The sequence below is a fragment of the Condylura cristata genome, unplaced genomic scaffold (genome assembly GCF_000260355.1).
Source record: "Condylura cristata isolate star-nosed mole 26May11 unplaced genomic scaffold, ConCri1.0 scaffold00019, whole genome shotgun sequence".
NCBI lineage: Eukaryota > Metazoa > Chordata > Mammalia > Eulipotyphla > Talpidae > Condylura > Condylura cristata.
The window spans coordinates 36708285-36780373 of record NW_004567120.1 but is presented as its reverse complement, the minus strand read 5'-3'; positions in this window follow the sequence as shown (position 1 = coordinate 36780373).

The following is a 72089-nucleotide window of genomic DNA, read 5'->3' as shown; positions in this document are numbered from 1 at the left end:
TCATTCAATTTTGGCAACTTCTACCTTGGAAGTTCCATTTCACTCTGTCTTGGATTTCTTGCCTAGCTGCTATGCCAAGAAGCACTCTTATGTGGGCCTGTATGTGAAAGTGCAAGGCCTGAGAAATACAACACCAGTGAGGTAAGAGGGATAGTCTCCCTTCCCCAACAAACCTGCTGATGAGTCTACATGGTATATATTTTGATTGCAACCACATGGAGAGAAGCATTTAAATAAGCCATTCCCAGACTCCAAATACACAGTAAGAAATATAAATAGCTGTTGTTTTTAATCATTAATTTTGAACTAACTTATTCTGCAACAAACGCACAATGACTATTGCACAAAAGTATGTTTATGATCTTCTATGACAAGAGAACTATTATTCATGAAAGCATTCAATCTAAATCTAGATTCCAAACTATTTATAAAATATCTTTCAATCAAGAGTAAAAATGAAAAATATTTCATAGTGTCTATATTCATTGTATATCCAGTACTACATTATAATAACATTCTGGACATAATTTCAGTTTGATCTTGAAATAAAATCTAGGAAGAGAAATTTAGTTTGAATCCCTAGTATATGTAGAATATTTTGCTTAGGAATGACTGTGTTGCTAGTTGTTTTAATAAGTGCCATTCTCAATGAGGTGGTGTCTCATTGTGGTTTTGATTTGCATTTCACTTATTACAAGTAATGTAGAACATTCAAATATTGGTGAGGATGTGAAGAAAAAGGAACTGTCCTACACTGCCAGTGGAAATGCAAACTGGTATAACCACCATGGAAAGCTGTGTGGAGGTTTCTCAAACTGCTAAAAATGATGCTTCCGGCCCTCCATGGTGGTGCAGCGGGTTAAAGCACAGCACTAAGAAGCTTAAGCCACTTCCGCCTGAGTTCGATCCCCGCCTGCCCCCGAGGTGACCACATGGCGAGGCAGACCTCTCCTGACCCACCCGCTGCTCCCCTCAGCAGCGTACTTCATCGATCTGCCTGTTCTGCTCCCCACTCTGTCTCTGGTGAATCCTGTCACCCTCCGTGTCTCTGGCCTGTACCCCAGCTCTGTATGAATAAATAAATAAATTTTTTAAAAAAATGATGCTTCCATATGACCCAGCAATCCCACTCCTAGGGATCTACCCAAAGGACACAAAAACATTAATTCAAAGGGACACCTGCACCCCTATGTTTATTGCAGCACTACTTACAGTAGGGAACATGTGCAATCAACCCAATTGCCCAAAAACAGATGATTGGATCAAGAAGATGTGGTATATATACATAATGGAATATTGCTCAGCAAGCAAAAAATGTTAAACTCATGCCATTTGTGGCAACATGCATAGGATTATGCTTAGTGAAATAAGCCAGAAAGAAAAAGAAAAGGAACGGATGGTTTTACTCATAGCAAGAATGTAAGGGATCAGAAAAGAAAAAAACAATTGTAATAAAGTAAAAGTGAAAATTCAACAAACAGGTATAAACCAGAGACATTCTACTGGGTTGAGAGGGGAACAGGATCAAACTGGGGCACGAAGAGCACACGGGACTATGTTGATGGCACAGGGTGAATTGGTAGTGGGGAGTCTGTAGGGATTACAACCAAGATGAAAAAATGTACAAAATGAAGAATGAAGTGAAATATATATATATATATACACATACATACATACATACATATGTATGTATGTATGTATGTATATATAGATGTATGTAGATATATATACAAATATAAAATATAAATGTAGATATGTAGATATAGATATAATTAAATATAAAGAAAAGAATGGCTGTGGATTGAATTGTACCTCTACAAAATCCGTGCACTGAAAACTTTCATTGTGATATTATTTGGAACTTGAGCCTTTGGGGGAGAATTAGTTTTACTAAGGAGGTGAGGGTGACCTTATGATAAAAGTACCTTATAACAAAAAAAGACACCAGAACTATGGTGATGGCACACGGGTGAATTGGTGGTGGGAAGTCCACGGGGATTACAACTGAAATGGAAAAAAGCATAAAATGATTTATATATATATATATATATATATATATATATATATGTTTATTTATGCATACGGAATTGGGGGATAGGCCAGAGGTGCAGGGACAGTGAAAGGATCCATCAGAGACAGAGTGGGGAGCAGAACAGGACAACTGGCAAAGTACACTGCTGAGGGGAGCAGTGGACGGGCCAGTAGAGGTCTGCCACACCATGTGGGTCACCTCTGGGGCGGGGATGGAACTCATGCTGAAGTGGCTTTAGCTTCTTAGTGCTGTGCTTTAACCTGCTGCACCACCACGGAGGGCCCCATTATATTATTAAAAAAATAATAATAATAAGACAAAGACACCAGAGCTCCCTCTCTTTCTGTCATGTGGAAATATAGCAAGATGTGGCCATCTCAAACCAAAACCCATCAGTATTGTAAGAAATAAATGTCTGTGGTTTAAGCCACCTAGCCTATGGTATTTTTTTATAGCAGATTAAGTGAGACCAGAACCCTTAGTAAATGGGAATGAAATCATTTTTAGCTATTTTTAGACTTGCCTGTAATGTTTCACTCATATATGGAATAATCAATGCTTTCCTTCTAAATAGGTGAGCCCAAACTTTGTTACATGAGAAGTCTAAAGAAAGGTGCCCAACTCTATTGTTTTCTTAGGAGATGAGTATATGAAAGCTAAGAAGTATTGCACAACAACAATAGACAAGTGACACTACATCAATCTCAAAATTCCTGTAACGTAAAGGAAATGATGAATAAACACAATTAAAAGGTGACTTATGAAGTGGAAGGAAACATTTGCAAACCATATATATAACAAAGATTGACTATCCAACAATATGAGGAACTCATGTGATGCAATAGCAAACAAAAATGGTATCCTGATATTAAAAAGCATGCAAAGGAACTCAATAAACTTTTCTCCAAAGAAACATGCAGTCAACAGGTATATGAAAATGTGCATAACATAGTGACTCAAAAGGAGAATGAAATTCAAAACTGCAATAAGTTATTGGCCATATTTGCAATAATTACTGGCAAGGATGTGGAAAAAAGGGAACCCTTGCAAACTGATGGACATGTACAATGGTGCAACTCAACGGAAAGCCGCATGGGGTTTCTTTGAAAATTAAAAATGAGACAACCATATGATACAACAATACCTCACTCCTTGATATAAATCCAGAATAATTGAAATCATTATACTGAAGCAATATCTGCACTCCTGTGGTCATGGTATTATCATTCACAAAATGAAGATATGGCAACAAACTGAATGCCTATCAATAAATGAGTGGAAACCAAAAAATGGAATATAAATCAGCCTTAAAATCAAAGGCTATCATATGACAATATGGCAAACCTAGAGAATGTTATGCTAAGTGAAATAAACAAGCCACAGAAGTACAAATCTCTATGATTTGCTCCTATGAGATATCTAAAATGATCAAATTTATGGGCGCAAACAAAGTATAATGGCTGTTGCCAGGAATTGGCAGGGGGGGTTATGGAGAGCAGTTTATTGTGTGTAAAATTTTAGTTATGCAATATGATTAAGTTCTAGACGTCTACTTTATAGCCTAGTACCTATATTTTAGAATGCTATATTGTACGTTTCAAAGCTATTCAGAGGACAGAGTCCATGTTAAGTGTTCCTTCCATTATATATATACCGTATTTTGGACAATTGAATTCAAGCAAATAGAAATCTATTCATTAACATGATTAACCATTGAAGAAATGTAGTGATATCAGTACTCATTCTAATAAACTTAAATACATGAATTAAGTATTTAAATAGAAAACAAGATGACATAGTCAATATTTTTCTTGTGGTTTTATTCCTGTAGCAGGAAGGATTCAAAAAATTAGAAATCATTAGTTTGTGCTGAAAAATACTTGTATTATTATATTGCCTAAAGTAAAATATTAAATATTTTTCTCTATTTAATTTACTGTCAACATTATTGAACTGATGGTAAAAGCAAAATACCATTTTAAAGAAAATTTACTGGACTTTTTAGAGAATATCCATCACATGCTTGCAATATCACTACTTGGCTAATCATGATTGCCTTTTTCATTTAGTTAAAAAGAAAACAGCAAACACACACAGAATAATAACCCTTCTAAAAATGAAATGCTGTTCTTTATCACCCTATTTAATCATCTTGCCTTTCACTAAAGCAAGAGACTGATTCATTTGTGCCAATAATTTCCCCTGGAAGTATTCTCAGTAGAATCTTCCAGGTGGTCTGGGTATCCTTCAACAGAATGCAGCTTTCGAACTAATGTCAGGGGGGAGAGTCAGGGAGTAAAGCCCATCTGCAGTCATAGTCTGAGATGACTATCCACCCTTGTTCTAACTTCCATGGTGACAAACATGTTCGTCCCCCACAGACACTGCCCAGGCCCAACACCCCACAATTCCATTTAAGGATGACATGAGCTAGAAATTGCAAACATACCTGGTAAATTCTAGGAGATAGGAAATACTGCGTTTGTACTTCTTGTTTATACTTGAATGTTTCTGAATGGAAATGTGTGCTAACCTCAGTGTATACACGGAATGCTTATTGTTTCTACTTTTGCCACAAAAGGTTTAACTAAGATAGTTTTACTCCTTCCAAATCATAATATTTTGCCATCAAAGAGGTAATTGTCATTTCTTACACTGCCCTTCAGGGAGGTATCACAAAGGTAGGAAAAATTATTAAAAAGCCTAGGGTTATACCTTCCAATATGCATGAACAATGATAGTCAAGTGTCCTTTTAGAAAAAAGTATTGTCCCAGCTGTAGATCTACTCTTAAATGATGAAAGGGAAATTTATTAGAGTACCTGAGCAATTTATATCTTGATACCATATTCTAGTGTGTACAAAAGGTGTAAATCAGATAGGAATGGATCTAAGAGGTGCACAGATCCAATTTCATTTTATACATCAGTTTTCCTTTTTCCATAGGCAGTGAAAGAAGGGGCTGTGTGTGTTCTCTGTTGGAAACAAAGAGGTTTTATGACATTTTTGTTGGCTGGCAAATTCTTATCAATTTCTAAGACATCCCCAAGCTCTGGTGGTTTCATCTGGTTTATCAGTGCCATCAAACCAACTTGCAGTGGGAGTTATGAAAAGCTTTGATAACAATTTCATTCCTCTGCCTTTCTGAGGCCTAAGAGACAAATCTCTTGCAACCATGAGCTACACGCCATTCATTTGCAAGAGATATTCAATATTTCCCCAAAACTCCTTGAGTCATTTCTCTTCTTGGTCACTGACCCATGCTTCAGTGAAAGGATTTCTGGGAAAAAGAAACACACTTTTTAGATAAATTATTATAATATCCACATGCCTGCAGCAATTTACACCCCCACCCCAAGCCAGGACCATGACACTCTGCCTAGCGAAGCACAGCAGTGCTCACTCTGCTACCAAGCCCTTTTGCATTCTGACAAATCTTCACAGCTCAGCTCCACACATGGCCACTGTGGTAAAACTTATTTAGAATGCCCGGCTTACACCCTATTTTTTTGTGCCCATGACTATCAGGTGGGTCACTGGCAATCATTGCTATATAATCATCTCAACTCTAATTTCTGCTGCATTTCTGGCTACCTCATGTACAAAATGGCATCTACATTATCCATATATCCATATGCTGTCATAACGTGTGCAATGTGTTGTAGTATGGAAAATGTGTGTGAGAGTGTCTAAAATGCATGTAAGATAAGAACAATGCTCAATGTAGGTTGATATTCTCAAGAAACAATGCAGTCCTTTCCAGTGAAGTGCAAGTAGAAGCGGTGGTCTTGCTTCAGCTGTCACTTCCAGGTACTACACCAGCTGGTGATTCTTAACCACATAGCTCAATGTTGCTATATCCTGTGGAAATTTTCAAAAATATTGATGTCTGAGCTCCATCCTAGGCCAAATGAAATCTAATGTCAGGTGGACGGGACTGAGGCATGGGTATTTTTCAAAGACTGTAGATTAGTCTCACGAATCCTTCAGCAATAAAACAAGAACAGGTGGAACAAGAAAAGTAGTCATTTTGGGTGACTTATCAAACCTTAGTTATTCTACTGTCACTGTTGAAAGAAAAATATTGATAAATGGCTAAATCCGTGATTGTCATCAGGGTAAAAGCAAATATTTTAGATATCCTAATGAGTACAATGTGATCAATTTCTGTTCCATTGGCAACAGTTGAGAGCAGCAATGAGAGTTGACCAACTTTTTTTACTATGAATCTGGCAGAATGTTTCAACAAAGACAAAGTTGGTGCTTCTGGTGAGTGCGGAAAGAAAGATACAAATCAACGACACTACCCCGTGTTCGAACCATGCCAGAAGCCCTGTGACTACTGGTAAACACGAAACCCAGATTAATTAGCTCTGTTTTGGGAAGAGATAAATTAGGGGGATTTTGAAAAACATGGAGAACCTTGCAGAATGATATTTTCATAGCACAGGAGGAGATAGTGATGTTAGCACATGGAACGGCAACTTTTTTTAGAAGATTTATTTATTTATGCATACAGAACTGGGGTACAGGCCAGAGGTGCAGGGGCGGTGAGAGGATTCACCAGAGACAGACTGAGGAGCAGGACAGGCTGACTGACAAAGCACACTGCTGAGGAGAGCAGCGGGCAGTCAGGAGAGTTCTGCAGCGCCATGTGGGTCACTTCCGGGGTGGGGATGGAACTCAGGATGAAGTGGTTTTAGCTTCTTAGTGCTGTGCTTTAACTAAACCGCTGCGCCACTAGGGAAGGCCCGGAACAGCAACATTTAATGATGAATCAGGCCCTCCCTGGTGACGCAGTGGGTTAGGGCACAGCACTGCAAGCTAGCCACAGCCACTTCAGTGTATGTTTGATCCCTGGCACCAGAGGTGACCCACATGGCACAGAAGACCTCTCCTGTCTCCCCGCTGCTCCCCTGAACAGTGTACTTTGTTGTCCTGTCTACTCTACTCCCCACTCTGTCTCTGGTGAATCTTCTCACCACCCCTGCACCTCTAACCTGTACCCCAGCTCTGTATGCATAAATAAATATTAAGAAAGGAATCAACAGCCTGGCATGACTGGTGACCATTTGGATAGCTCAGGGAAGGAGAGTATCACTTATAATCAAGGTGCATTTGGAAAGCAATTCAGATTGGGAAAGACCTTGTTGTTGGCAATGCTAAGGACAGCACCTAATCCCGTAAACCAGAGTAGCAAAAGAAAACGAGGAGTGGTTTGTAAGCTTGAGGGTAAGCTGTTCAAATTCTCTTAGGAAAATCATTTTACTAAAACTCTGTATGTTGTGCTGAAGGAGGAAGTTTCAACCTACCTAGGTCTCTGCAGCAATAGTTACTTCCTGCTTAAAGCAAAATCAAAGGGTTTTTCTGCCTAAGATGGGGAAAGAAAGTGAATATAAATGTTACAATCAATAAGATTTCTACATTATGCTTTCATCACAAAAGTGAAAAAGTAATGATTGAATAGGAAGGTGGGGGTTCTTGGTTTTGCATGTCTGCTGGGCTGCTAACTGGCTTGCAGAAATTTACCAAGGGTGTATTTCCAACCTCCACAGTATTTCCAGCCCTGATCCATCTCAACTAAGCAGTTCTCAGCTCTCTTCATGCCTTCCCCAACCTCTGTGGAGAGGCAGTGAGGCTATCAAAGCAGGGAATACTGTTCAAGGACAAGGCGTTTTGAGGAGCTGATTCTGCAGGGTTCCATGAAACAATTGCACACACCACACACACACACATGTCCATCAAGAACTGAGAGTACTCTGTTGATCTCCACACCAAAGAAAAGCCCTTGCAAGGCTGCTCTATGAAAGGGTGTGATGAGCAAACTTACACATCAGTAAGCCTTAGGATGGTTTCAGAACATATGTACTTTGTGGCACTTAAGGGAAGTGCTTTGGATAACTGCGATCATTATGTAACTAAGTATGTCATCTTAAAAAGTACACTAATTTTATAATTGTCAGGCTAACCACTATAAACCTAAAGACTGAAACAACTTCCAACTGCCTTTGTACAGTAATGGCAGGAGAGATGTTATAAGCAAGAATGACATGTCGTAATGCTGATCTCTGCTGCTAATCCCAGGCCTAGCAGAGAAGGATTGGGAGAAATTGCACCATGCAACTAGGGTCTGTTGGAAGCCCTCAACTCAATTTTTTAAAATAGCACACTCTCCTATTCTGGGTACTTTTGATATATTTCTAATGTATGCCTAAACAGGAGTAAAAATTAGCCTCATTTTCCAGAGCATGTGTGACCTAGATAAACATATAATTAAATATGATAGCATTTCACACATATAGCTTCTTCTGGGGAAGATACACACACACAAAATAATATTGCAAATGAGTTGGTTAATTGGAAATTTGACTATGGCTCACAAGCAAGGGGAGGATGGATGACTTTTGTATGCCTCTTCCAGCCGATCTCTGTTTACATGCATTTCCCTTTCTCCATGGAGTGCAGTTGAAACTGAGTTTAATGGGAATAGTGAACTTCTAAGAGGGATCTCACCTCACCCACACATACCATCTTGCAAATGATAGTCAAAGGGGCCCATATTGAGTTATTGTGTCTCCAGGAGCACCTGGACATAGTGACTGCAATTTCATGTGCATACTTTTATGTAAAGAAAGCTTTTCTCTGATGCTCACAGATCCTCAACCCCCTTAAAAGTTTAGGAACCACTGACCCAAGGCTTCTTTCAGGTCTAAGTATCTAAGTCTAATATCTGGGAAATCCAAGATGGATTTATAGAAAATTCCATGTAGAATGTTCATTATAAATTTGTTCTCTCATTGTGTGTATATATATAAATAACATATACAATTATTCATGAAATGTAGTCTCATCAAAACACACATGTACATGTGCACACACACATACACACTTCTAAATTCATCAGGATTTATAAATTATTTTCTAGTCCTCCTTATGAAATCACCTTATAATAATGAGTTCCTTCTAAATAAATCCTCAATGAACTCAGATACAAGTTCACTTTATATTAAAGCGAAAAGAGAAGCAGCCTTACAAATGATGGCTGGCCTTAAGATCTCAGTTCTGCTACTGGGGAGCTCTGTGATGTCGAGTAATGCAATTGACATCTCTTGGCCTCAGCTTACTCCTTTGTAAATGAGAATGAATGAGAAATGACAAAAAGTTTCGGTCCATACTCGCCTCAAAGTTGCATGGTGCTGTTGCTATAGTGCTGTGGATAGTGTTGTAGAGGTGAGTATACCTATCCACCTAGGTTTTTGTTTTCCTACATTTCTTTAAGATCTTCATTGTTTTCCCAGGGAAGATTATAGCTAAAATATCAAGGAACATCATGGATCAAATTTTTTTTAAAAATTGGCATATTATATAAGGAAGTACATTTAACATATTTCTGAACTCAGTTGCTAAAGCTTTCAAAAGCAGCCAGTTTCTAGGGCAACTGTTTATTGCTGCCATTAATTTAAATACAAGTAATGCATTAGACTCATTAAAAACACACACTAAAATGCTTGATGTTTAATTAATTAAATGTTATGTCAATGAGGTGGTCTATGAAGTGAGGCTCCCTACAGCAATGATTTTTTAATATGTTCAACATGCCAATAAGATATACCAGGAAGATGTATATCAGTACCCTATCTTCACCTAGAGGAAAAATTTACACTGCTAATGAATATGTGTGTCTGTTTACAGGCAGTTGTGCTACTTTTGCACAAGATAAGTCAGATACAATGCAAACATCGACAGGTGCATTAATCAGTAATGCAGACTCCGTTGACCCTTGAGTTGTTAATGAGTTTTGCAGCAAATCTGGGATGATCTGGGTATTTTCAGACAGCTTCATCACAGTGAAAGTGGGCTGATTTCTACATATGCTTGAGCACAGATATTCAGGCTTTCGTATTGATTGGAGAATCTCTGTGTTGGAATTTTGGACATGTATATCTCTCCTCTTCCCACCAGACGCAAGACAGTCTGACTTGATAAAAAGATTTCCTAACACTCCTGATAAATACAGTCTATAGGGGTTTTCACAGGGCTTCCTTTCCAAGGACTTGGTGCACTTGATCCTCATCATTGGGGCATTCGTTACAGGACCTATGGCTGCTCATGTCCCTTGAATAAAACAGCACTAGTCACCTATATGTGTCCTCCCTTATTCTTCAAATCATCTCAAGAGTCCTCAAGCGATGTAGAGAGTCCTCAAGCTATGTAAAGAGTTGTAGTACCATATCGTTTAGTGAGTAATGGCAAGAAAAAAGTCTGTGCAGCATGTTCAGTCAGATACAGCCATTATAAGCCTAACTCCATAATACGTATTTTGAATTTACAAGTGCAGAACCTGAAGATAGAGAAGGCCAACTCTGTGCATTTATTGAATCAATAAGAAGAAATTACTTATTATTACCCTCTTCTTATACTGGTATTTTAGTGCCTCAATGCCCCATAAAAGTGGAATAACTCTATATCATATTACTGATATGAAGCATGTGAGGCCTTATGATTCAGTCTGTGAGCCTGCTTTCAGAAATATTGTAGAGAAGGAGGGACAGTAAGGGCTTTGACTGAAATCCAATTATTTGGGAGGCTTGGAATCTTGAGATACGGAAACAGTTAAACAAACAACATAGTTAGGCTGGCCAATCCAAGAGTCTGAACCCTGGGTTCAAGTTCCACCCTCTTTCCTGTACCGCCGTGCCTTCGTGATGGTGGGCCCTGGGGGACAGGTAGAGGAATCCCAAAGCCTAAAGACAACAGAAATACTAGGGGTCTATCTTTGGAGGTACTGATCCTACATTTTGGGAGGATTTATGGTCACCCTCACCCCCCAAAACTTTGGTGGGTAGGCTGTTGCTGCATATCCCAGTTCAGTACCAAGACCTGGAGACTGAATTAGATTAAGCACACAGTAGAAGCATCATCGTTTCTCTAAGTGTGAGGAGTGAGCAGGGCACATGTGGCTCCTCAGAGAGAGCTTTCAGATAAGTCCTTTCCCATTTGCATATTGTCCCTTTGCTCTCACCTGGAGGGACAAGCTCAAAGCAAATGTTAAAATGTGCATTGAATTTTGGATGAATAAAAATATTGTATAGTTTTAAGATGCTCTTAAGTCATTTGATTCACGGAAGCACATTCTTTAACTGGGAAACCTGTGTGGATCTCCCTGGTGACAGAGAGACAAATACCTGGAAAATATCCCTCATTACTCATAAACAAACTTTATGAGCTCTCAATTTTTGTAAGGGGTGTGATTTTAGATGCAGAGATGAAATTCCTGCCCTCAGTTAGATTACAGACCAGTGAAGGAAGCATTTTTTTTTTTGCAGATTTGTTTATGTATGCATACAGAACTGGGGTACAGGCCAGAGGTGCAGGATGGTGAGAGGATTCACTAGAGACAGAATGGGGAACAGGACAGGCGATTGACAAAGTACACTGCTGAGGGGAGCAGCGGGCGGGTCAGGAGAGGTCTGCCACACCGTGTTGATCACTTCCAGCGAGGGCGGGGATCGAACTCATGCTGAAGTGTCTTTAGCTTCTCAGTGCCGTGCTTTAACCTGCTGTGCCACCAGGGAGGACACTGGAAGCAATTTTTTTTTTTTAAATATAACCTTTATATAACATAATCGGTTAACTTACAAGTAGCTGAATAAACACTATTTCCTAAATCAATTAAGCTAATAGAACCATGGCCTGAATGTCATTTCCTCTGGGGTAGAGCACTGCTGTCAAAGTTCCATGGAGGTTGGCACAATTTGTTTCACTTTGCTTCATGCCTGCATAGCACATATACACATGCTATGCATTAATCTGTACACATGTATATTTAAATCATGGTGACCAAGGTGCCTTCCAAGAAAACTGTTAAATGCAAATCATGCAGAATGGTATGTACTCTCTAAAGATGATACAGCATAATAGTTAAACACGCAGGCTGTTGAGTCAAACTATCTGATTAAATGCTTACTCTGCCACTTCCTATGATATGACTCTAGGCAGGATCCTTAATGGCCTGTGCCTCCCTTTTGTAAAATGGGCTAATAGTAGCCCTTACCTATCCCATAGGGGAGTGATGAAATGAAGGTTAAATGAGTCAAGACATGGAAAGTACACTTAGTAAATATCCAATAAATATCAACTATGACTATCAAACATATGGCATTATCTATACTTGTTTATAAGGGCAATATGGGATTGGAGCAAAGATAAACTGGGACTTATTTTGTAGGTAGAACCCTTGTGAATTTACTCTTTGACTTCAAGTCCACTACTCATGCCACAGTGCTTGAATCATTGAAACAGTTGTTTGGAAACTAGTATTATATTTGGAACAATTTATATAGTTTTCTTGCCTGTTCTATGAGAAATAACAAACAAAATCCTTTCAAATCCATACATATGTACATACACTAAATCACTGTTTTAACCTGAATACATAACTTTAATGCCACTTTCAAAGTCTCTCAATCTCTGGCTCTCTGTTTTCTAGACTCTCAAATCCATATCTAAGCATGATCCAACACATGAGGAGGTGACAACAGGGATCAATAAGTTAAAGTGCCTATATAGGATGCATTTAATTATGATGTGTCTTGGAGATGTTTTGCAAGTGATAACAAAACTTGACTGAATATCACCTTAAAAAATGCACACCTTTTGGCCCTCCCTGGTGGCGCAGCAGGCTAAAGCACAGCACTAAGAAGCTTAAGCCACTTCCGCATGAGTTCAATCCCCGCCTGCCCCGGAGGTGACCACATGGCGAGGCAGACCTCTCCTGACCTGCCTGCTGCTCCCCTCAGCAGTGTACTTCGTCGATCTGCCTGTTCTGTTCCCCGCTCTGTCTCTGGTGAATCCTCTCACCCTTCGCATCTCTGGCCTGTACCCCAGTTCTATATGAATAAATAAATAAATGTTTAAAAAAAATGCACACCTTTTTATCCTGCCTTTGGTATGCTCAGTGTTTTTCTGGATTACACAAAATACTAACATGAATTTTGCAGTGTAGCTGAGAGATCTCATTTATCCCAGGGGAAGTGTATTTTCATGGAGCCCAGTTTTCAGTCTATAGAGACTGACCCATAGTTCTTTGTAAACGATCATGTCTCAGTATGGTGCTAAAGATTTGTTATGCAAAAATTTCAACTTTATACAGTTATATTTTGCATAATATACAATATTTAAGTAATGTCAATCACATTTGGGAAATTTACAGCTTAAGGAAAACAATTAAAATTAAAAAAAGGGAGAAAGAAACCAAACAGTAAGAACAGAACTTAGCTGCTCTTCTTGAAACAGAACATATCCAGCTCAAAACGTAATCTGTAAAATAATGTAACTCCTTCTCTGGAGTCAACACAACTTAAAATCTACTGCTCTGTGATCTGTGTTTTCAATTTCTTCTTCCACAAAAGACTATAACTTTCTCTCCTCCAGCTCGGTAGATCCTGGCATGAGTCTAAATTCAGATTTGGGGGCCATCAATCCAACTAGCTGCTGCCAATCAGCCACACACGAAAAAAGTGAGATGTTGGCATATGCCTGTCTATTAGGTACTGGGCTTTGCCACCTGCTATTTGAAGAGCCCTGCGCTGAGCATCTCATGACAATTAATTTCTATGAAAAGAGCCATTTACCTCTGCTTGTCTCTTTCTCGAGCAGCAGGAAAGCCTTCTGATAACTTAACCCAGGCAGTTGCAGATATATCTGCTCCAACAGTAAGAAAAGTAATTGCAGGTACATCAGTTTCACTTATGAGCTGGCAAGCACTGTGGAAGTTGAACTATTTAGGCACATTTAGAAGTGGACACTTTGCAATAAACAGCCATTAGTCTTGGGCCCAGGAAGAGAGCCATGCTGTGAAAGAACACACCTGCTGTAGCATGCATCCATACTGAAAGTTTTTATGTTAATAAAATAAGTAATTTGTATTTAGGATAGGCTGTCACCATTTCATCTTCAGATGAAACTGAGTATAAGCTTTGCCTTCGTTCTCAGATTCAACTGCCTGTTTTGTGGCATCTTATGAACTTTATTCTCAAGGTGTTTACATTCTTCTAGCAATATCTGATTGCACGTAGGCAAACCAAGTTTGTGCTGAGTTTCTAATGTGTGTTTAAGGCTATATACCAAAAAGCTCATGAGAGGGGGGGAGGGGGGAGAGGGACGGGAGGGGAGGGGGAGGGAGAGGGAGAGGGAGGGAGAGGGAGAGAGAGATTTTTTTGAAATCCAACATTTCTGGGTTCTTGACTTTATCTTTGAATTTTGCCTGTGGCTGTTTGATGAGCATTGCATTTCAGCCATGTAAAGAAATTGTTGGAAAAGTTGTGCCATCCAGTTTTATAAGGAGCCAATATAGTATCTACAGTAGATATAGGGGGGAAATAGAGAAATTAGAGCATGTTATATATGAATACTATTAGAGTGGAAACTTAGAAGTTAAACAGACACATAACCCATTAACTCCACATATACTGGATATATATACATATATAATATCCACATGTATATAAATATATGGTGCTGGATTGCTTTCCAAGTTCCCACCATAACAGTGAGAGCTTGGCAGGGGTACAGAAGAAATTCCCCAATTTTCATTAATACCATTCTCCATTTAAATTGTTAGAATGATTTGCTCTTTGAAGAAAATGCCTTCCTGATGACTTTCATGCAGATCATAACACACTGTGACTCTTACAAATCTCCTTTATAAGTGCTCCACCACAACCTCAGGATCCAAAGGAAAAATGTTACATTTGCTTCATGGCTGTTCTTCTAAAATAAAAACAAGACCTCTTTACTTGGAAATGTTTCATATGTGAGTAGTAGTGTAAAAATCACAACCGTCTTGTCTGAGCTCTGTCTAGAAAAAGTCTCCTAGGCAACTGAGTTAAGTCAAACAATGTCCAAATCATAAAAGCAGGAACCAATTATTGATCCATTGATTCTTTCTGTTGCACTAAAAGTCAACTGGAAATGGTTATAAAAATGGTTATAATTTACCTAATGTGTGGGAAGTTATAGGTCTATAGCTAAATCTCTTACTTATATGCTTCTAAGTCATCTGCTTTAAAGCAAGAACAGTCCAAATTTCCATTTACTTAATATAGACTTATATTGTAAAAATAACTCACATTTGTACAAATGTTGACTACCCCAGATGTATGTAAGGATCATTTTTCATCTCTGCATTTCCAGATTGAGAAGGTCAAATGCTTAAAGTTCTTCTGAAACATAACAGTGTGCAAATGTCAAGTATCTAGGTCTGTTCTGTAATGGCAATTTAAAACATGATTTAATTCATTGATAACCAAGGTTATTTAAAACAGGAATTCTAATCCAAGAAACAGACCTAGTATATGACTAGAATGTGGCATTATGTTATAAATAGGTTCAATATGTGATTGGATGTTGATGTTGAAACACATTGTGAAAGGTATCCTGTATCATCTTGTCTCAAGGGCTCCCTTGGAAATATTCTTTAGAGAGAAGATCGAATCAAGCTACTTCTTTTGTAAATAAATGTCTCAAATTTTACTCATGTGCAGTTACTCGCAAATCATGGAAACATGAATTGTCCAAAAAGTTCATTGGTGAATATTTCATTTACATTTATCTACCCATATTTGGAAGTTTTAAAGGCCCTGAGAGATCTCATATATTTCTTTCAGTATGTTATATTTTAAGAGAGAGATTAAAATCTAACAACAAGTTCTCTTAATGTCTTTTCTTATATTTCATTTGCCACATTCCTAAAATCTAATTTCAAGAAACCAACCAAAGACACTAATTCTAGGAGAGCTTTATATAATAAAGTAAAAGTGAAAGTATAGAATTGGAGCAAGATATTTTAGTTTCAAACAGAACCCTGGCTCTGACATTTCTACTTGGAGACAATGAATGTTGAACTAACTTCTGAGTCTTTCCCAACAGTATTGTCATAAAATAATCACTTTTTAGGGATGTTTTCAATAGCAAAATGATACAAACTATTAAATATGAGGCAGACAATGCATCACCATTTTCATGTTGCTGTCACTTTTGTTACTTTGTTTTGAACTCCACAATAATGCAAGCCAGGTGGAGAACTGGAAATACAGTCATTTACAGAAGAAGGCACTGAGGCTCAAAAAGTTTCAGTGATTTATAAATTTTCCGAGTGCTGTTGTGGCCAAAGCTGAGATTCTGGCTCTAAACCCAGTCTCCCTCCCACCCCCACCACGCCACACACACACACAGTATCATGACTCAGTGATGTAATGCAATGCCAATAGGATCTCAGATAATCCTGACCCTATTACATGGCTTCATTTAATTAGTATTAGTGAAAACTATAATTCAGTTTAATTCAGTCATATCTGTAATGGCATAGCCAGAGATCTAGAAGACTAGCTTGAATCTTTGCTATCAATTTTCTCTAAATTCCAGTCAAAGGTCTATATCTTCCATGTCTACTGAGAACCATCCTTTTTTTGTTGTAATCCTTTCCAAAATCGAACAGCTGTTCCAACATTTATCCTAAGTCTTGCTCATTGCAACTGAATCCTATTCATTTTGACTCAGTGCTCAGGTGGAACAGAAAAAATATGCCTATTGAAATGTATCTAAAGACAAGAAATTTGAGAAGAAGGCTGTAGAGCAGGAGGCAGTGCTTGTTGATGGAAAATAGAAAGCATAAGCAATAATGTAGCCCTTCAGTTTCTTGGTCACTATGTTTACATTTTGAAGTGTCCATCCACATTTTGAATCATATTTTTCCTACTTAATGACTTTTATTAAATACAATGATGCTAATTGGTTCTTAGGAAGTAGTAGTAAATGAGAAGAGTCCTGATTCCATTAAAATGAAAAAATCAGTGATAAAATAATATTCGTATTGCTGTCATTATAGTTGTTCTAATATTTGAATTTTTAGCTTTTGTTTTCATAGATTCATAAGCAAGTCATAAAATCTATCTCTGAGCTGAATGACAAAATCTGAAGATAGCTTTATTCAAAGCCAGAATGCTTCATTGGCCAAAAAAAGGTCTCACACCACTCTTCTTAATCTGTCCGTTTTATTTGTCATGTTAGTGTCATTAACTTATCACATTCTTGCAAGAGTGAAACAAAACTTGGAGGTGGGTTTGCTGGTAATGTTTTAATCAACTTCTTACAAAATCCATTAAACAAATACTTGAAACTGGAGCACAGGTATGCTTCTTCTGTTGGATTGTCTATATTATAGGATTTGTATGTATGTAGTTGTATTAGTTTCTTATTACTGCTGTAATGAATTGCCACAATCAGTGGTTTATAAAAATGCAAGCAAATTGTCTGATAGTTCTTCAGATCAGAAGTCCAACATGGATTTCACTGTACTAAAATAAGTGTTTCCAGTTTATCTAGAAGCCATCCACATTCTTTATTTTATGGAGCCTTTTCTCCAAGCCACATTTTTGGTATGAAGTCTGCAAGGGAATAGTAACAAAAGCAATTCAGAAATACAATCAGCAAAATTAAGGAGAATTTACAGGACTTTAAATGTTTTCGGAGCATTGCTATTATTTTGTTCATTAATCTTTACCAACATCTGATTAGAGTGATATTTTAAAAGGTTCCTGAGAATAATTCTGTGTGCTAATTACACTCCTTGTTGACTTTTTATAATAGTTTTATAGAGGAGTAATTGACATACAGTAAAATGAACATACTTAAAAGGTGCAATTTCATAAGTTTGATATATGCATATACCTGAGAAGCCATCAGCACAATTAAGAGTGAATGTATCTGATATGACCACAGCTTCCTCCTGCTCTTTTGTAATGCCTCCCTCTTTTGCAAGCCTTTGTTCCAGGTAGCCACTGAGTTCTTTTCAGGAACCATACATTAGTTTTCAGCTTCTGGAACTTTATATATACGGAGTCATACAGTATGTTCTATTGTCTGGCATATTTCACTTAATTATTTTGAGTCTCATTCATGTTATGACTTTTATCAAGTTTTAGTATCAGTGACTGAAAACAAAAAGCTGTAGAAATTTAAAAAGATATTAAGTAATGGAGATAGGATAATGTTACAAGGTAATATCCAGAAAGTGAAAGCTGCATAAAGGATTTTTTGTTGGCAGGAAGTTGGAATATTTATATCTTTACTGAACATGCAACTTATCTGAAATATTTGGTGAACAGCAAGATACTATTGAATGAACTTCTCAATGGGATGACCATGGGAAAATGTTTGGAAGAAACACTCTCCTTGCCATATATAGCACTAAGTACAACTCTGGAGGAATTATTGTTATTTTTCAATCTTGTAAAATAATAGTTATTGTTGCCCATTAAACAAACAATATGTTTCTTGAAGAAAATTGAAAAATAATTCACATACATGAAAATTAAAATCATCCTAAATTCCTACAAAGAGAATAATAGTTAACATTTTAATCTACAAATAATTATATTACAACTCTAGGTAATTAAAAGGAGGTTACAGGTCAGGTAAAGCAAGCTCTTTAAGTGGTGCTAAATAGACCCCCTTTCCTCCAATTGGACAATCTTAGCTTCCTAAGCACTTCCCCCTCACACGACTTGGTGAGAAATGGTGCTTTCCCGTGCCTGAATCATCCTTGGGTAATCACTGGCTGGGGAACAGTCAGGCAGAACAAAGCAGAAGGGTGCAGCATGTCATTGTCTCGAGGAAGACACGTGTAGAGAGGGCAGAAGCCTGGGATACACCACTCTTGATTTTTATGTGAAAAGGTGACCAGAAAACCGCCAGCACCTGTAACAAATAGGGAACAACCTAAAACAGTCACACCTGTGAACCCAGGTCGAGAGTCGGTGGCAAAGTGAAACATCTCCACCCAAACTCCTTCAATTCTTCTCATAGATTCCAGCCACAGCCTCTATTTGTATTTGCCTGTCACAACTTCATAAAATTTCTTCACTTTAATATTTGCAGAATCTATGGTAATGTCACCCTTACTCTTTTTGGGGGAAAGAAGGGTTTGCTTAAGCTAAAGAATTTTATTTTCTTTCATCTGGAATATCCAAAACCAAGATTCTAGCAGGGTTAGTTTCTTAGTGAGAATGTATCGGTAGCTTTGCAGACAGGGACCTTGCTGTGTGTCTTCCCAAATGGGGAGGGGGGAATTGGGGGAGGGATGTGAGAGAGAGAGGATGCTCTCTGGTGTCTCTTTTCTTTCTTCATATTGGTAAACTGTGTCTTCTGAATAAATACTTATCAATTTTATTGGTCTTATAAAAGAACTGTTTTCATTGATTTTGTCTTCTATTTCATTGTTTCCTAGTTATTGTTTATTTTAATTTTAATTTATACTTTAGTTTTATATACTGTCGCTTTGGCTTTATAGATTAGAAGTTGAAGTCATTAACTTCATAACTTCCTTTTTTTCTTCTTCTTTTTCCCACCAGAACTTTCTTCTTTTCAAAAAAAAAATATTTGGCAACATAAATTTCCCTATAATTAGTTCTATAATGACAGCACATATATTTAGATGAGCCGTTTCCATTTTTATTTGGTAAAAATGTTTCCTAATTCCCTTTTTATTTCTTCTTTGACCACTGTGTTAGTTAGAAGTACATAACTGTTGCAAATGGTTAAGGATTTTACAAAGAAGTTTCTGTTGCTTTTATTTTTATTCACCTTTGATTCTACCCAAGGGATAAAAAATATTTCAAAAGGACACCTGCACCCCTAAATATCTTTTTTGTATGATATGAGCCATTTTAATTTTTCTCACATCTATTTTACAATTTCATATCTGTTTTAGTAAATGTTCTGTGTGCACTTGAAAATCATTTATACTCTGATATTGTTGATAGAGGTGTTTTATAAGTGTCCATCATGTGAAATCCACTGTATTCAAACTTGTATTGATTCTGCTCGGAAATATGCTAAACTCCTTAAATGTGTTCTCTCTACATAGTATATATTTTACATTTTCCTTCAGCTTTTATAATTTTAGTTTTATAACCAGACTTGGGCGACTTCATTGTCATGTACCATGCTATGTATTTCCTCTTTTTTGTGTGTGCTTTGTTTTCATTAAGTTTCTTGAATCTGTATATTTAATGTAGCCTTCAAATCTGGAAGGTTTCCCGCCATTACTTCATAAGACATTTTTCTGCTTCCCTCCCCCATTCAGGGACTCCAATTATATATATATATTAGGTCACTTAGATATAATTTACTATTGACTCTTTCACTCCATTGTTCCATTTTTTGATCATTTCATTTTGAAGTTTATTTTGCTATGAGTTCAATGCTATTCATCTTTTCATTTGCAATATCTAATGTCATGTCAATTCTATCCAGTGTATTTTCACATCACACATTATAATTTTTATCTGTAGAAGTTTGATGTGAGTATATTTTGAGTCACCCATGTCACTATTTAACTTTTGGAGCATATGGAATACAGTGTAATAAATGTCTTAATGTCCTTGTCAATTAATTCTAACATCTGCATCCACTCTAGATTGATCTTGATTGATGAAAGTTTTCCCTCATAATGGTTCATATTATCCTGCGTCTCTGCATGTCTGGTAATTTTATATTAGATAGCAGATGTTTGAATTTTATCTTCTTGGGTGCTGATATTTTTATATTCCTGTAAGTATTGCTAACCTTGGCTCTGAGAGGCAATAAAACTAGTTGGAAGCAGCTTTATCCTTTTTTGCCTTGCTTTTAGGATCTTCTAGTTGAGACTAAAATTGTGTTTAGTTCATTCCTAATTATTCCCCACCACTGTGGCAAAATCCTTTTGTGTAATCAACAGGAAGCACCATGAATTTTAAGATTTGTCAGTCTGATTGAAACAGAAAATATTTCTGGTCCCACATGAGCATCTGGTAATGTTTCCTCTTATCCTGTCTTATTTTCCCCCAAGATTGGGCTAGTTTCCTTACATGTATGTTCTGATTAGTAATCTTCTACATGGGAGAATGCAGATTTTCTGGGTGTTTTCCATGAGCAACAGTCTCCTTTTTGTTGTTCTATTCTTTGAATTACTAGCTTCCTTGGTTTTGCCAGACTTTCAACACAAGCTAGTCCTAACTTTGTAATTAAAATATGACCCGACCTGTTTTTGCTCACTGCAAAGATAAGATAATTACCTATAACATCCATCTTATTTATATTTATCTCATTACTTCTTATCTCTTAAGGATCCCTTAATCTTCATTGCTGGATGTACACAGTCCTGAAAAAAAAACATTGTATCATATATTTTTATGATTTTTGCTGTTTCAATAGATGGGGTAAATTCAGTTCCTAATGCTCATTCTTATTTATAAGCAGAAATATCAGGTCATAAAAAATTGCCATTTAATGTGCTTAATGCTAATGTTTGTTTACAAGTATTATAAATTGTAGAGGCTTATTGTATGTCAGATACTACACATATATGATTTCACTAAACCATCATCTAATATCATATAGTAGGCCTTATTGACATTCTGACTCTTCAGATGAAGTAACTGAAGTGAGGTGAAATACCTTGATGAATGTCACAGAGCCAGTAAGTATCAATAGAAGTTGCCCCAACACTCAGTCCACAAATCTCTGAAACCAAAGAAGTTGACCTTCAACAAAACTGACATTCTGTCATGACTGTCAACCTACCATAATTTCTGTATTATCATTACTACAAATGAGGATTGTGATTACTTTTAAGGCATTTAGAAGTACAGTTAATTTTCTCTAGTCCTTATTAAGCTGACAATAGCTCTCATACTAGAGACATGATATGCCTTGGGTATAGACAAATTAGTTTAAATATCATCTTGTCAAGTCCAAATATCAACTATTATGTGTATAGTTTCCAACAACACAGACATTGAAAACTTATTTTTTTAAATAATGTTTATTTTAACATCATTTTGTGCCTTTTTCCGTCTCAGTTGTAATCCCCATGGGCTTTCATCACCAAATAACCCGTGTGCCATCACTATAGTCCAGTGCACTTCCCTCCACCCACCATTTTTGATCCCACTCCCCATTCCACCCCCATAAAATGTCACTGGTATAATGTTGCTCATTATTATTATTATTATTTTCTCCTCTGGTCCTATACACTCCCACTATGAGTGAAACCATCCAGTATTTTTCCATTTTATCTAGCTTATTTCGCTAATCATGATCTTTTCCAGCTCCATCCATGTTGCTGCAAAGGCATGTTTTTATTTATTTATTTTGGTTACTGAGTAATATTCCATTGTGTATATGTACATCTTTTTAATCCAGTCAACTACTTTTGAGTATTTGGGTTGTTTCCATGTCTCTCCAATTGTAAATAGAGCAGCAATAAACATGGGGATTCAGGTGTATTTTTTAATAAGTGTTTTTGTGTCTTTTGGGTAGATACCTAGGAGTGGGATTGCTGGCTCCATTTTTAGCAGTTTGAGAAACTCCAAACAGTTTTCCATAGTGTTTGGACTAGTTTGCATTCCCACCAGCAGTGCACATCCTCGCCAACATTTGCTGTTGCTAGTTGTTTTAAGATGTGCCATTCTCACTGGGGTGAGGTGGTATCTCATTGTGGTTTAATTTGCAGCTCCCTTATTACGAGTGATGTTGAACATTTTGAATTTTTTTTTAACTGCAGAAGAGACAAGATCTGTCGGAATAACATAATGCTTAATGTTGGTAAGACAGGTAAAACAGTTTGGGAAAAACAAGTCCCATTTGAAAGATGCACCTCGGGCTTAATAGGAAGAGTGTCATTCATAACAAGTTACCCAAGGTCAGTATAAAACTATCCCCCCAAATAATGTGCTTCAGATAGATCTGACAACTGTCACTGAATAGACTGTCTCCAAAGTTCAAGAATGTAGGTATAATGGCAAATGTGGCTAGGGATTTGGAGAAGTTGGTTGTTTGAGGCATCAGGAGAGACTGATAGAGCAAGAACTAGTAGGTAAAATAAGAGAAAGCAGGTAGATGAGGGGTTTGGACCCAATGCCTTGTTGGATCTATTTTTGTGTCTGAAGAACCCACTAAGCATCTGAAAGAAAACAATTTCTTCAGTTGCAAGTGGATTCTGCACTTCCTGGCTGAAAGAGAAGGAGGAAGTCACTCACCAGCTAGGTGATCATCCATAATGCTGCTAGCATGATATTCTTTTTTTCTTTTTTAAAATTTATTTATTCATACAGAACTGGGGTACAGGCCAGAGGTGCAGGGGAAGTAAGAGGCTTCACCAAAGACAGGGTGGGGAGCAGAACAGGCAGATCAACGAAGTACACTGCTGAGGTGAGCAGCAGGCTGGTCAGGAGAGGTCTGCCGTGCCATGTGGATCACCTCTGGGGCCAGGGATGAAACTCGCACAGAAACAGCTGACTGTGGTTAGCTTGCAGTGCTGCGTCCTAACCCGTTGTACCACTAGGGAGGACCCTAGCATGACAGTCTTAAAACATGAGTCTGACCCTGGAATTTCCTTACCTAAAAACTTTCAGTATATCTTTTGCATGCCATACAAGGATGTCTGTGGTCTGTCATCTCTTCTTGTCTTATCACAAACTGATGTCTCAAAAATATTGAAATTCCTGTTGTTCTCTAAACATACTGTCACTAGATGCCAATGTGCTTTTCTGATCTGCTCTATCTCTGCTACTCTGTCTCCATCTAGAAAGATTTTCCAGTCTTTCTTAGTCTTCAAATGAAAGCTTAACAGTCTCTTATTTTATAAAAAGTGACTTTGACTTGATCAAATAGATGATGTCACTTTCTCTTTACTCTAAAAATATACCTAGATCTATCCTCAATTACCAAACTTATGATATTATATGTAGATATACAAAATTGTACAAAGTTTTGTTAAATATTATAACAATATGTGCTTAAGTACAGAGGGTATTAATTTAACGATCAAAGGTAAAATGCCAGAAAGTTAGTTATTCAGTTCATCAAGAAGATAATCTCTGCTATATGTTAAGTTGTTGATAAAACTGAAAATTTTTTCAACTTACCTTTCATTTTTATTCTATATTTATTTGTTGATAATCATGCTTTTTCTAACATTTACAGTATGGAGAAAAAAATTATGGAGAAAATTAAATAGCATATATTGAGCCAATTTTAAATAAAGCCCACCAAGCGTGTGCATTCTAATATAACATAGTCAATAAGTGATTTATGATTTGATGTAACATTTGGTATTTTTTAATGAAGTTGAGATCATTGTTGTCTTGACTTCCAGGAGGACATAGTAAATTGTCACTTTTAGTTTTAGGCAGTGTGCAATTATGAATAATCAATACTAAGAAAAAGATGGCAGGGCAATTGAAAGGTCAATATATAAAAACACATTTGTGGAAGGACCTTTAAAAAATAGCTAGTAACTAAGCAAAGCTTTCACTTAATAGGCGAGAAGATAACTAGCCTGCCCAAAATAATGTAGTGAATTGACAGGAAAGTAGAAACGAGACCTCAGACCGCCTGATTTCTAGTCAAATATACTTTTTACTATAACAGAATAGTACACTTTTTTAAAAAAGATTTATTTATTTATGCATATAATAACTGGGGTAGAGACCAGAAGTGTGGTGGGTGAGAGAATCCACCAGAGACAGAGTGGGGAGCAGAGCAGGAGGATCTGCTGAAATACACTGCTGAGGGGAGCAGCAGGCAGGACAGGAGAGGTCTGCTGCTCCATGTGGGTCACTCCCTGGCCGGGGATTGAACTTGTGCTGCAGTGGCTGCGGATCACTGCACAGTGCTGTGTTTTAACCCATTGTACTGCCAGGGAGGGCCCAGGATGGTATATTTTCTGTCAAATACAAGATGATATATTTAGTATACACAAATACACATTTTACATCACAGTTTCCATAATCAAATACATACCAGCAATCTTGCAGTTAATGTAAACGAGTGACTTAAGCCAGATGCAGAGCAGTGAGGAGTGGCAGGCAAGGGAGCAAATAGTGTTTCCCACAGGGAAACAATCCCAGTCTTCTGATGATTCCTGTAGAGCCCAAATCCAGAGGCTTCTGTGGTATCTCCTGATGACAACCAATAATTTTACTTTATTTAAATATTTTGCATAACTAATTGTTTGCTCTTGGGCAGACTACACTGTCAGCGAGTCTGTGTATAAATATGATACTAGAGGAACTATTTGACAGGGAGTAATGCTAACATACAAAAAGAATAATATTTTAGTAGCCCCCAAAGAGCAAGAGTTACTAAGTGATCACTGTAATTATTAGGATATAAAATAACTCTCACTTTAGTTTCTCCTCTTGTTCATTAAAACAGGATATCAGAAAACAATTGATGTGTACACAGCTTTAGAGCAACACACCTTCCAGTTAAGCAGACACATAGATGCACTTTTTGCCAATAAAAATTTAGATCTAGAATAGGTTAGACTAAGTTTGGCTTCCCTTTTTTTTCCCTACCAATAGTGAAGAATTTTAGCATGTGTATTTAACTATGAAGCATGCCATATTAAAAAAAAATGTATTTTCCTAATACACACTTCTTAAAATGTTACCTGAAAGTATAAAATGTTTAAAATATGTGGGGTTTTCAATTTAGTACAATTGAATCATAAGATCACTGGTACTCAATTTGCATTCCCACCAGCAATGTAGGAGAGTTCCTTTTCACCACATCCTTGCCAACATTTGTTGTTGCTAGTTTTGTTTTTTAATATGTGCCATTCTTAGTGGCATTAGGTGGTATCTCATTGTGGTTTTAATTTGTATTTCCCTGATTATGAGGAATGTTAAACATTTTTTAATATGCCTGTTGTCCATTTGCATTTGGAGCAGTGTCTTTTATGTTCTTTGGCCCATTTCTTGACCAGATTATTCACTTTGTTTTTATTAAGTCATGTGCGTTTTTGTATATCTTTGTGTTCAGTCTCTTATGTATGTAGCTCAAAAATGTTCTCCCAATCAGTAACTTGTCTCCGTTTTGATTAATGTCTCTTTTGCTGCACAGAAGCTCTCTAATTCTATATAGTTCCAGCTGTTCATCTTTTCCTTCATTTTCTTTGCTTTAGGTGATGTGCCTTTAAAGATGTTACTGAGATGTTTGTCATGTAGTACTTTGCCTATATTTTCTTCTATGTATTTTTTAAAGATTTATTTCTTTGTGCGTACAGAGCTGAGGTACAGGCCAGAGGTGCTGGGGCAGTGAGAGGATTCACCAGAGACAGGGTGGGGGCAGAACAGGCAGATAGATGAAGGACACTGCTGAGGGGAACAGCAGGTGGGGTCAGAAGAGGTCTGCTGTGGCATGTGGGTCACCTCCGGGGTGGGGATTGAACTCATGCTGAAATGGCTTGACCTTCTTAGTGCTTTAACCTGCTGCACCACAAGGAAGGGCCCTCTTCTATGTAGTGTATTGTTTCAAGGTCTTAAGTCTTCTTTGATCCACTTTGAGTTGTCTTTTGTTGGTGTGCAGTAATGGTCTAGCTTCATTCTTTTGCATGTAGCAGTCTAGATTTCTCAGCATCATGTATTGAATAAACTTTGTTTCATTGGATATCTTTTGTCTTTGTATTCTTCACTGTCACACTCATAGGAGTAAAAGAAAATTGTCAGTGTCACTTAAGAATGTCCTCATGAAGTAGTAAAAATCATTACTTTTATTAAATCTTGACATTTGACTTCAAGCCTTTTAACATTCTGCATAAAAAACAGGAAGTGTACACAAAACTCTTCTGCTGAATAATGAAGTGTGATGGTTGGATCAGGAAAAATACTTGCTTGATTGCTTGAGCTGCAAGCTAAACTACTGAATGTTTGAATGGAACACTACTTTTGCTTAACAACTAGCTGCCAAAATATTGTTATTCAGACATTTTTTGAAAAAGAAAGAATTGAGCCTATAATTTCAAGGAAAACAGCTGATAATGTGTTGAGTGATTTGTAACTGTCCCTATCAGTTTCCCAGCTTCCCAATTCTTAAAGGCATTTCTAATGAGATAGGTGGTGACATTTAAAAATGTGACTTGTGAAGTTGTATAATGAACTGTATTAATATACTGATCTGTATAACTAGGTAAACCAACATATTCCAAGTGACTGATAATGTTATAATATTATGCATGATTAAAAGATCTGTTTAAGTTACAAGATGAAGCAGTAGATGTTCACAGAAGAGAGTAGGAAAAGTTCATTAATAGGTTGCAGATCTCACATTGTAACTATGGAACTACCCCTTTGTTGAATCCTATGAACATCGTTAACTCAAGGTGAAGAGAATATAGCTGAGAGCAAAGCCCAAACTGAAAATGTGAGACAATAAAAGGAAAAGGAAATGCAGAAATAGATGAAGATATATACAGGTAAACAGAAATGGAGAGGAAAAAGGAGCAGAGAAGGAGTGGCTTAATATTCTACTATGAAAAAACAATATATTGCATTGTCTTACTCCTTTTAGTTTTCTTAGAATACAAGGTTTTGTCGGCCTAGCCAAACTAGAGTCCATATTTCTCATATACAGTTTCCTGTGTCCAGGTAGGACACAAGCAATAAGGCAAGTACTCTTTCAACCACCTCTTATTCTTACTTTCCATCAACTAAGAATGCCCACAACTTTTCCTGTTCCATTTCATTCTCCCAAAGAGATACCTTTTGACAAAGTGTCTTTCTCATCAACATGGTTCAGTAAATTATTTTCTTTTTTCCCTTATTCGGTTTTTCATTGCCCTAAATATTTTCCTATAAAATTTACCTAAGTAATTCCTCCAATCTCAGCTTCTTTATCGCAATCCAAAAAGGAGGGGCTATAACTTACCATTTAAAAACTTTACAGGGGGAGTCAGTGTGGTAGAATGAACGGATGTGGTATGGCAGCACACAGGAAGAGGTGGGACCCTAATTTTCTGAGTTACATAAGATGTCGGATAAACACATATAGATCTAGATAAAATTTAAAAAGAAAGAGCATTTGCAGACTCTAGTCCAAATTTTCTACTATTCTTTTTTCTCCAACTGTTCTGATATTTTATTTCATTTTTAGTTTGATTTTCAAAACTATCTTTGTCTGATACCCCCAACCTTTACTCCCACCTACTACCCTCATTCCTCCTGGTAACCTCAGCTCTGTTGTCAAAGTCCACTGGTTTATTTTTATTTTGTTTTGTCCATTTATCATATAGGTTCTGGTTGAGATTTCAGTAGATATTTATTTGCCACATTTAATTTTCTATAGCGGTTTTCTGTTTTTATCTTAGCTCCTTCATTCTTCATTTTGTACATTTGTTCAAGTTGGTTGTAATCCCTGTGGGCTTCCCACCACCACTTCACCTATGTGCCATCACCATAGTCCCATGAGCTCTTCCCATACCAGTTTGAACCTATTCCCCTCTTCACCCAGTAGAATGTCTCTGGTTTATACTTTATTGATTTTCATTTTTACTTTATTAAAATTGCTTTTTTTTTTCTTGACCCCTTACACTCTTGGTATGAGTGATACCATCTGGTATTTTTCTTTTTATTTCTGGCTTATTTCAATGAGCTTGATCCCTTCCAGCTCCATCCATGTTGCTGCAAATGGCATGAGTTTATCTTTTTTGCTTGTGGAGTAATATTCCATTGCGTATATGTACCACGTCTTCTTGATCCACTCATCTATTTTTGGACATTTGGGTTGCTTCCACATCTTCCCTATTATAAATAGAGCAGCAATAAAAATAGGGGTGTGGGTGTTCTTTTGAACTACTGTTTTTGTGTCCTTTGGACAGATACCTAGGGGTGGGATTGCTGGATCATATGGAAGTTTGGAGGTTCCTTCATTCCTTAAGATGGTTTCTTGTAGAATAGAAGAATTATGACATGATGCTAGTAAGACATTGCATAGACACCCATGACATCCTTACAGACAACACGGAGGAAGCTAACTTGGGTTGTAGATATCCCAAGGATAGCAAACCAGAGATGGCTGTCATTCTGGAGTGCAACTTGTAACATACTGTGAAGATTAGTCCCAGTGTAAGAAATACTGAAAAAAAGAGAAAGAGAGAAAGAGAGCAAGCTTGAGTGGCAGAGAGTTGACCTCAGTTTTGTGGGACTTTCAGGATAAAATGTCCTTTTATACCATTAGTAAATTGACTTGGGTAGCAGTCAGCAGTGGAGAGAGGGAAAGAAAGGAATAGAGAGAGAAATAACTAATTTTTCTGTAATTTTCAAATTGTCATTTTTTTTATTGGTTTACAATGTTTACAGTAGATGATTTAGAGCTATAGAACCAAACCCTTTCAAATGTGCACTTCCACACCACTACCACCACTAAAGCCCCTGTAATCTCTTTCATGGTATTTTCTGCTCATGGGTTCATGTACCATCCTCATGCCTTAGCCTGCATTTATCAAATTGGAATAAATCATGACAGTGTTACTGTGCAACGTATAAACTAGTGTATATCAAACAGAATGCCCATGACTAAGCACATGCAAAAGTAGTGAAACTGGAAGGTATTATTAATGATACACACTTCTTAATTTAGACTCCAAAATCCAGCAGAATCCATGGGGAGAAAGATGCAAGGCTGTGAATGACAATGCATTTCACAAAACGGAAATGGAAACATAGCATAAGAAACCACAAGTCAAAATTGGGTATGATAGAGACACTGGCTTAAATCATGTTTCTAACAAATTCATTCACACAGATGGCGAAGTAGAATGACAGTTCTGACAAGCATTTTCTACTTGCAGTCATTTCCCCAAAACAATCGCCTATGTGTGTGTGTATACACATGTGTTTGCTTGTATTCAATTTGGTTTGTTGTATTTCTCCACGATAAAATAACAGTGCTCGATACATTTTGATTTGAAGAGAATGATGACAATTTATGATACTGAATCACTGTGTGAAGTCAAATAACTTTGGGCTAAGTCTCAGGAAATAGAACACTAAAAAGGTCATGTTTTACAGCTAAAATTTACTCTGCTATAATTTTGAATAATAAATCACTTTGGAAGTTACCAAAAGTTCAAAGCTAGATTTTTCTGTCATCACCATAGTGAAAAGAAAAGAACTTGAAGATTAATTGTAATCCATTTTAAAACAAAGCTATATTATAAATTGTATAATCATTAATAAACATAACATTTTGAATTTTACCAATATCCAAGGAATGCAGAGTGTTAACGCATATATATGTTCATAAATAAAAGATGACAACCAAATTCCCCTTATGTGAGTCTTAATATAAAAAGCCTTGAAAAATTATATTAAAAAAAATTACCTGGCTTGGCATTGCATGCGGGAAGCAATGAGAAAAATATTTGCCTTTCAAAGCACTGAAAGCATTTATTTAAGGAGAAGCAGCAATGCTAATGCTCTAAAAATGACGGAACTGTCATTACTCTTGTGAATAGAAGACCTCAGTACTATCTTCACCACCTAAAGCTTCATTCTATGGTTTATAATCACCCTACATCCTCAGCTTCTTGTTTGGGTATTTCTCTCTTCTTTACAAATACTGAATATTCATCACTTAAAGACCTCTCAGAAAGGTGCTTGGGTTTTCCATTCTGGGAGTACTTCAAGAGCATGAAGTGATATTTTCATCCTGCTTCTAAATAGTTACTCCCCTGTGCTCCTGTAAAATCCTTTGCTTTTTGGAGTTTCATGATATTCAGCTACATCATATTCTAAATTCCCCTTTGCTCGTTGCAGAATCAGAAATGCTAGTTTGAAGTTTCAGAATTAGTTAAGGTTAAAAAATAATGAAACATTTTAAAATTGAACTTTGTTGGGTGTGGCACAGCTAAAAGAGATGGGGATATTTTTATGCTATTCAGGATGTCTTGATATTGCGTCCTAATCATCAACTTTTCTCAATTTTTAAGACACTTTGTCAATAGGTAAATCATTTGAATCAATCAATTCAGATGCAGATAAGTTATAGCTGTTAATAAAGAAAATTTGAAAGGTAGCAACAAACCTAAAATAATGAATAATACAATAAGAATTAAAGTAAAATGTTTACAGCTACTTTGGTTCTACTTCCATTTCTATTATCTCTGAATTTGGAATCTTTTCTTCTTTAAAAAATATTTTTTATTATTTATGCATGTGAGTACTGGGGTGTAGGCCAGATACAGAAGGTGAGAGGATTCACTAGAGACAGAATTGGGAGCAGAACATGTGGATCTACTGAAGCCCACTGCTTAGGGGAGCAGCAGGGGGAGAGGAGAGGTCTGCTGTGCCATGTGGCTCAGTCCCCTGGCCAGCCATGGATGGAACTCAGGCTACAGTGGCTGATGAAAGCCTGATTCAAGCACTGAAACTTTAACCCCTGTGACACGAGGGAGGCCCAAGTTGTTTTTTTTTCCTTCTTATTAGATTATCAATTATATTTTTCTATGTTTTTATATGACCAAACACAAATCACATGAAACACAAATCACATGAAATAGCAGCAGACAGCGATATGTAAGGAGACAATTTAATTCAGACCACAGAACTGAGACTACCACAGTGTGAAGGGGTGCCTAGTAGGCAAAAGGGATGAGGAGGAACAGTCTACTATAGTGAAGGATTATGAGTGCTTTGGTGATGGGTATGATGCACTAACATACAATGGAAGAAGTAGAAACTTGTATCTTTGAATCACATACAGTGTTGTAAACCAACCTTATCAACATAAAAAAATGATACCATCTAAAAATATATGAAAATAGAAGTAAGAATATCAGAGTGTAACCAGCCAATGCGAGAATGACTTGAAGAGTTGAAAATGAACAAAGTCTAGGAAGATTAGAGTTTCCTAGAAAAAGTAATAACTGGTTCAAACTCTAAGAACACATCTCTCTCCAACCATCATATAAAGAACAGTATGTAAGAGTATTTTCAGTCTGTCATGGGCTTAGTCTTAGATCTCAAAGAATAAACACCTTGATATTAAGGGGGAAAAAACCCTTAAAGAGCTGTGAAAGGTGGTTAATCTGTTATTTTCCATTTCAAAGGACAGTGATAGAGGATCTGTAAAAGTTAGAGCTTCAAATATTACTCAGCTGGGCCTTCCTTTTTATGGCTGTTAAATGATCCAAAATTATACCCTTTTCTTCCTTCCTCATTCAACTTACTTTCTGTCCAGTTCTTGATTTTTGGCTTTATTGCCTTTCACTTTATACAATTCCAAGAAATCATGTACTTTATTATTTATTTGTTTATTTTTTTTGGTTATTAGCTGAACTTTCTGACTCTACTTATTAGCTATGCCTAAAAATCAGGTGGGTTGAAAATGCATCTTTCAGAATGATAAAAAAAAAAATTCTGAGAGTAAACTCAACACAAGGACTGAAAAGAGACTAGTGAGTGATTGAGAATGACTATTGTTGAAAAAAGGGTATGTATTATAATCACTAAAACAGTAAGATAGACTTAATTCAGGGCTAACACTATTTGCATAGGATGACTTCAGTGGGTTTTTTTGTAGTAGAAGGATATTGTACTCAACTCTAAATACGGCAAAGAAAAGTGATAATTACAGCCAAGGAGCAGGATTGAGAGGGTAGGCATATTCACAAGTAGAATATTGCTAAAACTAAATATCAGAGTTAAGGGTGGTTCTAGCTAAACAAATCTAGAATTCTTGCTAAATGCAAGAGATTAGCACTAGAAAGAGATATTGGGAGTGAGCATATATAGAGAGGTAGAGGTTTGTGACTAAACTGGCCTAGTGGGATTCTTGCTAAAATTGGGCTCTTGGTGGCATTTTCAATATAGGACCTAGTTAAAAAAGCACTCAAAGGAACCTGATTGGAACTCATTCAGTGATAGTATCTTTTTCATTTCCTCCGCTGGTTCAAAGGGAGGGGAGACAGTCTTCTTTCTCTTCTTCCTTAGGTCATGTAAGTCCATTTCTCATTTGCCTGGCTTTTATTCATTAAGAACCTGTTGTGAGGACCTGGTAGTAGAGGATGCTTGCTGAATAATGATAGAAGCCCTGAGTTTGATGATTGCAATTTCTATGAAAATTGAATAAAAACAAATATTAATAGTTGGAAACTCCGCTCCTCATTCTAGATTGTAGCCAGTTGAGATTTCTAAATGCTGGGCTGAAAGATGACAGTGGCAAACTTATAAACTTCCTTGTTCATTGATTTAAATGTCTTTGCTGTTGTCCTGCTATGAACTTTCTACACAACCCACACAGAAGCAGTCTCGGGTTGCCTACAATGATCTGTTACGGTTATTTCTTTAATGTTATTGGGTTCACCTCTTTAACTTGCAATGCTTTATGAAAAGAGCAGTATCAGTTGTCAGTGTTGAGAAGATAGGCCAGGAGGAGATATAATTGGAAATTTTATTTTGGAAAGTTATTACCAAATAGTGAAGAAAACTTTAAGAATTAAGACTCTACAGGGTGTGCTATAGTCTTTCATTGCAATATAAAATGTCTACCATCACCTTCAGTTTGCATTTTGTTACAAAGCAAGTCTGATCTCATTAGATCTCTTTATTTACAAATATTCAATAGGAAAATTAATTGACACACAGACCTTTTTGAGTTTCCTCTACTGGAACTTATCACAAGGAATCTCAAATTAGGCTTTTTTAATCCTTTTGAGTTTATCGCTTTCAGTCACTGAGTAGTATTGCATTGTGTATATGCACCGCATCCTCTTGATTCACTCAAACCTAAGTTTGGGTGCACTTTGGTTGTTTCCATAGATGGATTATTATAAATGTCGCTATAATAAACATGGGCACACAAGCCTCTGGATTATGCTGAACAAAGACAGACAGAAAAAAGCAAGTATTGGAGGCTATCATTTATATGTGGACTATAGAGAGAACAATCACAGGGCCAGATAAAGTCAAACTTCAAAACCAACCCTTGAAAGTTGACCATAGAACTGAGGCACCCAGTGGGGAAGGAGGAGTGAGAGGATGGGTAGGAGGAGAAGGAGAATGGCAGAGAAGAAAGTGGGGAAGGAACAGAATGGACTGTGATGGTGGACTAGAACTGCTTTAGTGGCAGGTGCACTACAGTAACTACACCTGAAGGGGGAGATCCTATCCTTCCAAACTACTGATAACCATGTAAATAAACCAGTGGAACATCAAAGAACTAGAAAAATACAAAACAAAAATCAAAATTATCCTTTATCAGCTCATCCATTCCCATGCAACTAACTTTTGGAGTAATTGATCTTATATTAGCGGTTTCAAGAACCCATACATTTCTCCATTACAGTTCTGGAAACCCTTACATAGTGAGTGGTAGGATAGTAAAGTTACTAAAGCAAAGCCATCATGAAGCTTGGTGGTCTGCAGCTGAGTGCAAAATTTTTTAGAAAATAAGAGTGGAAAAGAATTAACATGGTCATGGTGATGGATCTGATGAGAGTTCACTTAACAAGGATGTGTAGTTATCGATGTGGCATGCAACATTTAAAATAATAACTAGTTATGTGACTGACAATATTATACCAGGTTATATCATGAGTAGCAAAGAGTATTTAAAAATTTATATGAATGTATACTATTTCTGAAATACCTATATTGATAGTGATTATGTAAACAAATATAACCCGGGAAAGATTAAGCATCTTTTTCTATATTATAAGACCTGTGTATGCAATTCAACATGTAAAGAAAAACAATTATTTTTAAATATATTCATTATATCATCCTTCATTTTTGTACCATGTATGCTTCCCCATGAAATCCCCACCATTAGTTCACCCATGAACTATCATCATAGACCCATGTGCTCTTCCCACTCCTGTCCTGATCCTTCAATTTTTTAAATACACTTATCTTTATAAAATTAAAGAACAAATCCCTTGATATTTTTCAGAGACCTCTAAAAAACTGTCAAGGTCAGTTCTAGAACAAGATATTTCATTTAAAATTAAATTTGAAGGAAACAAAACTACTGAAAATAGAAAGAACACACATTAGCTATTTAAATGTAAGAAGTCTTGATTCTCAGACAACCAAGGAAATGACAAAGGTTTATAGAAATCACAGAAAACTCTTCAGATAAGACATAAAATCTTTGTTTGCTAGATAGGTTACATAAATGATAAAGAGACACCTTTTATAATATACTATGAACATATAATTTTGTTATTTTAACAGCTAAATTGTAGAGTTTTACTAGGACACTTTTAATATTAGATTAACTTTTAAACCCTATTACAAATCAATTCAATGTTATTACTTTGACCACATAGAAAATTTCCTTTCTACAATCCTTCAATAACTTTCTATATCCATTCATATTTGTTCCATATTTTTCTACTTCCTCAGGCTGGAACAAACAGGCATCTGACATTAGGATTTTTTTCTTTTTCCTTCAACAAAAACAGATCTTTCGTACTTATCAAAAACAATCTAATTTCCTTTCATATTTCAAACAAAGTTGCTTTCCTTCATCCTTACCATTTCTAGTAGCTTCAATTATATATTGATTAGAGATTTTAATCATTATTCACCGTTCTTTTATGGAAGAAATTAGGAAGTAAACAATTGGGAACTACCTCTCTCATACAAGCTTTATAGGAGATTAGCAAATTTTATGATCAAACTACCACCCGTGTTCTTCCTCATAGTACAAATTTTCAAGGTGGCCAAGTCAACATACTTACTAATTGATCCACATATATTTAGCTTTTTTATACCTTATGAAAAGAGGAATTGAAATATATATAAACATGTACCAAGTTTAAGAAACTTCTGCTTAATAATTAATGTTTTAGTATTTTATCATACTTAGAAATAATCTAGATGTTTAGTGTCTTAGATAACTCTAAGGTTTTAAGTTACCAAAAAGTTTTTGTGAATTCTTTTCAGGCAAACATACTATAACATCAAAAATATTCATCATCTCAAGTTACTTATCCATTGACTAATTTTATAGAACGTGTGTTTAGCCAACCATCACAAAAGCAAAACCTAAGAAAAGTTAAACACAGATGTTTGTTCTTTTACTATTATTTTGGATATACATGAAGTAATGTACATCAAGCGATTCGATTTTACATCTACTTGTCTCCCCTTAGGTTGATTTTATAATGTTATAACCTTAAACTTTCAATAATTATTAGTCTATTTGTCGAGTAAATACAATTTAGAATGCATATCCATGCTCGTAATATATGTATGCTGATAACTAATAAGACATAACGTTTCATATTGAGCCAACACTAATAAAGCAGTCTTAATTGCCAATGATTTACCTAAGTTATGTAAACTTGAAAGACTTTTGGGTTAGTTCCTAGATTTCTGGGAGTTTGGGGAATACTTAATTTATATAAGTGCTCTCATTTTCTCTCTAAACCAATTTGAATAAAACTCTGTTAATAGTTTTTATAAATTAATTTGCTAATGCAGTCCAGAGGTAAGAAAATATCACATATGCATAATTTACACATAGAGATATATAAAGTCCCATGAACAGAGGAGGCCATATAGCTCTCTGTTCTAAACTTTTACTACACATATACATATGTGTGTATGCATATTACATCATTAATTTTGTACATATTTCATCTCAGTTGCAAACCCCGTGGACTTCCCAACACCAATTCTCTCATGGGCCATCACGTGGTGATGTGTATTCTCTTCACGAGGTGATGAATGAGAGACTTTTGAGGAGCCAGACTGGAGAGATCCTAAGTTTCTCAGAGACTATTGAAGTTTCACACATAAGAAGAAGGTGGACAGAGTTTATGAATTCTAGTCAGCAGGGTTTTAAACATAAAATATTATTTAAAGAAATTCACCCTTAAAAAGTACAAATATTTTAACCCTCCCTGGTAGTGCAATGGGTTAAAGCATGAAACTGCAAGCTAGCCTCAGCTGCTTCAGCACGAGTTTGATCCCTGACCGTGGAGTTGACCCACATGGCGCAGCAGACCTCTCCTGTCTCCCCGCTGCTCCCCTCAGCAGTGTACTTTACTGATCTGCCTATCCTGCTTCCCACTCTGTCTCTGGTGAATCCTCTCACCGCCCCTGCACCTCTGGCCTGTATCCCAGTTCTGTATGCATAAATAAATCAATCTTTTAAAAAAAAAAAAGATTTCACTGTTAAAAACATTGCTGTGAATATAATACAAGATCTGATTGAGATTCCAAACAGCATTCTCAACCTAATGTTTTGGAATATAAGTTCCTTTTATAATATAAATCTCTCTAGTCCTCTCTCACTTTCAAGGCTCTTTGGTGGTTTCCCAATATAATCAGAGTATAATCAAAAGTCCTTTTTTTGTCCTCCACATCCCTGCAAGTTCTAATTCTTGCTTATCTCCTGACTACAGGGAGTACTGCAACCTTAGGACAGCTTACTGCTTTAGTCTTAGAAGACACTTCACAGTTCCTTGAATGTGTCAAGCTGTTCCTCCCTCAGGGCCTTTATCCTTACTGCCTGAAATGCTCTTCTCCCAGATTTCAGATTGCAATTTTCTCCACTTTATTCAAGTCTCTGTTTAGTATAACCTACTCAGGGAAGCCTGCCTTGACAAAATACTTGCTGTTACCCTCTTTCTACCCTCTTTGCATCACTCTCTAGCTGCTTACCTTAGTTCTCTTCATAATACTTACAACTATGAAATTATCTGGTTGGCACCTTAATAATAGCACTCTCCATTATAATGTATAGCCCTGAGCACCTAGAGAGAATCTAGCACATAGTAGACTCTTAGCTTCTATTTAGAAAGCATAAATGAATGAATAATTATACATATTTCATGACTACTTTAAAGGGTCAGAATTCATTAGGAAGAATTGGAGAGTATTAATTTTCCATTTTGAGTGTGATGGTCATGTTTCAAATATTCAAATATTTCAGCCTTTTCCATCAAACAGATATACTTACACATATTCTAGCCATTATATTTTGTGGTAATATTACATAGCAGAGAAAAAAGTCCATAGTCATAAGAAAATACCAAAATGCATGGCCTTTTTTTTTTTCAATAAAAGTAAACCACATATTCACAACTAAGATGGGTTATTTGATGCTTCTTAAACAGAGGAAGGCTAATCCTTGTCTTGGACTGAAAAAACATTAGTTTACATAATTCCACGGATCAGTTGTTTGCTCAAACCCACACAGGATTATAATTAAAGGTCACAGTAAAACTCATTTTGTTTTATTTCTGATTGGAATAAGGGAAATACCTCATGTAGGTGGCCTTCTCACATAATCAATATTCCCTAAAACCTCTTTCTTACAAGCAATCCATTTTACATTTTCTGTTATTGTTCCTGAAATTTATTTACAAATGTAATTTTACAGAAATGTTACCTAAACCCGCAGGTACATAGATTGTGTTTAGTCATCTTCTTTATGTCGCTTGGCTACTCTTTCCTGCCATTCAGAATAACCTTGCTTTGTAACTCATGTTAATAAATGTAGTTGTGTATGCATTTATGCTACAAACATGCACACACACAACCACACACACACACACACACCTCTGTGCATCATATTCAAGTAGTAAAAAGTGAAAATATTTGAAAAAACTAGAGGAGGAAAAACTTAGCTGTAGAGAATCAAGGATAAATATTACACTGCACTTCTTGGCAGGAATCATGTAAGCAAGAAGAAAGTACAATTAAATATTCAAAGTGCTGAAAGGTTAAAAAAATCCTAGAATTCTATATCCAACAGAACTGTGCTTACAAAGTGAAGCAGAAATAAAATCTCAGATAAACAAAATTCCTAGAAGAAAATAAACCAGCAAAGCATGGTCCCAGGAGTCACGGTCAATCTACAGAAGCCAACTGCTTTTTCAAATACGCATAAAAACAGTTGAAATTTGAACTAAAAAGCATGAACCAGAACAAGCAAAACCCTTTTAAACAGCACCAAAACATGAAAAACGTTGGTATAAATATGAAGAATCAATATGTGGGAAACTGCAAAACACTAGTGAAAAAAATGAAAGGAAATCTAAATAAATAAATACAGTCTATATTCATGACTTAGGGGACTCAATATTTATTGTGAGTGGGTCTTCCAGTATCATCTAAACATTCCACATGATTTCCATCAACTCCAGCAAGTTACTTCCTAGATAATGGCAAACTGAATCTGGAGTTTACATGGAAAGAGAAACAATTAAAATAGCCAAACAATGCAGTTTTACCTCATTTTACTGTGTTTCCACTTTTTTGCACCTGCAGACACTATACTTTTTACAAACGGAAGGTGTTTGGCAACCCCACTGAAAGGAAGTCTGGCACTACTTTTTCTAATGTCATATGTTTATTTCACGTCTCTGTGTCACATTTTTGGTAACTCACAAAATTGCAATGCTTTTCATTATGACTATATAGATAACGGTGATTTGCTGCCAGTGATCTTTGATGTAGTTACTATTATATTTTTTGAGGGGTGCAACAATCTGTGCCCATATAAGGAAGCCAACTTAATCATTACATGTTCTGATTATTCCATCAACTGATCATTTCCCAATCTCTCTACCTCTCCTTTGGCCTGGCTATTCCCTGGCACACAGTGATATTAAATGCCAATGAGGATTTTCACAGTCAAATAGAAGATCTGATCCTTGACTCAGTGTTTCAAAGGCCAGGTTGACTCTCTTGGTTAATAGGTTCATGCAGCTGATGTCTTTATGTTGAAGGCAGTGTTTACTTACACTTCTGAAAATCCCAGGATGCTCAAGAATTATGCTAACTCTACTCTGTGTTCCATGAATGGAAGAACAAGCCTAGAAGACATGTGTCTTCAACATGGTTTACTGGCTGCAGTTGTGATGTAAAGACCACTGCTGAGGCCTACTTCTCGAAAGAAGTATCCAAAATAGTACGCTCATAGACTGTGCTTTGTTAACCCAGAAAACTGATCAAGATGGACAGATTAATATTTTTATATCTGCTGGCACATGAATTCTGTAACCCATGGGTCCATTGTTGAGTCATATCATTTAAGGAATATAGTTTACAAGGTCATAGCTTCTATAGATAGTGACTCCTCTAATCAGTCTGGGCAAGTCAACTAGAAAACATCTGGAGATGAACACTCATGATTCATGGGCAGAGGTAAAAACCATTAACATTAAGAGGAGTTTGGATAAGTTGATATTAACCTTCATAGATAACTTTGAGAGATTCAAAACTTTAGTGGAGGAAGTGACTGCAGTTGTGATGGAAATATAAAGAGAACCAGGGCCTCCCTGGTGGTGGAAGGGTTTAAGTCTCAGCTTTGTGAAGCTGTCTGTAGCCATTACAGCATGAGTTCAATCCCCGGCCAGGGAGCTGACCCACATGGCACAGCAGACCACTCCTGTCTCCCTACTGCTCCCCTCAGAAGTGTATTTCAGTTGATCCACCTGTTCTGCTCCCCACTCTGTCTCTGGTGAATCCTCTCACTGCTTCCAACTCCCACACCTCTGACCCACACCCCAGTTCTTGTATTCTTGTATGCATAAATAAATAACTCTTAAAAAGAAAAAATGAACAGAGGTGGAGTTGCGGAGTTGCTTCTAGTGGTTGAGTTTAAGAAGTGGTTTCTTCAGATAAAATCTTCTCCTGGTGAAAATGCTGGAACATTGTTGAAACAACTACAAAGGATTTAGAATATTACATAAACTTAGTTGATAAAGCAACCTCAGGCTTTAAGAGGATTAACTCCAGTTTTAAAAGAAATTCTACTGTGGGTAAAGTGCTATCAAGCAGTATCATATGTTAGAGAAATCTTGTGAAATGAAGCGTAAATCAATACAGCAAACTTCAGTGCTATAATATTTTAATAAATTTTCACAGCCATTCCAATTTTCAGTAACCATAACCTAACCAGTCAGCAGCTGTGAACATCGTGGCAAGAGCTGACTGCAGTTGAAAATTTATGAACCGCTGCAATGGTCAGCATATCTTAAATGGTAAAGAATTTTTAATTAAACTAGTTATATTGTATTTTTAGAAAGAATGCTATTGGACACTTAATAGATTACAGTATAGTGTAAGTATAATTTTATGTGCAATAGCACCAAATAAAAATTTGTGTATCTTGCTGTGTTATATTCACATTATTGTGATGTTCTGACTCCACAATATCTCTGCGGTGTGCTTACATCAAGTAAACAGAACAAAGTCAGAGGGTATTATTGTCCAATTTGCAGACTTACTGAAAGCTACCATAATAAAGATACGGTGGTATTGGTGAATGAAAGACAGATAGATCTATGAAACAAACTTCTGCCCATAGAGAGACCATAAAGCTATAATCAAGGGTTGCCATGCCCTGTGGGTCACCTCCCTGGACAGGGATCAAACATGTGCTGCGTGCCTGCAGATAGCTTCAGTGTGCTGCACTTTAACCTGTTGCACCACCAGGGAGGACACACCACTTATGTTTTTAGTATAAAGTTTTCATATTCAAATAGTTTTAGACTGACAGAAAATTTCAAGTAGTACAGATAACCTAGTTTATTATATGATTAGCATATTTCTTAATAAATCAATATTGATATTCTGTTAACTAAACCATATTTTACTCATATTTTCTTAGTTTCTACCTAATGTCTTTTTCTGTTCCTGAACAGACCATTTGTTATGACTCCTTACGCTCCTTACGCTCCTCTGCTCTGTGACAGATTTATTTTGGTATTATGAATTAGACAGTTTTCAGGAGTGTGTTTGATATATTTTAAAATGACTCTCAATTAAGATTTTTCTGTTTTCATGATTAGGCTGGGGTGAGGGCTTTTGGGAAAGAAGACTAAAGAGGTGGATTGTCATTTTCCTATCATTATATAATGGATTGATATTAACTTTGACTTACTGACTAAATGTAGCATTTTTTGCTAATCTCTCTGTCATGCCTATTCTGTATTCCTTTTAAAGAATGTGCAACATACACATAAGAAGTAGAGAATTATGCTTCCCTCCCTTGAAGGTAAAATTCTAATTTAATCATTTGAGTTTTTTTCTGCATCATATATTTTTTTATTCTCTATTTCTTTAGTATTATATGTAGTCATTAGTATTTAATTGATACTGTGTGTTACCATTCAATGCTACCTTTCATTTTGTTCCTCAGCTTGACCTAGTTCTGGTTTTTGAGGGTCTTTTAGTTGTCTCCAGTTTCCCCATTGACTACTCCCAACATCCTATCATATAAGTCTTGAGCAACTTTTGCTTAAATGTCTATAACACATATTAGACATTCCACACTGTTCTCCAAAGTGCTTATAATCATTTATATTTTATCAGCATTTAATATTAATTTTGCCCCACACTGATACTTGTTCACAATCTTAAAGCAAATTTATTATTGAATATGTGATACGTTTAAAATATGCCAAAAATATTCGTGCAGGATATGATGAATGTTTACATTGAATGCAGTGTTTTAACTATCATAAAGACCAAGTGGAAAAAAAAAAAAACATTAATTATTTACATCCCAGAAGTCTTCCTGTTCAAACCATCAGTCATTAGCCACACCGGAATAAGCAGTATTTTTACTTCCATAACCATACATTAGTTTTGCTTGCTTTTTCCTTAAAATTCAACTTCATGAAGCAATAATTTACATATAAAAGACACCTTTCATTTGTACAGATCAAGTTGGTAGTTTTTTTTTTTTTTAATTCCACAAAGTAAACTCAGACTCAGCTAGTTTTGTTACAGGGTAGCCCAGATTGGGGCTTCCTGTCTGTGGGGTCTCACCTGCATGCTTAAAATTTAGTTGTATTGCAGGCAACTACAAAAGGGTCAATAACAGGTTTATTTACAAAAGGGGAAAAGAAAACAACTGGAATACCTTACCGGCTGTGCTGACTTGGAGCTCTGGTAACAAGCTAACTGAAAACCCCGAGTCACAAGGTCTGGAGAGCCGTTTCCCAAGTGAGAAAGTGAGAGATGCCACACCGGCATATTTATCCCCTAAAGTCCCAGAATTCCTGCTTAGCTCCACTCTTGGGTCCTCGCAGTTCTCTCCCTGGTACTGCTGGGAGTTGTAGTTTTCCAATCACTGGAGTAGGGGGTAGAATCCACCAAACTCTGCAGAGTTCTTTTAGGACATCCTTCCCCTTAACAGTTTCACTGGTAAAATTCCACTAAACATTAAAAGATGAATTAATACCAGTTTTTCAAGACCTCCCCCAAAATAGAAATAAAAAGAAATAGATAATAAATGTATGAAAAAATACTCAACATCCATAAAGTAAATGTTACTGAGGTTCAGTGTCACAAATGTGAAAGTGAGGCCTAGGTGGATACAAATGTTTCCAAGTAATTTAACAGCCTCCCAGAACAAGGCTCAGAACTATGCAGCCATACAGAAATATTCAGTACAATGGTAAGATCACGGTGTGTAAATTAAAAACTCCTAAGTAGGAAAATATGCTCTGTAAATTAGAGAAAATGAATTGGGCCCTCCTTGGTGGCACAAGGGGTTAAAGTTCAGCACTATGGAGCTCTCTACAGCCCCTGCAGCATGATTTCGAACCCCTACCATGGAGGTGACCCACAGGGCACAGCAGACCTCTCCTGACCCACCCACTGCTCACTCTGCAGTGTATTTCAGGACTTCTGCCTGTTCTGCTCCCCACTCTGTCTCTGGTGAATCCTCTCACCCCCTGCACGTCTGGCCTGTACCCCAGTTCTGTATGCATAAATAAATCAATCTTTAAAAATATTGCACAATGATATGACCATTTCAATATATTTAGGAAATCACTTAACAAATTAAATGTCCATTCCTGATAAACCAATGTGTTGAAAGGGCTTCCTGAACCTACATTGCTACAACATAGTTAACCATGAAAGACTGATGTTATCCCTCTAAGATTAGGAGCAAAGTATGAATATCTCCCTCAATGTCTCAGCCATGGCGGTGTTAAATATAACAGTGAATTAAATAAGGAAACAAAAATAAAAGTGCACTGATTAGAAACTAATAAAAAAAAGACAGATATAAGCTTAACACAACATATAGAAAATCTGTATGTTGAAATTTATAAAATTGTGATGAAAGAAATGGAAGAAGACCTCAACAATGGAAAGGCATGCCATGTTCGGAGATTGGAATCTCGCTTTAGTAAAGATGCCAATTCTCCCCAAATTGATCTTCAGGGTTAATGCAACTCCTGTCATCATCCACGCTTGTTTTTGTTTTTGTTTTTGGTTTTGGTTTTTTTCATAGACAGAGCAACCAGACCTGTGGGTACTTTTCCCACAGCAATGATGGTTGATGTTCATACTCACAAAAATCTACATGAATCTTCATAACAACCTTATTTGTCATAGCCTAAAACTATAAATAACCTAGATTTCACTCAATGGGTATATAGTTAAACTGTGATATAGTCATACCATCAAATACTACTCTGCAATAAAAAATAATTAAACTTGTGATACATGCATATAATATCTGGGGAATTATGCTAAGTATAATAAAGCCAAAAGTTTACATGTCACATGATTCCATTTATCTAACATTCTTGAAAACATTTTAGAAATGGGCAGCAATATAGTAGTTCGGGGGTGTTAGGAAGGGTTGGAGGCAGGCAGAAATTGGTGTCATTATCAGAGGTCAATGGGGGGATACTTTTTGTGATGGGATTATTTTTAGTCTTTGTATTAAATGTTAATTTCCTGGTTGAGACACTGTATTATAGTTTATAACATATCATCATAGAATAAACTGAGTGTCATTTGTACAGTTTATAAATTTTTCAGTATTTGTATTTTTTTTCACCTTTATATAGTCATCATTATATGCATTGATGCATTATAGTCACCTTTATATGCATCATTATGATGCATTTTAATTGTGGTTCACTATAGAATATATCATTGTCTTGATGATGGCAGACATGTGAAGCTGTTGGCTAATATTCTGAAACATTATAGCAATGGTGGCTTTCCTGATTGGTGGGTAGTCTTCGATAATAGAGTCACCTGAATGACTCCCACAAAAAGTGTGGCTCACACAAGAAGTGTGAGTCAAAAGATAAACCTGCATAGAAAGTGAAATTCAAGGCTCTAGTTCTGCCACAGCCTTGCCTCAGTTATCAGCACCCAGTTATCACTTCCTAATTGTTTTTCCCTAGTATCAGTTTTCTTTCTAATGTGACTGGCATCAAAAGAAAAAGCCTGCATTTATGCAGCCATCTTTTTGTGATTGTTCGTCACCTGGGACTCCTCCCATAAAATTGCCTTGCCTCCTTGCGTCACAAGATCCAACTCACTTACATGCACTCCAGTGATACCTTTGGTGATAACCCCCAACATTGTGTGTATAGAGGGGGTGAGGGATTCTTTAAACCACGGATTGGCAACAAAAGGCTGTTTTCAGTCCAGGATCTGTTAAACTGGCTCTTTTGAAATCTAAACCCAAAGGGGGTATACAGGAGGGATAAAATGAAATGTAAATCCATTGACTCTTTGAATTGAATCTTTCATATTTAATGAATCTTTCATATTTAAGTGGTTTTCTTGTATAGTTGTCTCCAACAAAGCAGATTTGCATGACCAGTTCCCCCCACTGTTTCTTCTTTCTTTTTCTTGTTCAAATAATGTTGAATATTTCTGGTTCTCCTTGGACACAACCTTTAGGCAGAGAGACTTCCCGTTCTTACTTTCTCTCTTTAATGGAAAGTACTTGACTCCAGGCTGTTCCTCTCAGCCTAGCAGACACTGGTGCAGCTTCCTATGGAATCTTTGCCACTCTTGTGTTTGGTTCTTTCGTCTTCATGCATCTTCTAGTCTTTTTCATTTGTATTTTCTCAGCATGGAGCAGTGAAAGGTAGAGCTTAGCTTTCAGAATAGACATCTTTTTTGCCTTCTTTGAAAACTCATGAGTCTCTCAACCTTCCTCCATTCCCTTTGTTTTATAATCCAAACAGTGTACCTCAATCTGCTCATCTGTGGCTTGGAGACACCCACAGGGCTGCTGGGCACAGCTATACCTGGCAGGACCTTTGGTGTCCACTGAGAAATGGTGGCTATAGACACATTTTTATTTCACGATTTGTTCTTTTTTCCCCCCAAATTTGCAATACAGGTGGTTTCTGAATGTGAAAGGTTGGGCAATGTTAGAATAGCATGTAAGAGTTCATGCATTTGCATTAGAAAAGAAATGCAACTGTATATTTTCTCATTTTACAGAGGAGTGGGATGAAGTTTGCTTAGATGCACAGAACCTAAATTAGAAACTAATTCTGCTGATGCTCCACACAGGGCCCTCTCCATGGGTCATGCTTTTGTTATCCATCACTGCTTTACTAAGTCTCTCTCTTTTTGTTCCACCTTTTGTCTCTATAATTAGAAGCCTTGTTGAGTTCCTTTATTTCTTGTGTTTATTTTAGTTTTAAGCTTACATAAGCTTTACTCTTAGTGGGATTTTCTCCATGCCACAGCTTTTTATCAATTATCGTACCTTTCATTGTTTCTGCATGACAATGAAAGTTTGAAAAATTCCTTCCAAAATTGTTTCAAGACAGGCACAGAGTCTCTCCGTGGCTGCGCTTTCAGGTCATAAAATTGGAGATGAGACTGAGAGCACAGAAGAGCAACCACTAGTGCTTTGGTAATGCAATCAAAAAGTTTTTGAAACAATTTTTTTCTTAAAAGCATCTTGGATTTTACTGTTTTTGATTACAGTACTCCTAGAATATGAAAAGCCATCTCCTAGACCCAGTCTCCTCAGAAGGAAATGCACTGTAATCAATATCTGAGATGTTTTAAGGCCCCTCTGAACTATGGCTCCTCTTAGAAAACATGAGCCATGGATGGAGAAATTAAATTGTTCAGCTCTTTATTTGCCTAACAACACTAGCCAAACAACCCAAGCTTTTCAAACTTCTTTCAGTATGTCTTCTTTTCCCCTACTCAATTATAATTAAGATTGATGGGCTGCCAGAGATGAAAGGAACAGTGACTTTTCTGCAATTCTCAGAAGTGTATTAGAAGGTCAGGTCAACCCTTGGCAGCTAAGTTCTCACAGGCCGTCTGAAAGCTGGGGCCATGTAGAATGGGGTGAATTTGAAGAAAATACTCCAACTCATATGTTGTTTTCCATCAACATAAAGGAGGTATTTTTATCCAGTAGTGTAAATCATGGGGGCTTCATAAGTGAAAAAGGGGCTCATCGGTGACCTCAGTACATCCTTTAACATATCCTCTTTACACCCACAGATGATAGTAATAAGCAGAAAAGCTTGTTCTGTTGAAGATTTGTGGCTTTGTTTTTCATACACGGATGTTGATTTTGGCTTCTGAGAATGTAGCTTTTTGACAGCAGCCTTTTCAGAAATGTCCATTGTTGCAACAGAATTTATCGAAAAGGCTTTAGAATCCTCAGGACAGCCTCATGAAGTCTGTTCCTGTCTGCCTTTCATAACAGTTCTCAATGATATTTTACAAGATTAATAAGAACTGTCATCTCACGAAGTAACACTCAGTATTCTGAACGCTCAGAACCATGTGATTTACAAGTACTTATCTATGGTTCTTTGGGATCGCTTTATGCCATATTATCTTGACCCCCTTTTTACTTTTCTATTCTTTTCTGAATAGGCCATATCTGATTGACCTTAATGCAGAAAAATTCATAAATCAGATTATGCAGATATTAGGCATCTCTTGGTAAAATAAGACTTATATCAATTCATCATCTATGAGCTCCATGTGTGCCAATTCATCACTATAGCAATCTTGTCATTTTGTACCTTGGTAAATAATTATTTCCACATCCAGTCTTCTAAGGGGCTTGGCAGGGTATTTTGCCAGCTGGCCTACATTAATGAAAAAACAAACTGCTTATGATCTACGGCTGTGGTTCATTCTCAGCTGAGCGATATCACAGTTATATGCACAATGATTATACTGTTGAAGCTGCATTGTCATATGAAAGCACCTTCAGCACACTTTGTAGAAAACTGTGTTTACTTTCCCAGGGATGACTAGCAGATTGCCAACCTAACAATGGAAGAATGGATAGGTTATTTATGTCTGTGGTCACACTAATAGAAATAAATGGTTGTCAGAATCATCCTCTCCGGGTCATTTTATGCCTTGTGACTGATATTTATGTGCATGCTAGAATCAGAATATCAGAGCCAGACACCAGGAATGAAACCATAATATTCCTTTGGCTGGGCAAATTGTTCTCTATTTACTCATCGACTAAGTTCATGTCAAGACAAAGTCCGGATATTATTTTCCACACATCTATATATCCTGTTACGACAGTTTCTTTTGATAGTAGGAGAATGTGTTCTAGAAAAGGCATATGACTGTTGGATACGTTATGCTTTTATCTGTATATCTCTGTGTGGGTGTGCACACATACATACACACAGATTTATTTTCAAAAGATAAGATGGACTCCTGTCATACATGTTGATTTTCATTGATACACCCCTAAGGCTTACATCACATTAGAAAACACTGATAAGTCAAAATAAATAAATTTAGTCATTTGATTTCATATATGGAGATCATATAAAAGTACATTAGAGACCTAATAAATCACAATAAAATGGCTTTTGTGAATGTGACTTACCCATCAGATTTCTTATTGCCTATAAAATGCCATTACCTCATTTCGGTACCAGACTCATATAGATGGACCTATATAGCACTTGGACTGGAGCTGGAGTTTCCCGCAGACAGCTCCAATACAAGACATTGACTTCCTGCTTGTCTCTGCTTGAGAGTGTTCCCTGACCGCCCCCTACAGGGACAAACCGTAAGTGTTGAGGAATTAACACCCGAAGAGCCACACTCAAGGAGTCACAGAAATTTGTAAACATTTCACTTTTTTCATTCTTTAGTAGGATAATTCTGAGAAATGGTCCATTTTCTCCCAGAGAATCACTGACAGGATTGAGTTCCAGTGGCCCCTTGTGTCGTCAATGCAGTTTTTCTTTTCTTTCTTTTCCCTCTTACTTTCCCTCATTCCCCTCCCTGCGTTTCCTTGGTGACCTTCCAAATAAACTATTTGCTGGCAAATATTTGCCTCAGAGTTGACTTCTGGAGAAACACAAATTAAGACATTGGCACTAGTCAATAAAAATAGGGGCTGAGGGCCCTCCCTGGTGGCGCAGCGGGTTAAAGCACAGCACTGAGAATCTAAAGCTGCTTCCGCATGAGTTCGATTCCCGCCTGCCCCGGAGGTGACCACATGGCGTGGCAGACCTCTCCTGACCCACCCGCTGCTCCCCTCTGCAGTGTACTTCGTCGATCTGCCTGTTCTGCTCCCCACTCTGTCTCTGGTGAAACCTCTCACCACCCCTGAACCTCTGACCTGTACCCCGTTCTGTATGCACAAATAAATAAATCTTAAAAAAAAAATAGGGGCTGAAAACACTAAGGGAAGAATTCTTATACTCTATCCCCAAAGTTAAATATTTCCATCTTACTACATTTACCGTCCTTAGCTCTATGATGTTCCCTTTGCTTGAATAATTAGAAAGAAACACTAAAGCTGATAACATTGTCTGGGCATAACCATTTTCCAATCTCTTTTTCATACTTTACCTATTAATTTTATTTGTTACCACTTTTAAGGAGATAGCTCCCTAATTTATAGTTTCATCAAGCCTTCTCCCTTCTGTCATTCTGTTGCCCTTTGGGTGTCTTCACATAAATTACATTTTTTATGCCACAAATCAAACATGTCTAACGCTTAATTCCTAATGTCCTTCCCCTCACTCCAAACTAGCTCTCCTTCCTAACCTCCAGTCTTCAATCAATCATCTGGTCCCAACTCTACTCTGCAGTCAAGTGTAAATCACCTCATAATACCCTGCTAATGTATCTTTATGTTTCTCTTAATTCAAGCCTAGGTTCAAACTATACTAACAGGTTCATAACTGGACTTTTCTGCCTATTTTGTGCCCTAAGTCTTTCATATTTAACAGATTAACCTTTCTAAAACTCTGCCTACTTCACATAGAACAAAGTCCAAATTTCTTAGCAAGATATTCTACTCCCTAGAAAAATTTATTCAGTCTGCCCTTGCTCCCACTATTTCCCTATTTGAATAGTGTGTTGTAGTCAGCTAGATTTGCACACTCTTACCTTCATATATTGATTATTTTCAGTCATTAAGTGTTTTTCCCCCAACTCTGTGGTCTAATGATTTTATTCAAATCCGAATCCTAACTCTAACAAAGACTTCTAGAATATTACTGCTATAAAAGTTGAAGGCTTTATTGTACAAATATGGAAAATGATGTCTAAAGAATCAGTGTGATTTCCATAAGGACACAGAGGTGAGAAGGAGTACAAAAAGGTTTTCAGGGGAGTATTAACTGTTCCAAGCCATCTCCCTCTGACTGCCTAGGTAGGATAATATCGTTCTAATTAATTTGTATGATGATAATATTAGTTCAAGTTCATACATTAGATCTTTGAAATGTCAACTTAAAGCAATTATTTCACTTTAGCATGTTTTCTTTCCTCCAGGGTAGATTCAAAGCTCTCTAAGAATGGAAACCATTTTTTTTTTTTATGGAGAACCCAAATAATGGTAATGATTATAGTACACCAATAATGATATCTTTGGTCTACATGTTATCTGTCAGACACTGTGACATATTCTTCGTACATATAATTCCATTTAAGGGTTGTTAACAATTCTGTGGTAGGTACCATTATCTTTGACTTTGTACCTAAGACAGTGAAACTCAGAGAAGTGAAGTAACTTTTGTCCGAGGTCCCCAAGCTAGTAATTATCTTAGACAGCATTTGTAATTAAGTTTGTATAACTGAATTTCTGAACTAACACTTTTCCAATTTGCAAAATCTATTGGCTAAGTTGGAAAGTCTGGATGTGTTTCCAGTTGATACAGACAAGTGTGAAATTTAATGTGAGGATTAAATTTATTGCTTTAACATTATTTTAACCTTTGGTTTAGTGTGTATTCACAGTTTTACAAAACTTTGATGAGAGATTTAATACCACAGGTGAATACTGAGGTGATGTCTAGCCAAGTCATTGCTTTTGGAAATGGACAGAATCTCATGACCTGAGGAGAACAATGGGAGGTGGGGACAAGGGGACTTCACGTTCATTGTGAAAGCCATATCACACGTAAGATATAAGATATAGAATATAGGATGATAGCTCTGAAGCTAGTATGTCTGGGTCAACAAACTGAAATGTGACATTAATTTAATAACTTCAAGAACTCCCAATTGCTTGAAATGTTACATGACATTTTCCATAAGCAAAGTCATTTTGTCACTCTAGGCTTTCAAAATCCTTGTTATTATGCAGTTTAAACTCTACATCAAAAATTCTGTGGTATCAATGAATATCCACTTGAGTAGGCTCAACGGAGTTATGTAATTTGCTAAGCTGGTATATCTTGAATGAAATCTCTTCCTATCACGCACACGCGTGCGCACATACACACACGGCAAATATGTAGAGATGATGGGTATTAATTAGCTTGTTATAGTGATTTTTCACAGTGTAGGCATAAATCATTAAATCATATTCTACACATTAAATAGATGCAGATTTTATGTGTGAAAGATTTGTAAAGTTAAAAAATAAAATAAAATGCACCCCCCCAAAACAATTGTGGCACATTCCGCTCCTACATGCTTCAATGGAGTCATTAAAATCACAGTATGGGGCCCTCCCTGGTGGCGCAGCGGGTTGAAGCACTGCACTGAGAAACTAAAGCCACTTCCGCATGAGTTCGATCCCCGCCTGCCCCGGAGGTGACCACATGGCGTGGCAGACCTCTCCTGGCCCGCCCGCTGCTCCCCTCAGCAGTGTACTTCATCGATCTGCCTGTTCTGCTTCCCGCTCTGTCTCTGGTGAATCCTCTCACCCTCCGCATCTCTGGCCTGTACCCCAGTTCTGTATGAATAAATAAATAAATCTTTAAAAAAAAAATCACAGTATGAAAATTAGATGGGTGATCTAAATTGCTAGTTCTTAACCTTGGTTGAAAATCATAATAAAAAAGTAGATTTTACAAATCCTCATTCCCATAGGCGACATAGTTTCAGGTAATTCAGAATATCTGCGAGTGAAGTCCCAGCATTGATATTTTTCCAGGTGCAGTCAAATTTGAGAATAAAACAATATCCTGTCTCCTTTGAATATTATCGGTGAAATTGCTTTGCAAGAAATGTCCATTTAATGTGTCTGTGTTGTGTGTGTGCATGTGATAAGGTTGTATATTGATTCCTAGTACTTATTATCCTGGGATTTACCAATATTTTGTCTATGTCTATTTCTTTCTTTCTTTTTTATGTAAAGCCTTCAAAATTTACCTTTTTCTCTACCAGGTTTGATTAGGCAGTTATTGACATCTTAGCAGACCTAGCACAACTGCTTCATCCTGGTAGGAGGCAAAGCATCTACAGCTCCAATCTTGCATGGTAGCAAAACTAATGTTTATTGAACTTAGTATGCTTCACATTTTGTTCAAACCACACTAATTGGTACTAAACATCACTGTTAACAGTTTTGTAGGTGAAGAAATTAAGAAACAAAGAAATAATGTATCATGTTAAGGTCATCAAGTTGAAAAGTTACAGGAAGAGATCAGAAGTTAGGGTATCAAACCATGGGAGTCTCTAGCTTTAATCAGTTCCCTGCAATGCTCCTCAAACTATGAGTTGCATCATTATTGGAGGTAGGAGAAAAAGAAAAACGAAGAGAATGGTTTCAAGCCCTGGAATTTCACTATTTCTACACTTAGAGAATGCAGGGCAGGCTTTCTAGAGATGTTCTGAGAAACATTTAGGTCCATTTCAGACCATTGGGAGTGTCAGCCCGCTGTAAAGGATGCACTATGCAATGCTAGTTTCATATGCTTGTTAACTAGGATTTGCAAAGGAACCAAGCAGTGAACTACTTGGAGCATCCATCTCTCTATTATGTTTCTGACAATGGCACTGAAAGACATTAGTTCTCCTCTCTCTTCCTTTGTGGGACCTCATCCCTAGCTGTTCTGTAAAATCAATTGGAAGGCTTTGAGAAATGCTGATGTCTGTAATCCACCTTCCCAGAGATGTTAAATCAATTAGTCTGTCACTGGGTCTAAGACACAGGTATTTTTTTTTTTTAAGTTTGCTCAGATGATTCTAATGTTTAGCCCACTATTCTAACACATCAGTCTCCAAGTGTGCATCTACTCTCGCTAAGTTCTCTATATTTTTAAAAAGATTTATTTATGCATAATTAGGGTACAAGCCAGAGGTTCAGGGGGGTAAGAGGATTCACCAGAGACAGGTTGGGGAGCAGAACAGGCAGATCGATTAAGTACATTGTTAAGGGGAGCAGCGGGCAAGACAGGAGAGGTCTGCTGTGCCATGTGGGTCAGCTCCCTAGCCGAGAGAGAGGATAGAACTCCAGGTGACACAGCTGCAGCTAGCTTCTCAGTGCTGCACTTTAACCCATTGCCCCACCAGGGAGGCCCCTCTCCTTAAGTTCTCTTAAGACTATTGTGCTGTTTCAAATTGTTCATGACTTTTACCTCAGAGAGAGTTTCAGATAACCTTAAGAACTGAAGCTTTTACAATTTGCTATATTTTGAGGTGCTCATCTCTACATGACATAACCAATATACAAGGATGATGGAGTATGAATAGGTTTGAAAATACAGTACAAAAAATAGCCTCTCGGGAAATATGTAAATTATCGGGCTTTTATGTCTTTTTCAAAATGAAAGCCAGAAGACTTTCTGAAGCTTGTTATAAACAGAATATACTGGCAGTGAATCAATGAGAATACATTCAATACAATAACAATTTTGCTTTGATTTTGAAAAGCAAGGGTTCTTGCTTGAGCTGGAGTTGCTTATTATGGTTATTAATGTCAGAACTAATGAATTCTAATAATTTTGAGTGGATTTTATTCTGTTTGGGGGGCTTTGAATCCATTGATCTGTTTTCATGTAGGCCCTCTTAACTCTGGGAAAACTTTCTCAATATTGTCATAGCATTTCATATTACATATTAATTGTAAGGGCAAGAATTGAGTCTCATGCTCTTATAATCCCTCTAGTACAAAGTGTGTAGTAAATTTTCAGTAACTACAAGTTGACAGTTGATTGCTTTTCTTGTTATGGCAACAGTAGTGGATATCATCTGTCAAAATCTATAGGTCTAGGAGAAAGATTTTCAATTATCTTCTATATAAACATAGTTTCTGTAGTGTTGTCAAAATAATCTTTTATATCCTATATCTTAATCAGTTTTCAATTGCTTAAATAAGCATGTTTATAAATGTCTTACTTTAATGAATATTTGGTCTTGGTAGATGTGCATCACTCTTAATATAGCATGCCTCCTTGAAATTTCGTGAGAGCACAAGATTATAAGTTTAACTATAGAATCAGTTCCTTTGCCAAAATTTATATGAGTGAAAGAAAACGAATATAATAAATATAAGGCTGCACATTGTTAAATTGGGGGAAGGTTGTTTAAATAATGTTAACACAGCATCAATAATATCTTTGTGAACACAAGATTTCAAAAACCACAATAAAGGTATCTATTCAGACCTAAGTCAGATTTATTCTATGAAATGCATTTAGTGGTTTCCTTCTTTCTTTGTTTCTGTATATTGCCCATCCTTTACAGTACTAGTAATTGGTATTGTTTTCCTGCACACCATTAAACCTGCTTATTAGGAGTGGATGCATAGGGGAGCCCAGGATGATGGCTGGCTTTTATAGTGTGATTTGTTAAAGGTTGCATATTTACCTGGCTTATGAGCCAGAGGCAATCTAAATTAAAATCAATGAAGAACAACAACAAAAAAAGGTATTTAAGGACACTTTTCATGGATGTTAGTAAAATGCCTTGGCATAATTATGAGCAGGTCTGAGGAGTGTTTCACTGTCATTTTCATTTTTGAGTCATGCTTTGGTCTGTGCCCTGACTCTTAGAATCTGAAATGAGGACATTCGGGAAAGGATTTGAATTTGTTTGTGTTTACTTCAGTAACACTTTCATTCATTTGACCTCAGGAAACAGGATATGAAAACGGTTGGTCCTTGCCATGTCTTGCTTTGCTGTGCCAATTCTGTCCTTCTAATGTCCCTCAGAGAGAGTCATCCCTGGGATAAAGAACCAACTTTTATCATTGCCTTCTGCATGCCAGGAAGGGATTGTTCATTGCTGAGGGTAAAGCATGGGCTTTGGTTCTCCAGATTGTACGGCCGGCTCATTCTTGTTCTTTTCTCACTTGTGCCCAACAAAGGGTGGTATGTGTGATGGGAACCTTATACAGGGGGCTTTCTTGAGCATCCTCTCTCAAGTCAGGAGCCTGGCATGTAACCCTGGGAACTTCTGTCAGTTAAACTCTACAAAATGTCTGTCATGACTCTGCCTACCACTTAGGGTTGCTGCAGTATTCGATAAATTATGTCATATGTGAAAAGTGCATGTAACTCCCTACAATCTCGTGAGTTGGACATAAACATTACTTTTATGATACTTCAGGAATACAACCTATGACCTTTCCTTCCTCATTTCTGGTCCCCCGCAACTACCAAACCTCCAAAATTAGTGTTTTTCAAACTCTAGGTGGCAAGTCGTTAGTTGTTTGAGAAATCTATTTTGTAGGGTTTGACCAGTCCTGTTTCCCAATTGAAATAAAATAGAAATACCAGATGCATCAAGGACAGGACAAGTAATATTCCATAAAATGTTATGGATTTGAGGCTATAAGACTGGGAGGGGGAGGGGAAAAGCAAAAAGGAGAGGAGGTGTGATGGGCTATGGTGGGGGTGCTGTGAATGCCTTGGTGTGGGGTTGTGTGTGGACCTGTGTCTGAAGAGGTGGTACCTTTGTGTCAGATACAGTGTTGTAAACCAGTGCTATTTCAATAAAAATAAAGTTACAAAAATAAATAAAATATCACTTTTTCAAAAGATGTTTGGTTCAAATCTGAGTGTGTGTGTGAGATACAGTGCCAGCTCACATTTGGAAGTGGATTGTGTTCGGTGCGAATATTTTCTCTCTCCTAGAAAGCCAGAGAGAAGGAAGACTTCACAAATGCACCACCATTGAGCCAGTTGCAACACAGCAAAAGTTTCTGTCACTCTAGCTGGTAACTCTGACTGACCAGAAAGCAATTCTAAGCCAGTTATCTTTGTAGAGGGATTCATTTGAACTCCTCCCCAAAGATCTGGGATGTGGGTCCCTGGTAGGGTTGGGGCTTGGGTGTCAACACGCAGAGGCAGCTGGTATAAATTCCCTATACTAATTTTTTTTCCAAAATCACTGCACTAGACTGTGAGTTCCTTAAAATGCAGCCCCTTTGTTTGTACTCTTATTTTTTTTTTCTAGAACCCTGCATTTTGGTGATGTGTAATACCTATTTGTCTAATAAATTGCCAAGAATCACACAAACCTGTGTAAAAATAATGCTAATAATAGTAAATAGAATGGCTATTGATCAAATAAAGTTTATCAAACAAATCCTATTGGGGGGGGGCATGTTTTACAAGCAATCTGATCCAAAGCAAAATAGTTGTCAGCTCTGGACACCAGTGAATATATTGAGGGCAAGAAAACTGTTTCTTTCTAAGGATACTGTTCTTTATGATGAATGTTGGCAGCCCACCTTTGCTAGACAGTCTCCAGATATGATATTGCAAGGTCAGCAACTTGTGTGCCTGCTATCTTGGTGTGATGCAAACACAAGTATATTTTGTTTTATACAAAAGGTAAATGCACAAAGAATACTTATTATTTACAGAATGATTTACAAAAATCACTTTAACATAACTCATGAAATGTGAATAACATTTGATGACTTCCTCAAAATTTCTTTCTCTACTCACCAGAAAAGTCCTCCAAGTGTTTTCCCTGTTTGACTACACATACTTCACCTTTGCAATAGTCATGTAATGTTAACTGACTCATATCTTTGCCTGATTAATGCAAAGAACTCAGAGAACTTCCAAGATATGTTTTGACATCCCCAAAAGATACTTCACGTGTGCTCAACACGACTCTCTGTGGGTCTTCCCATCCAGTTGTTCCACATTTTAGAATACAGAAGTGCAGCATCGAACCTTTGGCTGTGGTGCCAGCATGCCCCGATAATTCGGCGGTTTATGTGTGGGAGAGGGGAGCGGGTGCATCCTTGGAGCTTCCAAAGTGGCACCACCTGAGATTTGTCACGGATGGCTGGATTCCTGCAGTTTCCACTGCACTCTGGCCAGGTTGTCCTCCATGAGAAGTGGAAAGGTTGCCCCCACCCCACTGGACCACACTGACATATGTGAGGCTTCATGAAGGCTGTGTTGGTGCTCTTGAGCCTGAATCCTTTGCTGAAATATTTTCTCGAGCTCATGTCTTAGCCTCCACTCTCCTTGGTCATTGGACAGGAGTCTATGGGGTGGGTAAGTCTACGGTTGTCCTTTTTATTTTTAACAAGTCTATTCTTTGTTAGCTTTTAGTTTTGAGGTAATGCTGTATAAGTTTGAAGAACGTAGGTTCCCAATCTTCAGATGCATTACCACACCACACCCACCGCTGAAGTACCCATCATCCTCCATTGCAGTTCAATGGGATCCTCCCTCTCCCCCCCATTTCCTCAGGCCCCTGCTGCCCCCCACCCTCCCTATTCCTTGTAGCCTTAATTCTACAGCCACATTCCTAAGGATTGTTTTGTTTTTACATTTATTTTGTTTATTTATGCATACAAGAACTGGGGTTCAGGCCAGAGGTGTGGGGGTTGAAAAGATTCACCAGAGATCAAGTGGGAACAGAACAGGCAGATCTACTACTTAAATCCACTGCTGAGGGGAGCAGCTGGAAGACGGGAGAGGTATGCTGCACCCTGTGGGTCAGTTCCCTGGCCAGGGATCAAATTGGAGCTGCAGCGGCTGGTGATGGCTTGATGGTGCTGAGATTTAGCCCCTGTGCCACACGGAAGGCCCTCCAGGTTTTGGCTCGGTTTAATTTTGTAGTTCCTTTGTTTTTTTCCGCTGCATGTCACATGTGAAGGAAGCCATCCAGTATTTGTCTTTCTTCTTCTGATGTTTCACGTTGCATCATCCTTTCCAGGTCAAGCCTATTGGCACTAATGGCAAAGTTTTATCCTTTTTATAGCTGAGTAGCAGTCCATTGTGTATATAGACCTCATCTTCCCAGTCCACACGTTTGTCATTGGGCACTAAGGTTGCTTCCATACTTGGCTGTTGTGAACAGTGCTGCAACAAACATAGGAGTATATGTGTTCCTTAGAGTTAGTGTTTTTTATTTTGTTGGGCAGATAGCTAGATGTGGAAGTACTAGCTCACGTGGTAGATTTAGGAGCTGGACAAGGCCACTGTTCTTCAAAAGGCACTGGAGAAAATATTCCTAGGCAATATTCCCAGGCCGTAGGATCTTTAAAAGGATTGACAAAAATGTTGGCAATCTGAAGGTATTTTTTTTAAACTCTGAGAATATAGCTACTAAAAAGTCAAAATTAACATCTACAAAATAGAGCCTTCTATAAGTATGGGTTCTGAAATAAGACTGCTTTTGTTGTGTCACTAAGAGCTGCACCTGTAAAATGGGGTTGGTTAATAACAATACCTACCTTAGAAAGTTGTGAAAATGTGTTAAGTTAAAATGCTTCAAATTGTGCATGGCACACAGCATTTATTTAATAAGTGTTATCTACTTGTGTATTAAACTTTAATCATTGGAAAACACTTTTCAAATTATTAGTGTGTCTTTAGAGGAATTCTTGATTGTGGACAATAAATGGAGAATTACCATAGCTAGCCTTAAACTAATTTATTTTTATTAAAATACTTTTATAAGAAATAAGGCATTTACAAGCACCTGGAAAAGTGAGCATGCATATCCATCACTAAGGTCTTAAAAAAGCTCCAGTTTGTTTTTGTGTCGAAGGTCAGGGGAATCCAGGAGGAGGGTATGCTTTGCCATCTTCAACTTCTGACTTAGAAACAGAAATGGGCTTTTGGTTCAGTTCATACTTTCTAAGGGAATAAAAAACTGCACTCTGTCACTAAAAAAAAAAAAAAAAAAAAAAAAAAAAAAAAAAACAGCAGCAACAACAAAACTCCAATTAAAATTTCCTTTTAAGTGACTAAAAAACAAAGTCAGGGTGTCAGAGAACTCTAAAAGTAATTTGTGATACTTAGATTGCTACTACCCCTTTCCAGAAGAGTTTGAAAGGTGACAAGGTAAATCTGTAAACAAATGCTCATCAAACTCCAGGAGAAATGGATGGGTGGAGATCTAGATAAGAGAATGGAAATGAAGAACTAATTGGGAGTGTCACTCTCCTTTTACAGCCTTTCATGATGTCACCTTAATGGTAATATATGAAATGCCCATCATGATTTACAGGCACATTCACACCTGTAATTCCTGGGTGCTGACCACCTTTATTGAAAGTGAATAATACAATAGTGGGATCAGACATTCTTTAGCACCTGTAAGTCTTGTCTTACTGCTCTAAGCACATTAAACACTGGTGCCCTGTATGGCAGTAGCCATTATTAGTCAACCTCCTGAATAAATGCCTATTGTTCCTTCCTGGAGGACACGCCAACCCAAACCTTTAAACAGTAACCACCCAGTAGCACGCTTTGGCTGTAATGACACCAAATTCATTCTGTTGTCACATAGACGCAACATTAAGGAAAGCATTATGTTTATCCTCTGCCCCTAGGCAAGACAAACTGGAAACCACTCCTAATCATGCAACCCCATCTTGGTTTTAGACATATTAAGAAAAAGAGATTTTGTTTTTTAACTTTTTTTTTTTTTAATGAAGTAGCATTTGTTTACAATGCTGTGGTGCAACTGCTGCCTCATCTCTGGTCTCAGGAGATTGAATTTTCAAGTGTAACAGTGTGACTGGCACATCAAAGATGAATGTTTGTGTCTCCCCTCTGGACTGTGAGCTCCGGGAAGCCACACGGGGTCTTCATTTATCCTCATACAGTGCAGATCACATCGACCTTGCCAATGAATACATGAGGCAACTTACATGCTGCCAGCCACACAGGGACGCTCGCCTGACACATGTAAATTAGTTTGATTTCCTCACCAAGCCATGGAGGAGCAGGCTTGCATCATGGTATGGCCTCCAGAGGAGTGGAGAGAACAGTAACATTGGCGACCAGAACAGACTCTCTGTAAAGAAAGAAAAGTAGAAAAGAACAAACATACAAAACCCTGTACCACTTACATATCCCACTTGGCCGTGCGGGCTGAGGAGACAGACAGCACGACCCATGTATTTCCTGTCATCTGTGGAGCCACCCCCAGAGGGACCAAGGTGTGGGCAAGGAATAGTCAGGCCATGGCTGCCTGCGTGTCCAAGAAATAGAAAGCAAGGGCAGCGTCACACAGGGGAAAACGAGCTCTTAGACATGCTTAGGAAATGTGTGCTTCCAAATTTGTTCTACCCTTCCTCACTGAGAGCAGGGGAGTGAGTAGGAAAAAAAAAACAAAACAGTATTTGTTTTTCTTTTCCTCTCAGTCAGAGATCAGCCAGCTGTTTCTGTAAAGGGCCAGACAGCAAATATTTTAGTCTTCTTCGGCCATATCGTCTCTATAAGTACTGCTCAAGCCTGCCATTCCAGTCTGACATCGATGATGGATAAAGAATGGGGATGGCCGTATTCCCATAACATTTCACTGATGGAAAACAATATGTGAGTTTCATATCGTTTCCATGGACCACAAGCTATTTCACTTCTGATTGTTTTCAGTAATTAAAAATGCAAAACCATTGTCTGCAGACCATGCAAAAAATGGCAGTGCTTTTGGTCAATGGGCTGCACTGGGTCAATGGGCTGAACTTCACTGCCCAATGAGGCAAATGCCCACTTTGTAGTGGCGACTGGAGAATTAACCTCATAACTGAGGAACGTAACTGGGACGCTTCTGCTGAAGGCCAGCCACTTCTAATCTCTGCTAATCTCCAAACTGAATTATACAAGATTTACAGATCGAGCTCACTTAAAAGTCTTGACATTTACTAACAAGTTTGTATTGGATTAGGGTCCTCTTTGCATGTCTCAGTGGTCTAAAATGGAATTTTAATGAGATTTTTCTCTTTTCCCAAGAACATTCAATAGGGCAGAGCTATGCGAGACGTTCTCCTTCATGCCCCGGATGTTGTAGAGGCGGTCATAAAGCCCCCTCCCTTGGGCGTCTTGGTGGTGGGTGTGGTGTGGGAACATACAGTTTGAGGCGTGTTCCTCTAACTTTTGCTTGAGTGTGATGCCGCCCTTGCTTTCTGTTTCTTTGACATGCGGGCAGCCATGACCCCAGACTATTCCTTGATGACACCACTCCCTTTCTGTCCACACCTTGGTCCTTTTGGCGGTTAGAAAAGGAAAAAAAAAAAAAACTCAGCAGCACCATCTCAGCGGTACCCACTGTGTCCATGGAAGTGTTTTGTTTTCAGTAGATGATCAACAACACCTGCCCTTCTAAATAGAACTGGATCTGCTGTGGCCCACTGAGAAGCCACCAACAGCAGTCATTTGAGATGCTCTCATTTGGTGCTGAGTATGACAAGATAGCAAGTGAAGTGTTTTAGCACATTTAGAGAGCTAAAGAGATCCTTTAGGCTACTGATGCCAGCTGCTGGCATTTGTGTGGTGCTCCTGTGTGACAGGTATTGTAAATGCTCTAACTTATTTAATATTGAAAACATCCCTGAAAACCTGGCAGTTCATCATCTTTGCATTGCAGGGAAGGAAACAGAGGCACAGGGATGATACTTTGTTTCAGGTCATATAGTTGGTACAGAAGTAGGGTTCAAATCCAGACAAGCCAACTCCAGAACTCAAGATCTTCCCAGTTACATCAATGTCCATCAAAACTAAACCGATCCCAAGTGTACAGATAACACAACCTGTGGAAATAACTTTTGATGGCAATGTTCTAGCTATCTGAGCTATAACTGTAATCCATAATCTGTGTTCTAAAAATTTTGTATGATTAAAAGATCTTGAAGGGCATTTTTGGCCCATGTTATGATCTATAGTTACCATAGATGTGAATTGATTAAAAATTAACCCCAAAAATTTGCATGTGCTTTGTTTCATGTTAGAGGGCTATAGAACAATTTATTAGGAGAAAGAAGTTTAATCATGTAAAAAAGTTGAAAAATTTTGGTTTTTCTCATTGAAAATTAAAGAAAATTAAAGAATCAAGGACAGAGTAGGGCCATGATGGGTCCTTCAAAGCAGACTTTGAGATCAGGATCTGGGTTCTGTTCAGGTGTTTCTGTCGTATCTCGCTGCTTCAGGTGGTAAGATGTTACCTGGATTCACATGCGGCATGGTACTGTTAGAAGTTTCCAAGTCAACTCACCATCCTCTATGTGTACTACTAAGCCCTGGAAGAGGGAGGATCCATTTTCATAAAATCAGATTGATCTATTTCTGTTTCCTCTATCATTCTCTACTTATTTAATACTTTATATTGTTAATAATACTTAAGTAGCTGCCCTCGAGACTGCAGTGAATTCTCAAGTTTTATATTACACAATATAGATGGCTTTTCAATAATTTATACTGTAATGTTTATAGTAAGTGCATAGGTATTAAAAATTAATGAAGAATAAATAGTATCCTAACAATGAGATCGGTTAGGTGAAATTATCCACCCAGGAATGGAACTGTCAAAATATGTATTTAATATCTTGATTAGAGCAACATTTTAAGTAGTATTGTTGGATAATTTCTAAAAATAAATGGGTTACATGTTGCAAAAAATTCTAGATAATTTCTCCCACATTGTGTCAGCAATCTACTTGATAAAATGCATATTTTAATATATAGAAGCAATATGCTATCACATCATCATACCCCCCAACCCCTGCCTTCTCCCTCCCTCTGATAATCTCTATACTTTTAGCAGATTGGAAGAGTTATTTTTGTTATGTTTTTTCTAATTTGCTCTTTATTTTCCACAATTCTGCAAATGGGTGAATTCATTCAGTAATTATCTTTCACTATCTGACTCAATGACCTTAACAGAGTCACCTCAAGAGCCATCCATTTTTGTCTCAAAAGGCACTATGGTGCCCTTTTAAATACCTGGGTAGTAGTAGTCCAGTGGATATACATAAACCACGTGTTTACCCACTCAGGCATCAATGGGCATCCCAGTTAATTCCATGTCTTGTTTACTGCAAATATTCTGTGAACGTTAACAGTGCATAAATCTTTTCATAGTAATCATATTAGTGTTTTAATATTCTTCAGGTAAATACTTGAAAGTGGTATTATTGGATCATAATGTAGGTCCAATTTTAGTTTTTGTTTTTTTTTAAAGGATTTCCATCCAACTTCCATACAGGTGGCACACATTTACATTCCCAGCAACATTTTCTGCACATCTTCACCAACATTCACTGTTTTGAGTATTTTTGCCAAATCCTTGAGGGTCTACTCCTACACTTGGAAAAACTGTTGTACAAGTGCTGTCGTTTGTTTGGTTCATTAAACATCACATCCAGGACACCACATGGCAATCAGTTGTCTCCCCTAGGCTCCTTTGCCTGTATCAGGTTTTCAGACATTTCTTGCTTTTGATGATCCTGAGAGCTCAGAAAAATACTATTCGGGTATTTTGTAGAATGATTGCTAGTTAGGATTTGTACGATATTTCCCCCATGATTAGATTAGGGATATGGGTTCGGGAGATGGAGATAAACAATAGGAATAAAGTGTCTTTTCTGTTACATCATATCCGTATGACTTATTGCTATTATTGCTGAGCTTTTTCACTTAGAGAGGTAGTTTTGCAGTTTCTTCACTCTTAATTCACTTTTCTGTTCCTACTTACCATGCTTTACTCTGTAGAAGAAAGTCGCCATAGGCAGCTCAAATTAAAGAGTGATAAAGTATTCTCCTCTTCCCACAGGGTGTAGAATATCTCCATAAATATTTTGGAATTCCTGTCTCCTGCATTTATTTTTTTTTTAAATATTTATTTATTTATTTGTACAGAACTGGGGTACAGGCCAGAGATGCGGAGGGTGAGAGGATTCACCAGAGATAGAGCGGGGAGCAGAACAGGCAGATCGACAAAGCACACTGCTGAGGGGAGCAGCGGGTGGGTCAGGAGAGGTCTGCCACACCATGTGGTCACCTCCGGGGCAGGCGGGAATCGAACTCATGCGGAAGTGGCTTTAGCTTCTCAGTGCAGTGCTTCAACCCGCTGCGCCACCAGGGAGGGCCACCTGCATTTATTTATTCCATCATTTCTTTATATCATATGAACTCGTGAATATTAATTTAGATTTTGGGCTTATAATGCAATACTTTTTTATTTTCTTACTCAAATTGCTCCAGATTTGGTTACTGCTTATCTTTTAGTTGACTGCAGTGACCCACTAACATACTACTTTCACTCAGTGTGTGTGTGTGTATGATTTTTTAGGACATTCTTAGTGTCTGGCACTATGAGATACTCCAGCCTCATCTTGTATATTTTTTGGGCTACTCCTAGAATCAGTTGTTTCTCTAAAGATCCCTGGTTCCTTCTATTGGAGAATGATGTTGCACTGTCTTTTTTGAAATAGCAGCACAATGACTGAGTGGAGAGCTGTTGAGACTATTTCTTTTTAGATGATTTCTGATCTCTATACGTCACAAAGAATTGTGTTCATTCAATGCAACTAACTCACACCACAGACTGCACAAAAAGATTCTCCAGTAAGTTCTAAAATACTCTCTGGTTTCCCATCTTTTATTTCTTAAGCCAGTTGTTTTGAATCCTTCACATTCACAATAAAGCCACAGACAATTACGCTTTGGGATAAAATATGATAGAAAAGTAAAGCAACCTTTTAAGCAGACTCTTTGGCAAAACAATCTCCTAAATAAAAGTAATTATATAGTTTGCCAGTTGCATGGCAAGTATAATTAAGGTAACTAAATAACTCTGTAACAATTATGATGCCAATTTTAGTTTTTAAATTTTGTACCATTGTGCAAATTCCAGCTAAAAGACAAAACTGATCATTTGTGCAATCTACTGCTCCATATGGTATTTATAGTATAACTAAAATGTTCACTGTTGTACTTACGAAAAGTTGTATAGGTCTTATAGAAAATTAATATATGCTTTAAACAAATGTTACTAGTAATTATTGTAACATGACCTTTTCATTAGTATGAAGGTATACATTGGGGCATAAAACAGATGAAGGACAAAAGATACCAAGACATTTTAGGGGCATTTTTTTTTTTTTTAGTGTTTTCCCTGGTTGATAAGATTTTCCTTCCAACAATATTATGAAGCAATATGATAACAACAAATGAAAGTTAAATATTCTTCCCACTTTCTTATGCTTTAAATAAAATTAGCCAGATGACCTTTTCACAATTATATAAAATTACAATATTTTTATCTGCAGTCTAGAAATATACAGCCAAAAGAAAAGCAAATGCTCTGTTTAATCAGATGTTGAGCCAGTTCCCCAGGGCTATTTATTCTCCATCGTTTATTTCAGCATTTGTCATTTCTCATTAGTACAGTTGCAGAGAAATCTCAACTGCTTTTTTGACCTCACATATGCTTTGTTTCCAATAAGGAAAGCCAATGGGTCTTCTGTCTGGAACCTTTATCATATTGTCTGAAGCATTTCCTAAAATAAATATGTCAACCAAGAAGCAAAATAATGCCAATGATATTGAGTGTCTTCTGCAAAATGATCATGCAGCCAGGGCTTCCAATGGTCTGCAGTAAGCGGGGTGAGAATGGTCGAACACTGGGCTGTCAGCTCTGTGAAAGCAGTGACATCACGGGCCCTGACCATAAAGCACACTGACCATTTGCTTCCAAATCATTGAGTCCAGCCATTGCAGCCACGTGACAGTGGGCAGACAAGAAGAAATGATTTTGTGTCTCAAACAGAAGGAGAATGGTGAAGTACTGGAAACATAATTTCAGCTCAGTGTAGGAAGATGAACTGGGTAAACCCTGAAGTCTCTTTCAGTTATGAAATGTGGGCTGTTTGTGTTTGCTTTGTTCTTAGAATATTAGCGGATTCTAGTTCTTTGAAGTCTTATTGGAGAAAAGAGCTCTTAACAGATCTCAATTTTGAAATATGTTGCCTATAATAACTTGGGAAGTACTGTTATTTTAGGAGGGGAAAAAGCTTTATCAAATCATTCTGTCATTCTCTTTCTCTTGGTCTTGAACAAAATAAACAAAATCCAGGAACAAAAATAACAACACATAAAACTCTATCCACTGATTTTGAAACTAAGGACCTGTGTAATGGAATTCAACTGCTATTGTAAGTATTTACCCTTTGACTAGCTCAAGTAAATGAAATGTTCATTGAATACATATAAGCTTCAGTTTCCTCTGAACTCTGTGGGGAATGTGTACACTATGATCACTCTTGAGAGTTTTCACTTCTGTTAATATTCAACACATATTCCCAGATAAGTACCATAGAAGACAGTAGTGGAATGCTTACATATACTTTTCAAAGTGAAGACATCACGGTGCAATGGAGTGGCTCGGTAAATGCTCATGCAGTAGTTGAAAAGGAGAATGACTTCTGCTTCAAAAGAAATTGTTGTAACTGTGTGCAGGCAGATATTATATGGCATTTAGGTGATAACATTGTTAATGGTGGGAGGTGGGGGGGGGGTGAGAAAGAAGTTGAGCATTTAGGCCAGACCAGAGCAGTTCTGTCACGAAGTGTTGGGCTGAGGCCTGGAAGAGTCACTGAAATGTTTGGAGAGGTTGAGTTGTAAGTGCAGTTTGAGATACTTCTTGAGTGTTACAACCTGAGTATATATCTCAACTCTGCCTTTCACTTGTTCAGCAACTCTGTAAATTGCTTAATTCCTTTAAGCTTCACTTTTATCTTCAGGATGAGAATATGATACTTCTTATGTCATTGGACTGTGTGATGGTTGTTAACATGAGACTAGATGTTAGAAGAAGATTCTCAGAACAGTATAAGTAGAGGATGCAAATTGCTTCCAAGATTAGGCAGCAATCTGAACTATCTTAATGTACAATAAAATCTTATCAATGTTGAATCAATTAAGCTTATTGATACTGAGAAGCTCTGGTAAATGTGCTTTAGTGAAGAAAACAGTAGAAAAACTTTGCTTTTGGTACAATTTGCAGGTTATTTTTGGATTTAAATAATTTTGGTGTGATTTTGTGTGTTACTAAGAAGGTGCATACTGTTTTTTTTTAATTAAACAATACCTACTGAGTAGTAAGTCATAAAGTTCTTGTTCATATGCTGTCTTATGAAACTGAGCTGTGTGGTGCCACAAACTCCAAGGACAGGGTCACAGAGTAAAATCTGAAGATCTGCATGGGCGCGCCCTGGCATGGGTGCCAACACAATCAGTAGTCCATTTGCGTTTGCTTGTGGGATTGCTTTCCAAATATATTCTTTTTTAATTTTTTTTAAATTCTCTTTTATGACCATACCATTGATACAACTAAAGAGGCAATTCGATGTCTAAACAAACACTATTACTTTTCATTTGTTTTTTAATTAAATATTTTTTATTTTATAAAAATATTTTTTACATTATTCTTCATTTTGTACATTTTTTATCTCAGTTGAGATGGCCCACATGCTATCACCATAGTCCCATGTGATCTTCCTGCCCCCATTTTGGTGCTGTTCCTCACTCTTCCCTGATAGAATATCTCTGGTTTATAGTTAGTTGATATTCTTTTTTACTTTGTTACAATTACTATATATATTTTTTTCTTTTTTCCCCTACTCTCTTACACTCCTGATATGAGTGAAACCATCTGGTATTTTTCTCTTTCTCTCTGCCTTATTTCATTAAGCGTGATCTTTTCCACACGAATAATAAAGAACTAATCACAAAGATATACAAAGAGCTGACCAAACTCAACAAATATAAAGTGAACAACCCCATCAAAAAATAGGCAGAAGAGGGCCCTCCCTGGTGGCGCAGCGGGTTAAAGCACAGCACTGAGAAGCTTAAGCCACTTCCGCATGAGTTCGATTCCCGCCTGCCCCGGAGGTGACCACATGGTGCGGCAGACCTCTCCTGACCCGCCCGCTGCTCCCCTCAGCAATGTACCTGCCTGTTCTATTCCCCACTCTGTCTCTGGTGAAGCCTCTCTCCACCCCTGAGCCTCTGATCTGTACCCCAGTTCTGTATGCACAAATAAATAAATCTTTAAAAAAAAGTTTTATAAAAAAAAAGGCAGAAGAGCTACAAAGACACTTCTCCAAAGAGGAAATGCAGATGGCCAACAGGTATATGAAAAAATGTTCAGCATTGCATTTTAAAAAAAGATTTATTTATTGATGCATACAGAACTGGGGTACAGGCCAGAGGCGCGGGGGTTGTGAGAGGATTCACCAGAGACAGAGTGGGGAGCAGAACAGGACGACTGATGAAGTCCACTGCTGAGGAGAGCAGTGGGTGAGACAGTAGTGGTCTGCTGCGCTATGTGGTCACCTCCAGGGCCAGGGATCGAACTCGCACTGAAATGGCTGCGACTCACTTGCAGTGCTGCACTTTAACCCACTGCACCACCAGGGAGGTACAGCATCACTTTTAATAAGGGAACTTCAAATCAAAACAATAATGAGATACCACCTTGCACCAGTGAGAATGGCATACATTAAAAAAAAATAATAATAAGCAACAATAAATGTCGGTGAGGGTGTGGAGGAAAAGGAACTCTCCTACACTGCTGGTGGGAATGTACACTGGTGAACCACTATGGAAAACTGTATGGAGGTTTCTCAAACTGCTAAAAATGGAGCTTCCATATGATCTAGCAATTCGACTCTTAGGTATCTACCCAAAGGACACAAAAACAAGGATGCAAAAGGGCACATGACATGCACCACTATGGTTATTGCTGCTCTATTTACAATAGGAAATATGTGGAATCAACTCTAACGCCCAAAAATAGATGACTGGACCAAGAAGGTGAGATATATATATGATTTTTATGTGTGTATAGGAATATTACTCAGCAATGATAAAAGATAGACTCATGCCATTCGTGGAAACATGGATGGAACTGGAAAAGATCATGCTTAGAGAAACAAGCTTTCCAAATATTTTTCTAAAATAAATTTATATTAAAAGAGTTCAGACAGTAAGGTAACTTCCATATTCTTCTTCAAGCCCAGTCCCACATTGCAGATACAGCTTCTTCAAAATAATGTTACTCACTCTCCCGGTTACCTTCACTTTAGCAGGAAAGAGTTTGCATTGCTCTTTGTTGCATTATCAGTGTAAGTTATTCTGTGTATTTCTCGCCATGTCACAACCTCCAATTCCTTACCTTTATCATCCTGGTCTGGTTATACACAATTCTTAGTTAAAATAGTAATTGACATTACTGGTGTTACTATGTAAGTATTATCCCTTGATAAACTGTGTAGTGTGGAATGCCATTCACATTTTAACAGCATTTTATGGTGCCTGACATAGAACCCAGCATGTGTTGCACCAGTTTACTTTCCCACATACCTTTAATTTTCTGAATTCTCAAAGATTTCTGTCACATTCCTCTCAGTAATCATCACCAAAGTCTTGCACACAGCTTCAGTCACTACCCCAGTCTTCATTGTTAGGAATTCTCCCTCACGTCTGACAGCACTCTGTCCCTTGAGCTTGAGTCTGGGCTGGATCTACTACATGATTGTCTTTCTGAGACTTTCCCTCCATCTGCGGCTGTCCTCAGCTCTTACCTGGGCTGGCTCATCTCTTTCCTGGACCTCCCATATTTCGCTTTCTTAGTTTACTGTTTTGTTTGGGTAAAGTTCACTGATGGTGAGGAAGGTAATGTCTAGAGATTTCGACTGGGCATCAAATTCTCGATCAGACTTTCCCCTTCTCTGGCCTTTTGTATTTCAGCTGAAAACTCTGATTATATGCTATTCTTCATCCCTATTATATTCTGATATACTATCTCTGAGTTATGGCAATATTGTACGCTAAATAATAGCTACAAAAAAAAATTGTCCATGCCCTAAACCCAAGAATGATCACTGTTCTCCATCCCCTCCAAGAAACTTAACATTTAGTTTTGGCATACCAAATGATCAAGAGAGAGCAGTAACCAATAGGTACTCTGATACCACGATAAAAACTAGCATAGCAGATATATGTATGTTTAAAAAGTGTATTTCTGGGGCTCTCCGTGGTGGCGCAATGGGTTAAAGCACCACATTATGAAGCTCTCTGGAGTCACTGCAGAATGAGTTTGATTCCCGGCCAGGGGAGGTGACCCACATGGTGTGGTAGACCTTGCCTGACCTGCCCACTGCTTCCATCAGCAGTGGATTTCAGTAGATCTGCCTGTTCGGCTCCCCACTCTGTCTCTGGTGAATCCTCTCACCCACCACACTTCTGGCCTGTACCCCAGTTCTGTAAGCATAAATAAATCTTTTTTTTTTTTAAGTACATTGGTGTCCTTTGGCAGAAATCAGAGAACCAAAGGAAGGCTTCAGTAGCAGGTAGGACATGAGTGGACTCTTAAATATGAGTAAAATTGGATAGAAGTTACAGGACACTTAAGGCGAAACAAGTAACAGGCATTAAAAAAAGAGCTGTTGGAAGAAGAGGAGATCTGTTTGGAATAAGGAGCGTGGAATCGGTGGATAGCAAGATTTGAGAGCTAAGTCGATGAGGTAGGAGTGAAATAAAGGTGGGGAGGATCACAGTTTGGCATTCCTTCAAAAAGTATAATTTAACTGCTTGTTCAAGATGTATTGGAGAAAGTACCCATGGACTGTGTGATGAAAGAAGTGCTGTGAAAGGGAGACTCCTCTTGGGTGGCATTTCTTTAACAAAATGAAAGCTTGGAGATGAGTATGACACATGTTGGATGACTAGCAACCATAGGTTCAGAATGTGTAACTATTACAGTGCAAAGGGCTTGCAGATGTGACTAAATTGAGCTTGTTGCTGTGTGAAGATTATTTTGGATTTTATTTTGTGCTCAATGTAATCATAAGTGTCCTTGTAAAAGAAGACAGGAGAGTTGACTCAGAAAAGGGGTTGTGGCTATGGGAGCAAGAGGTTGGAATAACACTAGGCAGGTGGCATGTACCAAAAAATATTGGTTGCATCCACGAGCTAAAGAAGACAAGGAAAGAGATTCTCTTAGACTCTGAAAGAAAGTAACCTTCCCAATATCTTGAATTTAGCTCTATGAACCTGATGTCAGATCGGTGATCTCCAGAACTGTAAGATAATAACTGTATTCTGTTTTAAGCCATCAAGTTTGTGATATGTTAAATCCTCTCTGAAATCTTATCAGTAAGCCATTATATGAATAGTTTTGTTGATTAATTTTCTTTTGTTTTCTCTGTTTTATTCATGTTTTTGTAACTCAACATTTTTGGCTATAAATGTAATCTTTGTTGTCTTTCTGATAAACTTTCAACGTTAATATTGGGACATTGACATATATGCACCTCCACACACACAAACACACACACTTTTCTAATAGTTCTTTTGGTTTTCTGATTATATTTCATACCTCCCTATTTTATGGTTATAAATAAGTGATGTGATATCTTCTCCAATTTCTTTGATTGTAGTACTAATAGCTTGTAATGTTTAGCTTTGATTTTTGTGTTTCTCCTCTAATTGTCATGTGATAATATTTTATCGATTTTCATATTGATTTTTATATTAAAGGACAACTGTTTTAACATGAATTGAGGACTCAATTGTGTATGAGTGAGCCTTGTCAAATGTGTTTAATTTTAAAGTGATTTTGTGAGATGCATAAGGTTTATTTAAACGTGACCCCAATTTGCTATCAGCAGTGCCCAAGAGAAGGGCTTGTGAAGAGGGCACGCATGAGTGAAAGTTTACCTCCTCTGTACACAAAACCTCAGGCACTCCTACATTCGACCCCGTTCCTTATTCTACCTTCTACTGTAGCTTGTGTCTCCGAATCTCAGCTGTTCAAGGATCTGCAGAGGACAGTGATTCACTTCTTGCTGCTGTTCTTGTCTCAAGACATTTCAATTTCAGCTCCCTGGTCTCTGTTAAGTCACTTACCACTCTGCTGTCTATCTTTAAAAAATGTGTTGACATCTTTATCCATTCTCTTCTCTGTCATTCTCCTTGTCCTTGTGGGCTCATGCCATTCCCATTCCTCTGTACTTTAACACCAGTGAAA